General features: G+C 38.7%; 3 protein-coding genes across 4 annotated transcripts; 2 read left to right on the top strand and 1 right to left on the bottom strand.

The window, feature by feature from the left end:
• Positions 1-19,229: 19,229 nt before the first annotated feature.
• On the top strand, positions 19,230-22,052 carry LOC107819174 (outer envelope pore protein 16-4, chloroplastic-like). Of its 2 annotated transcripts, none has more exons than XM_016645260.2 (6): positions 19,230-19,384; positions 19,475-19,526; positions 19,622-19,653; positions 19,744-19,777; positions 20,536-20,603; positions 21,478-22,052. In XM_016645260.2, the coding sequence occupies exons 1-6, from the start codon at positions 19,313-19,315 to the stop codon at positions 21,604-21,606; spliced, it is 387 nt and encodes a 128-aa protein (XP_016500746.1). In that variant the 5' UTR covers positions 19,230-19,312; the 3' UTR covers positions 21,607-22,052. The 2 variants fall into 2 exon arrangements, with proteins under 2 accessions (XP_016500746.1, XP_016500747.1); XM_016645261.2 differs by having other exon boundaries at positions 19,744-19,818; positions 21,478-21,775.
• A 2,255-nt stretch (positions 22,053-24,307) lies between these two features.
• On the top strand, positions 24,308-30,160 carry LOC107766397 (uncharacterized). Its single transcript, XM_016585175.2, has 13 exons — positions 24,308-24,519; positions 24,652-24,761; positions 24,849-24,959; positions 25,060-25,129; positions 25,325-25,414; positions 25,712-25,806; positions 26,037-26,090; positions 26,452-26,589; positions 27,390-27,462; positions 27,557-27,671; positions 27,822-27,891; positions 28,432-28,503; positions 29,411-30,160. Exons 1-13 carry the CDS (start codon positions 24,357-24,359, stop codon positions 29,528-29,530), a joined length of 1,281 nt encoding a protein of 426 aa, XP_016440661.2. The 5' UTR covers positions 24,308-24,356; the 3' UTR covers positions 29,531-30,160.
• A 155-nt stretch (positions 30,161-30,315) lies between these two features.
• On the bottom strand, positions 30,316-33,274 carry LOC107766396 (UDP-glucuronic acid decarboxylase 2). The gene is made up of 7 exons (XM_016585174.2): positions 32,447-33,274; positions 32,169-32,316; positions 31,863-31,942; positions 31,629-31,712; positions 31,438-31,512; positions 30,976-31,068; positions 30,316-30,790 (listed from the first exon to the last, which is right to left on the bottom strand). The coding sequence occupies exons 1-7, from the start codon at positions 33,083-33,085 to the stop codon at positions 30,569-30,571; spliced, it is 1,341 nt and encodes a 446-aa protein (XP_016440660.1). The 5' UTR covers positions 33,086-33,274; the 3' UTR covers positions 30,316-30,568.
• Positions 33,275-72,089: the final 38,815 nt, after the last annotated feature.

The following is a 72,089-nucleotide window of genomic DNA, read 5'->3' as shown; positions in this document are numbered from 1 at the left end:
GAGCTTAACCTCGGAAGACAGAAAAGTATCCTTATGCAGTGCAAGAATGTAAAAGGACGATTAGTAGTAAGATCTCTTAGCTGATAGCCAATTATGACAATATAACTGCTGGGGAGATTGTGTATAGATAGCAATTACGGGCACATGATGGTTCTGAGAAGTTGCATTCTTGGGAAAGTATGCGTACATAAATATACTTAACGATACTGCAAATCGAGTGCCTGCATCCAAAGAAAAATCGTGAGTTCTATAAGGGGAAAAGGTTAGTTCATCTTCCCCGGGCTCTTGACGTTGTGTGTCATTGGGGTAGCGTCGCTAAACAACAGCAATTCGGATAATAGTTATGCATGATTTAGTAAATATAACGTAAGTATATAATCGAATAGTTTTCTTTAGATGAACCAACGACTGCGACGTGGTTCCAGACATTGCAACCTATTTCGCTCCGGAATTTTAAGGGTCCTCCTCAAAATTCTATCCCAGTTTGCTGGGCTGGCACTTCTGGCGATGCATGGACTAAAATCAACTTCGGAATTTTGAGGGTCCTACTCAAAATTCTGCCCCAGTTTACTGGGCTGGCGCTTTTGGCGATGCATGGACTAAAATCAACTTCGAAATTTTGAGGGTCCTCCTCAAAATTCTGCCCCAGTTCCAATAGCGGGGAAAAATGGAATTTTTATTAAATTGTGACCGAACCCATAGTGCTGCCTACGTATCCCCTCTTAAACGGGAATCAGGTCAGGCGTTTTTCAAATTACATCATAAAGGAAATCATAAGTGGTTACACATAGTATCGTTTCACTGCATCTGAATTGATTGGCTTCGGCCAGACTTCTCCATCCATTTCTGCAAGAATAAGGGCTCCTCCAGTTAAAACTCGGTGAACCATGTACGGACCCTGCCAATTGGGAGAGAACTTCCCCTTGGCTTCATCTTGATGTGGGAATATTTTCTTCAACACCAGCTGCCCCGGTGTAAACTTCCTTGGTTTAACTCTTTTGTTGAAGGCTCTGAACATTCTGTTCTGATACAACTGACCGTGGCAAACTGCATTCATCCTTTTTCCATCTATAAGGGCTAACTGCTCGTAGCGACCTTTTACCCATTCTGCATCATCCAACTCTACTTCTTGTATGATCCTTAAGGAGGGAATTTCTACCTCGGCGGGGATGACCGCCTTTGTACCATAAACCAGCATGTAGGGAGTTGCTCCGGTCGATGTGCGGACTGTGGTGCGGTATCCCAATAAAGCGAATGATAACTTTTCATGCCATTGTTTGTGCCTTCCGACCATCTTCCTTAGTATCTTCTTGGATGCCTCCACAGCTCCATTCATCTGAGGCCTGTAGGCTGTAGAGTTCTTATGTTTGATCTTGAATGTTTCACACATTGCTTTCATCAAGTCGTTGTTGAGATTGGAACCATTATCGGTGATGATTGATTCCGGAATTCCGAACTGACAAACAATGCGGTTGCGGACGAAATCCGCCACAACCTTCTTAGTGACCGCCTTGTCTGATGTTGCTTCGACCCATTTGGTAAAATAATCGATTGCCACTAAGATGAACCTGTGCCCATTTGATGCGGTAGGCTCGATAGGTCTGATAACATCCATTCCCCAAGCGGCGAATGGCCATGGTGAGCTTGTTGCAGTAAGCTCGTTTGGAGGCACCTTTATCATATCTGCATATATCTGACAGTGATGGCATTTGCGAACATACTGGATACAGTCTATTTCCATAGTCATCCAAAAATACCCTGCTCGGGGTATCTTCTTTGCTAAGACAAAACCATTCATGTGCGGCCCGCAGGTCCCTACATGCACTTCGTCTAATAGCCTGGATGCTTCTTTTGCTTCGACACACCTTAGTAAACCCAAATCGGGAGTCCTCCTGTACAAGATTCCTCCACTGTGAAAGAAGTTGCTGGATAACCTACGAAGTGTGCGCTTCTGAGTAGCGTTGGCAAGTTCTGGATATTCCCCTGTTGTCAAGTACTTCTTGATGTCATGGAACCATGACTTTCCATCCATTTCTTCCTCAACGTGGGCGCAATAAGCTGGCTGATCATGAATCTTTACTGGGATGGGATCAATGAAATTTGTATCTGGATGCTGGATCATGGATGATAAAGTAGCTAATGCATCAGCAAACTCGTTCTGGACTCTGGGGACGTGCTGAAATTCTGTCTTTGTGAACCTTTTCCTCAACTCATGTATGTGATGCAAGTAGGGAAGTATCTTAGAGTTCTTGGTTGCCCACTCTTCTCGAACCTGATGTATGAGCAAGTCTGAGTCCCCGATCGCTAACAACTCCTGAACGTACATGTCAATGGCCATTTTGAGCCCCAAGATGCAGGCTTCATATTCGGCCATATTATTGGTGCAAGGGAACCTGAGCTTGGCGGATACCGGGTAGTGCTGGCTAGTTTTTGATACTAGGACTGCTCCTATGCCAACTCCTTTGAAATTTGCAGCTCCGTCGAAAAACAGCCTCCAACCATCATAGGATTCTGCAATATCTTCTCCTATGAAAGATACCTCTTCATCAGGAAAATACGTTTTTAGGGGCTCGTATTCTCCGTCCACGGGATTCTCGGTGAGATTATCCGCCAAGGCTTGCCCTTTGATTGCTTTCTAGGTCACGTAAACAATGTCAAATTTACTTAGCAGGATTTTCCACTTGGCGAGCTTGCCAGTGGGCATGGGTTTCTGGAAGATATACTTCAGAGGATCCATTCTAGATATGAGATAAGTAGTGTAAGCACAGAAGTAATGCCTCAACTTCTGCGCGACCCAAGTCAAAGCACAACAAGTGCGTTCTAAAAGAGAATATCGTGCCTCGTACGGTGTGAACTTCTTACTGAGATAGTAGATGGCCTGCTCATTTCTCCCTGTTTCATCATGTTGTCACAGAACACAACCGAATGCTCCATCCAATACCGCAAGGTAAAGCAATAGGGGTCTTCCTGGCTCAGGCAGAACCAAGACCGGCGGCAGTGACAAGTATTCCTTAATTATGTCAAAAGCTTTCTGACAATCATCAATCCACTTGGTGGCAGCGTCCTTTTTCAACATTTTAAAGATAGGTCCACAAATGACTGTGGACTGAGCTATGAACCAGCTGATATAGTTGAGTCTCCCCAGGAAACTCATCACGTCCTTCTTGTTCTTTGATGGCGGTAATTCTTGGATAGCTTTGACCTTTAACGGATCCAATTCTATTCCTCGACGACTCACGATGAAACCCAATAATTTACCAGCAGGAACCCCGAATGCACACTTGGTTTGATTCAGTTTCAGATTGTACCTCCTTAGTCTGTTGAAGAACTTTCTTAGGTCTTCCATGTGATCTCTGGCTTTCTTGCATTTGATGATGACATCATCCACATACACCTCGATCTCCTTGTGTATCATGTCATGAAAGATGGTAGTCATGGCTCTCATATAGGTGGCACCAGCATTCTTCAAACCGAATGTCATCATTTTGTAACAGTACATTTCCTATGGCTTGATGAAAACCGTTTTCTCTGCATCTTCCTCATCCATCCATATATGATGATACCTAGCGAAACAATCAACAAAAGACTACAACTCATGCTTGGCGCAGTTGTCGATAAGAACGTGTATGTTAGGCAAGGGGAAGTCGTCTTTGGGACTGGCCCGATTAAGATCCCGGTAGTCAACACAAACTCTAACTTTCCCATCCTTTTTTGGCACTGGCACGATGTTGGCTAACCATGTAGGATACTCTACTACCCTGAGAACCTTGGCTTTGACTTGCTTGGTAACCTCTTCTTTGATTTTCAAACTCATGTCGGGTTTGAATTTCCTGAGCTTCTGCTTTACCGGCGGACATGTTGGATTTGTTGGCAGTTTGTGAGTTATAATGCATGTGCTGAGACCAGTCATATCATCATATGACCAGGCGAATATGTCTTCATATTCCTTTAAGAACTCCGTGTACTCTTTCTTTTCTGATGGTGACAGGTGAATACTGATGCACATTTCTTTGACATTCTTTGTATCTCCCAGATTAACGGCCTCAGTTTCGTCCAAGTTAGACTTAGGCCTATTCTCAAAATTCTCAACCTCTCTGACGACCTCTTCTGGTATATCATCCTCTTCTGAATCCATATCTGTTTGTTGCGTTGTCTCGTTGCAAGTCACAATCGTTGGTTCATCGTCAAGGCAAGTAATAGTAATGTTGTGTAAAATAAAGTGAATGATAGAAAAAATAATAAGAGCGAAATATATAATAAACTGAAATGCTTCGATTGAATTCATAATTGTTTTGAATATTAGAGTTCTTTTCAAAATTAAAAGACAATGCGGAAATAAAATCATCTAGTAAAAAGTAAAAATGTGATGCATGGTGCTTTTGTTTAGCCTTTCTACCCCGGAGCTTTCTGGACCCTGGTGGTTCTGATTGACCAATTGTTGAGGCGTTCTCCTCGGTTCACAGCTTGTATAGAAGGGTCTTTCTCCCCTTCCTCCTCAAAAATAACACAACAGTCCATATCATCGTCTTCTAGAAATAGATTCTTCATGGCTGCCAATGCTTCATTTTCCTCTGATCCATATATGATGTATGCCGGCTGGAAAGTCTGCTCCAGGCGAGGTATCGGATGCTCCAATGGATAGTAGGGGCCGCGCCATGGTGGCGACCAGTCATTGAACTCCTTCCAAGTGTATCCATACCCCAAGCCAAATGTAGTACCATGTTTCTTTAGCTTGATAGGTTTGGTGATTCCCTGGAGGTTTGTGCCGAGTCCCTTTCCAGGTTCATATCCACACCAATTTAGGATACTTTCAATCTTGTTATCCCACCATTTATCTTTGTCTACAACGTTGACTCTTTCAATGTGGTGGTATGTTTCTTTGCCTATTCTCCTTATGCCTCCAATCATCGGGATGGTCTGGCAACTATATATGGGGTTGCTACCATCGCCATGAATAATCACCTCTTGGTGATTCCATTAGAACTTCACTGCCTGATGCAGGGTCGATGCTATAGCTCCAGCGGTATGGATCCAGGGTCGTCCCAACAGCAAATTGTAGGATGCTGGGACATCTATCACTTGAAAGTCAACGTCGAACCAGGTTGGCCCCATTTGCAAGCATAGGCTGATCTCTCCGATAGTAGACCTTTGGGACCCATCGAAGGCTTTGACATTGATGGCCTCGTCTTTGATCTCGTGCAGGCTCTTTCCCAATGTTCTAAGAGTTATCAACAGACAGATGTTGAGGCTGGAGCCTCCATCGATCAAGACTCTAGTGATGAAGTAATCCTCGCATTGCACGGTGATGTGTAGGGCCATGTTGTGACTCAGTCCTTCCGGCGGCAGCTCATCTTCGTGGAAGGTGATTTTGTGGCTTTCCAGTATTTGTCCTACCATATTTGCCATTTCGCCTCCAGTTATGTTGCTGGGCACATAAGCTTCGCTTAATATCTTCATCAAGACATTTTTGTGTGCGTCAGAGCTCTGTAGAAGAGCTAGGATAGAGATCTGCGCTGGTATTTTGTTCAACTGCTCAACGACTGAATACTCCTTAGCTTGTATTTTCCTCCAAAGATCATTGGGCCCAGTTTCAATAGTCCGTCCAGAGGCTTGCTTACTGGACTCGGCTAGGTGCTTTGGAGTGTAAACCCTGTCTGTTCTGGTCATACCCTGCGCAGCAATTGCTTCTCCCGTCTTGGTCTTCCCTTTCCTCCTAGCTTCAGTTGTGTAATCCCATGGTATGACATTTGAGTGGAACGATGTTATGTCTGACATTGCTACAGGAATAGGTACCCTCGGTGGTAACACAACAACTTCAAAGGGTACAGGTGCTTTTGGAGCCCCAAACTCAACCTCAATTGGCCCGGCCACCTTCGCAGAAGAAGGTGCTTCAAATTCGAGAGGTATAGACACGTTTACTTCATCGCCCCTAGAGGGCTGATTCTGCACAACAATCGGGTTAAGTGTGACTGCCGGTTTCTTTGGCTCATCATCCTCAGCAATCAATCCTATCGACCCCTTGGGGTCTCAGTCATCTTCAATCTCAATCATGTGAATATCTCCACTGTTGTGGTCAGGCAGAGGGTTGTTGCAGACATTAGCAGCAGGCTCCTTTGCTATGATAACCTTATTGTCGATTAGAGTTTGAATCTTGTCCTTCAACGAGCGGCACTCGTCAATGGTATGTCCCTTCATGCCGGAGTGGTACGCACAGGTCTTATTAGGGTTGACCCACTGGGAAGGATTTTCTAAAGTTATGGAAGGGATAGGGGAGACGTAACCAGCAACTTTAAGTTTCTCATACAGCTGGTCAATTGGCTCAGCGATGGCTGTATATTGTCTGGGAGGTCTGCGGTCAAAATTTGGTCTGGGTCTAGGGAAATTTTGGCGAGTGGGAGGTGATTGGTAGTGAGAGGGTTGGGCATTATAAGCTTGGTAAACAGGTGCAGGTTGAGAGTATCTGGGTGAAGTGGATTGATATGTGGGAGGTGGAGATGATTGGTAAACGGTTGGTGGATTTTGGTAAGAGGGTACGGGTGCTTGGTAATTCGGGATAGGCTGATATGTAAGTGGAGGTGACGGGTAAGTGTGGTATTTTAGTAGTGATTTGGCTCCCTGTGCAACCATCACGGCACCGACATCCTTCTTCTTGGACGTGCCACCAGACTGTAAAGCCTTGTTGGTGGCCTGCAATGCTTCAAGATTAGTAACCATACCATTCTTGATGCCTTCCTCAATTCTTTCTCCCAACTTGATGATATTGGAGAATTTCTGGCCCTCGATCAGCATCAACCTCTCATAATATTGTGGATCCTGAGCCCGGACGAAGAATCTGTTCATCTGTTCCTCTTCTAAGGCCGGCGTGACCTTAGCAGCCTCTGATCTTCAACGAGTAGCATACTTGTGGAATGTCTCGGTAGGCTTCTTCTTTAAATTCTGGATGTAGAATACATCCGGTGCATTCTCTGTATTGAATCGGAACCTATCCATGAAATCCGATGTCATACCTACCCAGCTTGTCCATTTCTTGGGGTCCTGACTGATGTACCAGGATAAAGCATCCCCCTTCAGACTTCTCATAAAGAGTTTCATACGGATTTTATCATTCCTTCCGACTCCGACCAGCTTATCACAATATGTCATCAAATGGACTCTGGGATCTCCTGTGCCATCGAACATTTCGAACTTGGGAGGTTTGTTCTCCTCCAGAAGTTCAACATCTGGCTGAATGCAGAGGTCCTCATAATTCAGCCCCTTTATACCTTTGTTTCCTTCCATGCCCTGGACTCGGCTGGTCAACTTCTTGAGTTCTGCTGCCAAGTTTCTGATAAGAGAGTCCTTGTCATCAGACTCAGGTGCACTTGAGATTGGTTGAGTGTAGCGGGGTACGGTATCTACATAGATGGGAGTGTTGTGGAGGTGGTCGTTTGTGGTGTTCAGTGGTTCAGGAATGAGTAGTGGAGTGTTGTTTAGAGTGTGGCATGTGTTGCAGTGTTGAGCATGAGTGGGTTGCATCTATGGTTGTGGGGTGTTCTGTGGAGGTGCGAGATTTTGAGCATTTGGAAAATTGACATCATGAGCGGTGAAAGTGAATGATAAATTTGCCAAGTTTCGAACTTGATCCAGTTTTTCTCGGAACTTCAATAATTTCTGCTCAAGTTGGGCAGCAGTTTCCTTAGCAATCGGGGTACCCTGAGGAATCTCAGTTCTTTCCTTTCTGGCGCATGAATCTTCCATTCTACTTTTGTTCTTGTTAAGGATAGGACTCGGAGGAGGAGGAGGTAGAGGACCCTTGGATCTCGTACTGTATGATGATGGTGCCAGAATGCACGAACTAACCTTTGGGGAGGGGAATAAAAATAAAAGAAAAACAAAAAAGGTAACAAGTTAGCGTGAATTATGAGGAAAAATGTTGTAGTATTTAAAAACATTGTGTAAGAATATAAATCGCGTCAAAATTTGGGTGTCTCATTATGCCCGAGGTAGGCCTAGCGACAAATTAATTTGGAGAACTTATAATGCTAAATGCCTCATTTTATTGATAAAAATAAGACGAATCCAAAACGACACTAAATAACGGAAAGTAAAATGTCACTAGTGGCCATTGGCCTTATTACATTAAAAGCAAAAAGAGAAGACTCCTAACTACTTGGTCCCAGAAGGACCTTCTTCAGGCTAAATGTTCTCGTTGATCAAGTCCTCTAGCTCGCGCAGATTTTCCAGTAAAAATGCTATCGCCAGACGTTCTCCTTTGCCTTCCTCAACATTTTGATAGTCGATGACTCTTTTCCTCACTTTCCCTTCCAATTCCAGCAAGGTGTACTCTAGGTATTCTAGCTTCTCACTAGCCTTGGTGACTCTCTCTTTCCATTCGTTGATTTGGTTGCTCGATGGGAGGTTTCTCCACCAAGTCTGCAAGAGTGAAGGTATGTTTACCATACCGAAGTTAGGAACTTTGTCATTTATTTTCGGCAAAACAAAAGGGTTAAGACCTCACCCCCACCAGACTCGACTATTTAATACCAATAATCAGCATAAAAAGCATTTAGTTCTCCAAATAAATGCACAGAACATGTAGGTGTCCGTTTGGGTTTCAGGGAAACACGATGGACTTTGGACAAGGCTATCTTAATGAGTCATTATGCGGACAACATAACTGACTCGGCTAGGTTTGAACATGATGCATGTACAATTGAACAGAGTAAGGTTCCTGTTGGGGTATTAGACCGGTACCCTTGAGCGGACAACTCAAGAGGGAAAGGCACGAACCTTCGACTGCACCGTTGATCGACTGGTTTTACCGCAAATACACCTTTGCCAAATTTAAAGGGTGATAATATTGGAAGAGCGCAACCACTCATTATAAGCGTTGCAGTGGTATTTGTTTGGCACGAGTGGAATATGATGTTGAAGATGCAGTTTACAAGAATGAAACAAATTGACATGTATTTCCACATTCATAAGATAAATGATTACAATAATTGCAGTAATTACAACAGTATTGAAATAAAGCAGTAAAGGAAAGCAGTTAGAGGAAAGAAAAGATATGAAGAGCCAAGTCAGTTTCGTAGTGAAAGAATAAAAGACAGTAAATAAAACAATTAATGAGATAGTAAAGTCACAAGCAACATGCAATGGTAAAAGCCTAAAGAGTTCCCCAGCAGAATCGCCATGCTGTCGATGCCCCCTTTTTCTATAGGGTTGAAATCGGGTATACGACATTGGGAGGACAACTCTATTCCCTTTCGAGAATTGGGTTTAGAAGTTGAAAAATCGCCATCTAATGATTATAGTGCATTAGGACACTTTTAAGAAAGGTTTGAGATGAAGAGACCAGAGATTAGGGTAAGGGCAAGAAATTATCCCGATGGGAAGGTGTTAGGCACCCCTCAGGATCCACAAGTGTGGTCCAGGCCATGCTACAATTGTGACTTTAAGAAGACAAGTAGAAAAATAAAGCAAAGGGCTTCACATAGTTTTGCAAACAAGTTTAAGAGTTGAAGAAGTAGAGAGTTTGGAAAATTAATTTAAAAGAAAACTTAAAAATGAACAAGTAAAAGGGAAAGGGGTCCTAGGTTTACCGATAATATGGATCACATCAATGCAATATCCAGCAATCACTCCTCGGAAGAGGGGTCAGACGTGATATTAGCGCACAGGTCATCATATCCATATTTTACCCTTCCCACCCCGTTAAGGTATTAAAGCACGGAAAGTTTCGTTACTTATTGCATGCTAGTACCCGTCCCAATCCTATCAGTCCCGGAGGCATTTAGGACTACTAATCCTAAATGGAAAGGGATTTGGGGCCTTTTGAGAGTTTCAAAGGACAAAATACTAAGGCATCAATCAAAACACATAATACAAGTAAAAGTGGAGGCAGATAAGCAAGTAAGGCTCAAGTAAACCTCCTTAAATCAGATAAACCATAGAGTTTAGCATGTCTTGCATGTACTGGTTTGGTCTTTAAAAATTTAAGCGATAAGCGGACTGATTCAACACATACTTTTAGACATGAAGTCCTCATTAGGTTCACTCGAATGCAGTAGTCAAAGACTGAGCCACTTTAATTAGTCAACTTTACCTTAAGTGTGGGACAGAACTACTGATTGTAAAGGAATTGCAGAATAAGATAAGTTTCAGAAAAGATTGCAGACTTAATACAAAGAAAATGGTTTAAAACGAGTTTCAGAAAACATACTTGTTTAAGAAAAAGAGTTGCCGAGTTTTAACAAAAGAACTGAATTGCAGACTGATTCAAAAGGTTTATTAGATAAGTATGAAGAAGTGAATTCAGAATGATTTGAAAAAAATATTTGTCAAATTATCAGGAAAGCAGTAAGTTTTCAGAAAATGTGCACTGATTTTGAGAATATTTATCAAGAAGGAAAAAGATGCACTAATTTGGTTGCAAGAAAAGTTTTAAGGGTTCAGAAAACGTGCAGAAAGTCGCTTGTTTTAGCAAAAATGGTCAGTACTGTTTTAGACGAGTGAAACAATTCTGATTTGAAGTTCCTTTAGGCATGATCTCTACGATTTACTGATTTTAATACCTTTCAAACGTTAACAGCCTTATAAACATGATATCTATATGCTGATTTATCATTAAACCTAACGGTTTGCCTAATGTCATTATAAATGCAGAAATGCAAATCCCTATAGGCATGGTATCTATATGCATAGTTGCGGAAATCAGAAAGTTAGATCCTATAGGCATGGTTTCTACTTGTGAGATTGCATAGATTAATAGTAAAAGTCCTATAGGCATGGTTTCTACCCTTTTGTGCATAAAAGTAAATCCCCTCCCCTTTTCACTAGATCCCCGAGTATATACAAATTATTATAGACCAGAAAAATAAGACAGAAATAAAAATACATCAGAAATTACAGCTACATCCGAGCAGCCTAATTCAGACTTAGTATCTAACAATATGAGATTGAACCACTTCCGAGATCCAGATTTCCAAAGCCTTCTCTTATCTAGGGTGTTTCAGAGATCCAAGGAGTTTCAAGAACTCCAGGTAGTGCTTACACCCAAGATATTAATTAGAAAGAGTTATAGTGCAGTGTGGAGGGTCCAGCCCTCAGGTGTCCAAGTTCAGAGGGAGCTTAGGGGGTCCCAAGGCAAGGCTCACAAGAGAGGGGCAGAACTTAGTTTCTAAGAATGAGTGTAAGTGCAAGAGGGGGGTTAGGGAGTGCCATGGCAGGCTGGTGGTCATGCCTAGCCATAGGATAGGCTGGCACACCCCTGACCAGGCCTGTTCAGCCAACAAAGAAGAGCACAGACCTATTGAAGGTCAGACTATGGTCTGGACGATGATTAGGACACTGCCAGACCAAAGTCTCAGGCTCAAAATACACATAAAGGGAAAGGGGAATGGGAATTGAAAGAGTTTAGGACTCAGGGAGTCCAGTCCATATACATGAACAACAATATCAAGTGTTGTCGTGTTTTCTGAACCATAACTCAACATACAAAGGGTTTAGGGATGGGGATTCATATAAGAGCATGAATAAACAAACTTGCAAAAAGCAGTAAAATAAACAAAGAGAAGACTGAAGCATAAACACATAAGAGAGAGACAGAATTTAAACAAGAAGAGACATACCAGTTGCAGAAAAGTAAGCAGGAAGAAAAGCAGAATACTTGCAGCCAAAGAACAATCAGAGAAGAGGACTCTAGCTTATGAGTTCAGATAAAAACTCGAATGCTTTTAAGAAAAAACTAAGAGTATTTGAGAGAAGAAGTAGTGACTTATGCTGTGTGTGTTCGTTTCTTTGAAAGAGAAGAGTATAGATATTTATAGTTTTGAAAACGAGTAAAGAATAAGGTAACAAGTATAGCTTTAACACAAACATGGGCATGATCACAATCAGAATCAATTAACACAAGACTTCCCTTTAATCAAGGGATTATTGTTCAAACGGATACTAACAGGATCAAAAATAAGGAAAGAAAATCAGTCTGTAAGCAGAATGGTTGTTGCCATAAAAGGAGCAGTAAAATCATACAATAGGTATTTAAGTCCAAGTACAGGATTGTACTTATTTTTGGAAAGGGTTTAGTAAGGTCAAACCAAGAAAGAGAATCAATTAACCCTTAACAGGCGAGTAAGAGGGAAAAGTTTTGAAATCAGTTATGAGTTTGAAAATCAATCACATAAGGGTCTCAGTATATAAAGGAATGCACAAGTAATAGACATGTGAGGCCAAGCTATGGCAAAAGAAACAACATACAGTAGTAGCATAGAGCAAACATTCGAAGCATGATAGTCAGGTTTCAGTGGTTTAGTAATAGAGAAAAGGATCAGAGGCATGCAAAGAGTCGAGTGAAAATCATAGTCGAGTTTGACAGGTAGCAAGAACTCAGAACCAAAAGAGTCACATAAAGAAAAAAGAGATTTGAAGTAAAGGAATCACATTGAGCAATTTCAACAGACGAAGAACTTCAGGAACTCAAATAGACCCCCAAAGAACTAGGGTTTTCAAAATCAGTCAAGTTTAGAGGCGATAAACAAGTGAAACAAGCAAACAAATTCAGAATCTCGAATAAACCCCAAAAATTAGGGTTTTCAACATGCTAACTCAGATAGAAAAACAAGGTAAACGAATGTTAACAAATAGACTAAGAAACTCAAACAAAATCTCAAGAATTATGCTAACTCAGATAGAAAACAACACAAGCAAAACACAGTAAAACATGTCGAGAATCAGAGAAAAGATTCGAAATACCTTAACATAAAACCCTAATCAAAGAATAAAGAGTTTTGAAAGCAAAAAATTAAAGAAACTTTGAGAAAGATGCTTAGAAAGTTCAAACACATATAGATCTGGGGCAGATCTGAAATAAAATCGAAGGAACCTTAGAGATTAGGATTTCGTAAGAAACCCAGGCGATGAGAAAGGCTTTGAAAACTATCGATCTAAGCAGGAAAGTCGAAGATCGAACTCGAATAGCCATAGCTGGCCTGGACAAAGGTTGAAGACTACCGGAGAACAGTCATCAAGCAAAGGCTTGGTCGAAACCCCTTCAAGATCTGGTCATAGGACCTTAAATACGAGCATGTAGAGGCTATGGGAGGCTGGTACAGGTCTCCGATGAGCCTGGGAAGCCATGGATTAGGGTTTCAGTGAGAGGGGGCGGCTAGGGTTTGAGGTGGGTTGAGAGAGAGTTAAGAGAAAGAAGGGATTCAAAGGTGGCGTCTCTGAAGGAATGGGGTAGGTTTAGGGGTCGTTTGAAATTAAAAAGGAAAGAATCAATGGTGGCCGTTGATCTAAGTGATCAACGGCCGAGATTGAACGAGGTTATGGGCTGGGTCGGTTGAGTAGGTGCTGGGTCGGGTTAAAGGTAATTGGGCTGGGTAGTTTGGGCTCGAATTTGGGGCCGAGTTGGGTTAATTAGGGGTGCCAAATTGGCTGAAATTGAAATACAATTGAGGCTAGATTGTAAATAGCCATTTTTCCCATTTTGTTTATAAAAAATAGCAATAACGATTTTAAGAACAAATTAAAAGTACCGGTTAAACAAATATCATATAAATATTAATTAAAAAAATGCTGGGGTTAATTTTATAATTATAAGATGCTATCAGTTACAAAATAGGCTATAATTGCAATTATATGCAATTTAGCTTTTAAAAATGCCAAACGAATTTGTAAAAATGTGCAAAAATCACCTTAATTGTATTTTGGTGTAAATATGAGGATAAAATAATTTATTCACCAAAATTGATGATTTTGGGAATAATTATGGATTTTGTACTGCTAAAATAGACAATAAATTGATTTTAAAAATCTTTAAGAGTTAGGAAAAATACCAAAACTCTTGGGGCATGCTTATATATGCATGCACATGCTATTTTGAAAGTATTTTGTATAGAAATACATAGGAAAAAATTGGGTATCAACAATGGGCCGACAAAATTTTAGGCGAGTCGTGCCCAATCACCCAGACCCATGCAAATGGCAAAGGCAATAGCATATAAAAATCTAGAAATTGGGTGGAATTAAAAATTTATGACCCTAAAATGCCAAAATTAAGGAACGGTCATGACAGGTTAATGACTATTGTTCCTGAGGTTGTTTGTGATGGGGCAATAATTTTTTAGGCGATTCAGGTCCGATCGCCCGGATCCATGCATATGGCGTGGGCTATAGCACCCGAAAATTTGAGAATCTAGCGAAATTTCAGTTTTATGGCCCTAAAATTCCAAAAAATAAGGAACGATCACGGAAAGGCGATGACTATTGCTCTTTAGGTCATTTTTGATGGGCGGGCAAAATTCTTATGCGATTCGGGTCTGGTCGCCCAGACACATACAAATGGCGTAGGCTATATCACACGAAAATTTGGGAATCGGGAGGAATTCTAGTTTTATGGTCATAAAACGCCAAAAAACGTGGAATGTTCATGGCAAGACGAAGACTATTGTTCCTTAGGTCGTTTTATGGGCCAACAAAATTTTAGGCGATTCGGGTCCGGTCACCCGGGCCCGTACAAATGGCATGGGTTATAGACTTATAGCACTCGAAATTCTGGGAATCTGGCAATATTCTAGTTTTATAGCCTAAAAAGCCAAAAAGGAGGCGCGGTCATGGCAAAACGATGATTATTGTTTTTTAGATCATTTTTGACGGGCTGACAAATTTTTAGGCGATTCGGGTCCGATCACCCAGACCCATGCAGATGGCGTGGACTATAGCACACGAAAATTTGAGAATTGGGCAGAATTTCTGTTTTATGGCACTAAAATGCCATAAAATAAGGACGAATCATGGCGAAGCGATGACTATTGTTCCTTAAGTCATTTTTTATGGGCCGATAATATTTTAGGTGACTCAGGTCCCGGTGCCCGGACCCACAGCGCGGTCTATAACATACGAAAATCTGAGAATCAGACGGAATTCTTATTTTATGGCCCTAAAACGGCAAAAACGAAGAACAGTCATGGCGTGACAATGAATATTATTACTGGGGTCGTTCTTGATAGGCCGACAAAATTTTAAGTGATTCAAGTCTGGTCGCCTAGACCCATGCAGATGGCGTGGGCTATAACACATGAAAATTTAAGAATTAGGTGGAATTTCAATTTTATGGCACTAAAATACCAAAAACAAGGAACGATCATGGCGTTGTTTATTGTTCCTTAGGTCGTTTTTATGGGCCAACAAAATTTTAGGCGATTTGGGTCCGGTCACCCATACCCATGCAGATGACGTGGGCTATGGTACAAGAAAATCTAGGAAGTGGACGGAATTCCAAATTTATGGCCTTAAAATGCTAAAAAATGAGGAACGGTCATGGACAGGGGATAACTATTGTTCCTTAGGTCGTTATTGATGGGTCGGCAACATTTTAGGTGATGAGTATTGTTCAATAAGAGCTTGTTGCTCTATTGTTTCAGTTCAAAACAATTGATTTCTTGTTTCAGTATTACATGTAGATGTGCTATAAAACTCTATGAATAGTAACTTTTTGAAAGTATAACTACAAATGATAAATCTAGTATATATGTTTGTTGTGTCGCGTAATTTTTCCTATGAAAATTATAGTACGTAATAAATTGCAGGGGCGGAGGTAGAATTAGAGCTACGGGTTCAGCCGAACCCAGTGGCTTTGGTGCAAATCATGTATTTGTCTTAAGAAATTCATTGAATATATATAAATTATTAAAGGAATTTTTACCTCCTATATCAAAGGTTAACACCTTATTTATTTTAAATAAATACTATTTAAAAAAATTATATTCTATAGATACTTTTTAAGGTTTATAGCAAAATATTTAATTTTGGTTACCTTCTAGCCCTAAGCCACTAAAAACGCTATTCAGTTACACTATTTTCTTTCTCTCTTTACTTTGATCCATCCCATTCTCTTCTCCATCCCATTAAAATTTTCGCTCTCCTCCTCCTTCTAACGACATCTTCTCGACTGAAAAAATCTAACAACTTGAGTGACAACAGTATGTGGAATCCATCCACTAAAATATTCTGAAAATTGCCGATTTGTCACATTAACCCTCTACATAATCATGGACTGAGAGAGGTTGCAGGGTTGAGCCAAATTTGTGGTGGTTTTGGGTATGATACTTCTGCTAATGATTATAAGGTCGTTAAAATAGCCCAACTTTATCACTTCTCTAGTAGTTCTGTAGCTACTGTTACAATGGTTTATAGTTTGAAGTTGGGTTTGTGGAAGAAGAAGGTTCAGGATTGTCCATACTGGTTGGTTAAGGAAGACAACGACACATTTGCAAGTTGAGAGGTTGTTCATTATCGATATCAGAAAGCAGTTTCCACAGATCTTTGAGCAAATTACGATATGTCTACCGAAGAAGAAGCCGTACAACACTCGCCGACTATCGGAAGAAGCTCTATTTGGCTACAAGGCGGAAATTAGGGTTTGTTCTTGAGCAAAGACGACGAAGTTTGGGGTTGAGCAGCTTGATTTCTGTTAATATATTTCAATGTATTTTCATCGTATCACACTATTTTTTCATGTATTTCATTGTATTCATTGTCTTTTTTTCCATTATAATTCAATCTATCTCGCTGTATTCCGTGTATTTCATTGTATTCACTATCTTTTTTTTATTATTTTTCAATGTATCCCATTGCATTCTATGTATTTCATTGTATTCATTGTCTCACTATATGTCATGAATGTATTCATATATTTTTTTAATAAATATAATTTATGTAATCAGATGTATTATATAATTTCTCTAAAGATTGCTATGTTTTTGGGGTATTTTTCAGTTGAGAATCTTTTTTATAATCGGAAATACAAATTTTGTGTTATAATTGAGTTTGTTGAGTTATATTAGGAGTCTATTATGTTAATTGATACACTTTTCGTTTAAAAATAATGTAATCACATGTTTCACGCCGTGAATACAGTCGAATACAGTAATATGTCTAGCTATAATCCCATGTTTCACGCGATGAATACAGTCGAATACAACAATTGATTAGCTGGACTTCCCTGATTCACGCCTATTTTTGCTACTGTATTCATGAATACAATAGCTTAAATACATCAAATACATCTTATAACCACAGAAAAGGTATCTATAATCCATAATATAGCAAATGGTATATATAGATGGCTAATTACTACTAAAAGATAGTGCTTTATGAAAATTTTCCATTATTAATTTAGATCCCAGTAACTTAAAGAATTTAAAATTCCAAACTCATAAATTTCAAATCCTGGATCCGCCTCTGATAAATCGGGCCTCCAAGTTTGGGTTTGCATAAATCAAGCAATTTGAACAGGCCCGCACTATGTGGGTTTTGTTCGCGCATTTGCATCTATACCCGCTTTTTGTGTCACATTTTAACTTGTGCCCGCTTTGCAAAAAAATTGCAAGCGTACCCGCTTTTTCGCATAACTTCAGCACACGGGACTGAAGTAGCAAAGGCAATCACGCAAAACTTCAGCATTCTAGTAGCCGGGCCTAAAGTTCAGCTCTAGAGCTGAAGTTTTTATTTTGTAACTGGCGAAATTCAGCTCTAGAGCTGAAGTTTTTGTGTTGTGACTGGGAAAGTTTTTGTGTTGTGACTGGAAAACTTCAGCTCTAGAGCTGAAGTTTTCGTGTTGTGACTGGGAAACTTCAGCTCTAGAGCTGAAGCTTTGATAAAATTAACTCTTATATGAAGCCGTTGGATTTGCTCCTCTCCATTGATCCAATTGATGAAGCCTTCACCAGCTATTAGCATTCAACCATTTCTTTCAATTGTTGTATTGACAATGCAATTAACTATTTGTAAATCAAGTGCATTATTTCTCTATTTCGTTGTTTTAACGTCAACGATTAAACAATATTAACCAGAAAATAAGCGCTATGTTTTACACAGAAATTGTATAATGATCGTGATGGCTACCCAATCCTTTTCCACAATATTCTGTACTTTGATTTTGTTTAGATAACTTTACTGAAGTTTTATAGAGTAATATGGTATCTGATCAGAGAGAACTCCTTGTTGACATCTAGCTGTGATGAGATGGAGCTCCTTTCTTTCAATTTGCTTGTTTGCATATTTCAGCTATTTATTTCAGAAGAAGAAGAAAAAAACGAAGGAGGAGAAGAAGGAGGAGAAAGGGGGCTGAAGTTATTTAAGAATTGGGTACAAGTTAAAAGCTTTAAAAAAATGGGTATAGGTTAAATGGGGGCGACCAAATGTAAAAATTGCACGGGGCGCCCTATTTGGTCGCCCCCATTTAACCTATACCCATTTTTTTTAAATATTTAACTTGTACTCACTTTTTAAAAAACTTCAGCTCTCTTTCTTCTTCCCTTCAGTACCTCACCAGAAGACAATAAAGTTGTGTTTTAACATTTATAAATAACGATGGGACAAATGACTCTTCCATTTGGGCAGATAACAATTAATCCACTCAAGTCGTTGGACCTATATAAGTTAACGAATTTGATGAGATTTCTGTTGTGGGAAAAAAAGTGACAATGGAAGAGTTGTACAATTAAACGACTAGGGAATGGCAGCAAGTCTATAAAAATCCATTGTAGTAGCAAAAGACACCATTTTCTAATTGGCACAATCAGTCTAAATATTTCTGAGGAAACTTCAAAAGAATACAATGCACGAGAAGTGGAGATACCAAATAAAACTTAGCAGATAAGAAACGATAAAAGAAAGCAGATTTACATGATGCAGGGGACAGTGAAAAAGAATCCAAATAGGACAGTGAAAAACTTCAGCTCTGAATCCTAGTAGGACAGTGAAAAACTTCAGCTCTAGAGCTGAAGTTTCCCAGTTACAGTGAAAAACTTCAGCTCTAGTATATAATATTAATATGTGGTAAAAAAACTTCAGCTCTAGAGCTGAAGTTTCCCATTTACAACACAAAATCTTCAACTCTAGTATGTAATATTTAATAGGTGGTAAAAAACTTCAGCTCTAGTATGTAATATTAATAGGTGGTAAAAAAACTTCAGCTTTAGAGCTGAAGTTTCCCATTTACAACACAAAAACTTCAGCTCTAGAGCTGAACTTCAAGCCCGGCTACTAGAATGCTGAAGTTTTGCGTAATTGCCTTTGCTACTTCAGCCCCGTATGCTGAAGTTATGCGAAAAAGCGGGTACACTTGCAATTTTTTTACAAAGCAGACACAAATTAAAATGTGACACAAAAACGGGTATAGATACAAATGCCCCCGACCAAATAGGGCGGCCCTTGCAATTTTTACCCTTATTAGCAATATAAGTTACGAAGTAAATGGGCCTGCTTAAAAGGCCCAGCATATTGGTGCGAGAGAGACGTTCCCTCCTGCGCGTAAAATCAAAGGAAGATGGAGGTGGAAATCCCCGCCGACGTCCCCTGCTCTTCCACCGCCGTCAATTCCATCATTCGCATGGGCACCGTAAGCCACTGTTTTTGTTTCCCTAATTTGTTATCCAAATGTTCTTAAACACTTATTAGGATCTGTACTGTACGTGGGACTATACTGCAGGCTGGCTTAATCTGGGGTTCCTGTTCTGGTCCATACGAAGCCAACAAATTAGGTACTATACTTAGTTTTTAATGTATAATCCATTCGCTGTTGATGAAAAGATCAAACCTTTTGTGTATTTTTCTTATTCTGCTATAATACGAACAGGTCTTGCTGGCATTCATCGAGCTTCTTTTATTGTAAGTTGCTCATTGCAATCCTTTTCCTGTGCTTTTCTGTTTGATTTTTTTATAATATGATTGTCTTCTGTGCTTTTACTCTATATGCAGGCTAAGTCAGTTGGTCGGTTTGGCTTTCAGTGGGGTAATCACATTGACTTCCCCAAGCTAATTTACATTAACCAAGTATTTTCCCATCATGTCACCTTCTATGTTAATCTATATTTAAGTTATATACACTGGCAGTATAAAGTACTGTGCTGGTTATCTTACACGGCAACTACACTAATCGTCTATATTAAGCATGCGTTTTGGTGATCTGGAAAATAAAGATAAAGTAAGGTCGGAGCCCCATTACTTGAGGAAAGGCTTAGATGCGATCTTTTCAATATAGAAGCTTATGGTGTATCATAAGAACATCCATATCTGAAAACACCACAAAATCTGAACCATAACCCGAGAAACTGCGGAGAAATAAGCTAGTTTATATTACTAAGGAGTGGCAATGTTATATGTCAAATTGATAGTTATCTGTACATGTTTGATGACACAACACAGCGTAATAAGAAATTTGATAAAGATAATGAGCAGAATTACAATCACTGCCATGGACTATGCTACCCTAGACTACTTCTATAAAAGTCTGTTTAGAATGAAACTATCACCATTTTGTGTGCTTCTTGTTATAATGTTATGTAAACTTAAACTTGGTTTATTGCAAAGGTGTACCAAATGCTCTCATAGTCAGACTTGATTGTGTCCAATTATTATTTTTCTTGTGTTTTCATCAGTCCTTAGTTTCTACTGTTTTATGCTCTTTTTACTATGTTTTCTCTTGGATAATGCCATGGTTATTTTAGAGATGTCATTATTATCTGATAAGCATCCATCTTTCTTTTATAGGACTGTTTGCTGCAATATTTTCTTCCACTCGCTGTGGGCTCCAGAGATATAGAAGACGAAATGATTGGGTCAGTTTGTTAACATATACCCTCTCATACCTTGTCAAAAAAAAAAAAAAAAAAAAAGATATACCCTCTCAGATCACAGCATTAATTTGGACCCTCCTTTATTGACCCACTTATGGCTGTACATGTAAAATATGCTACTATTGTTTAACTAGGAGAATTTACATGGAAATGCTGCTTCCACTAATTTTTCCAAATTTGCTATTATATTAAACCATATCAGGTTGTTTGTTTGGAGCTAAACAGCGGGTAGGCATAGTTAGTAAGCACATCAAGGTCTACTTTTATGAATCTCGTTGCGAAAGTAGGAATGTGTGTTTTCCTCCATTGTCAAGTTATAGTAATCATTCAATATATATGAAATTGGTTTAAATTTTGTTTTCATTCCTTTTTAGTGTGTAATATAGATTTAGACAACAGTTTTTAGTTACCGCTTCATATTGTTAGAGTCCAATATGATATCGTGGTGAACTGATGGTAAGCACTGAAGCATCACGTGTACCATAGGTGATATCTCAGAATTTTAGATAGCTATGTAAGATTGTATGATCTCTGAACCTTTTTCTATATAAGTGACCAATTGGAGGTAATGTTTTTGCAGACAATATAAGAGCAACCAAAACAATCCCCTTTTGCTGGATGAAATTAACATTTAACGTAAACAGAAATCATGAAAACTGCATATTCTTTTGGATGTTCTAATTAAAGAATAATAAACATGCACTGATGCAAAAGAATCTACATTTACTTGGACCACGTGATGCGTATAACTTTCTCACAGTACCTTTTTTGCTTTAGTACTAATTGAATTCGTGTCAATGGTAAGCCATGGGTATTACTATCAACAAAAGTTATAAGATTGCTTTTTCTTTTGCAGGTTAATGTTTTGACTGCTGGTGTAGTAGCAGGGGCTGCTTTTGGTGCAGGCACCCGAAACTGGAAGCAGGTTGCTGGAGCAACAGGTCTTGTGTGTCTCTTGTGTCATGTTGCTGAAGACTCGAGATAAAATTTCTCTGATTTACTTAAAAGGGACTAAAATACTCTGCAGTAGTACCGGAAATTGATGGACCCTTGTCTCCATCCATACCAGTCTGTGCCATACTATATATATCATGTTGATTGAGGAGCATGGCGCAGTGGCATGCTTCACGGAATGGAAAACGAAATTCACCTAATTGAAGTTCATACATGATTTTTTATGTCGATTTCATAGGCCATGGGTTATATTGCATGTGTTTTAGGGAAACAAACCTAACATATGAATTACGAGGCAAGTGTATCTTTGTTACCGTCTTCACTATAGGACAATCATAATCCTCTAGGGGACAGTTGCTTGGAGTTGATCATAGGTTGGTTTATCTACCTGTTTTTGAATTACAGTATATTATTGGGAGTAAATCTAGATATGTAAATCTTCATCTCAATTTCATGAATGATTGTCTAGTTTCTTTAGCTAAGTTGTGCTGACATGAGACGAGCGATTCTTCTCTCGTACTATTTGTTTTCTTGTCTTGTGTTTAATGCATTTTCGATTTAATTTGATCTTTTTGTCTAAGTAGATGATAATGGACGTGAAACAAATGCTTTATTCTCTTTGTATTCGTGTTGCACGCCATCCACCTTTTAGACTAGAGGCTCCGTACCTTGTCTCCTTTCATTCTTACACTTCCTCAAAGATATCTCCCCTATTTTTTATCCAAATTCTATGAAAGTAATTGGCCTGTAGTAAATCTTTTTAGAAAACCCAAGAATAATTGCAGTTTTGGTCCTTGAATTATGCTTTATGTGGTCTTTTGCTCCCAACTTTAGTCCTTAAGCGAATGGCTGTCAGCAAACTTATCGTACTAATAATTTAAGACTACAGAAATTAACCTCCTCCCCCCCCCCCCCCAAACCCCCTCCCTCTTCCCCACAAGAAAAGAAGGAAGAAGAAGAGCAAGTGCCATGGACATGGTTCTGTCCATAATTGTTATTGTTATTAATGTAACCTTTTGGTGTTCTTGTCATTTATAGAGTTATTGATTTTAATATAACCGTTTGGTTTATTGCTATCAAAAAGAGCTGTTGAGTTTTGAACTGAAAGATAAAACAAGAAAATTGGATAAAAGAAGTATAAAGAAATAAGAAAAGAACAACGAAGAAATAAAAATACAAAGAAAAGGATGAAAAAGATAGGTAAATTCAGAAATAAAAAAAAATTTGAAAATAACACTAACACCACATCGCTGCATATTTAAAGCTCAAATGCGTCTTAGAGAGAGTCAAATTCCTCTCAATGTCACTTCTACTCCAGGAGAGGGGGTAATAAATAGAAAAAAAGTGAAGATTAGTGGGTAAAGGAAAACCCAATGATTTAGGTATGTAGTTACAAATATTGACAACTTTAGGGGGTTTTATACATTAACCCAAAAGAAAAAGTTTTGCAAGGGAAACTGCATGGGAGAAGCTGTTATGAAAGGTAGTTTAAAGATTTATTTATTACGCTTAGGCCCCGGTAGTTTTCCTATTTTCTTATTCCTGTTGGAACTATAAGGCGGTACTCCCGTTTGAGCTCCTATTTCAATAAATATTCTTCATATTATTTTAGGAAAACAGTAATAAAATTATCATAATAAAGTAATCTGTAAGCATGATATGTTATTGTGAAAAAACCGGAATAAACAGTCTTCCCTTTTATTTAACAAATTCACTTCCAATACAATCTTTTTCTAATTTACAACAAGTAACGCTTTACTAGTTACAAAAACTCTATAATATAGAGATTTAAGGGTTGTTATGATTCAATTGAAGTTGGAGTTTTTGTGAAGCTTTTGGTTAGTTCAACTTTAACTTTTTCTTTTTTTCTTTTTCATTTGCTTTTAATAAAAAATTAATGTTTAACAATCTTTACCTAAACTTGTTTGAAGCTTGCCATTGGGTGTGGCACGGGCAAAATGCTATGAAGCACACATGTTGGTCTTAGTTCTATGAGATTTATGTACCTCGTGGCCGAATTATGCACCCTAAGAACACTTAACGTTCGGAGCTCGTCTAGTGTCCAAATTGTGCACCCTAAGAACATTCAACTATCGAGACTCGTCTAACAATTTCTTATGAAAATAACTTTTCATTACTCTATACTTTATAAAAGTTGGGAAACAATGATAGAAATATGTAAAATATTAGCAGAAGATTGGGCACAATTCAGCCTTCCAGACTTGTAAAGCTATGTTAAGACTTGCTTACTGTCAAATAAACTACTCTTCGAAATAGTATGGGGAGGGAAAGTGTGATAAGAAAAGAGGATTCAACTTTTTAACGAAATGCAAACACGACATTGTGTCAGTCGAGATAATCAAGCTTATGGAATATCAAACTTTATATTATCAAACTCAATCTTATAGTGAGATGGAATTCTAAATATGGAGTATTAAGTATCACGCAAGTAATATAATCATTCAGCTGATTTAATAAAATATTGAAGTACAATACATGTTTAATGTACTTATTAAATGAGGATTTCATAGCAGTAAAAGCAGAAGAAAAACGGACGGTATTTTTAAGTAAATGTTTAAAACATAAAGGGGTAAAAGAATCATAACAGAAAATATTAAGGGGCAGAGACTGTAATTTCCAAAAAATGGAGGCGAACGGAGCGTGAACTGTTTTCATAACCGTATAACTACCCCAGTCTTCTTCCATTGAACTTCATTCAGTATTGAGAAGCTTCCATTCCATACATTTCAACTTCAACTTCGTTTTTCTCCATCGCCGAAAATGAGCAGTTCAGAGAACGTGTTTGCAGAGGTGATTGAAGTTGCAAAGTTCATTGATGAATTTCGCGGTCACTACTTTGCCCTGCCAAGCTACCAGGAAAAAATCGACTTATTGAAGGACCAAATCGAACACGCTCTCGAAAAACTCGACGCAATTCCTATAGGTAGCCAAATTTTTAGAAGAATGCATTGAATTCCGAGTTTCTAAATTCAGATGCATGCAATGAAATCTGTTTTAACACGATATGATTAGAATTGTGGTCTGAATCATATATGTATGTATGTTGAATTCTTAGAAAAGAGAGAATCGCAAGATGAGGCAGCAATGTACTTGTATTTGAGAGGAAAACTACTGGATGTATCTCCTGCTTATAATCAGGAAGCAGAACGTCTTCTGACGGATGCTGTGAGTTAAAGTTATTTCTATGCATGCTACTATTTTTGTTTTTCCGATTTCGTTTGTTTCTTATTGATCGGTGGATTTCTGTTATAGGTTAAGTTGAATTCCTCTGTGGTGGATGCGTGGATATGCCTAGGAACTTGTGTTTGGAAGAGAGGAGATCTGGATAAAGCTAAAAGTTGCTTCAACTCTGGCCTTGAGCAGGTGCCGTCATTTTATGCATGCTGCTTAATTCTTGAGTTTTAAGTTTCTTTACTTTCCAAAATTTCTGAATAATGGATTTAATTGTATTTATTGTCTTCAGGATCCGAATAATAAGCAACTATTACTTCAATTATCAGTGCTTGAAAGAAGACAGTGCATAGGCGAAACAGGTAAATATGTCAAATCTGTCGCTACAAGCAATAAGAACTCGTAGCATTTTGATTTTGATACCAGCAAGAATCTGTAGTAAGTGTATTCACATTTTAAACCTTGATTTCGGGATTAATCTGTAATAATTGTACTGACATTTTTTCGAAGTTCCCAATGCTATTTCTGATTACCTATTGTAATATTCTACTTTTCAGAGGTTGAGAATCCAGTAGAAATCATTAACGACTGTATCAAACATGTCAAGGAAGCAATCGCTCTGGATATCCAGGATGGAATATCATGGTGTAAGACTGCTTTTTTGTACTGAGACCCCCTCTACTTGCCATATACTATGCTATAATTTAGAACTTTGTACAAGACTGAAAAATTGAAGGAACAGAAACTACCTATGTTCTTGAATATGAACATAAAAAGCATCATAAAATTTGTACTTGTCTTGCAAATTGCATGTTATATTTCACTTATAAGCAAAGTAATTTTGGTGTCCTGCTATGTGAAATCAGAAGATTGATTATCCATTACCAAAATTTGGTTACATCCAAACTCGGGTTTCTTTAATGATCTTTCATCTTTTCTCGCAGACATCCTAGGAAACGCATGTCTTACTGCCTATTTTGTGACGGGATGTTGGGACATTAATATGCTTCTGCAGTCACTAAAAGCATACAAGAATGCTGTGAGTATGCATCTCGCCAATTTACCTTGGCATTAAAGCTTCCTCACAATATGCCTACTCCGTCGTCTCCGTTTTATCATTTTCCTCATTGGACATTCTGCAGTCTCTCTTCTAATTTTTCTCATGAGCTTCATATTTGTTTGTTGACTCCGTAACATTTAAGGTTGTTTTGCAGTTTTAAGTCTACATATTTTACTCATAGCCTACTCTAATTTTGTGTTTTGTTTCAGCTGAAAGATGAGAGGATGAAGCTCAGTTCTCATATGTGTTACAACTGCGCGATGGTAAGGCTATTAGCCAATTCTCGTTCCGAATTGTTCTAGCACATAAATTATGTGTACCTGATATTTTCTTGGAGGTTCGTGGAAGCATGTAAGGAAAGGCTTTCTGGAGTCACTTTGATTTAATGCAAGATTGATTGTTGCCTGCTAAAAGTAAACTAAATAGCAAAATCTCTTGATTATCATTCTGCTTTTGCACCTTGAGCATTTTATGCATAGTCAAGAAAGGACAAGAGACTTTCAAAGAAAGCATCTATTTTCTTCACCAGCACAATTCATGTCTGCTTATATCATGTTGTTTGCACTTTCTTCCTTCTCAAATTTCAATACAATGTTTTGGTGAATCTATGATTTGGTTCTATAGACGTACAAGTATTTTGAGGACTATGAGACGGCCCTTTCTGGATTTGAAGCTGCTGAATTACTGGATCCTGATCTTAATGGTCTAGAGCAAGCATTTAATCTGTATGAGATTCTTGAGGGAATAAACTCTTTCCTTCAGGTAAGTTTATTTAATTGTGGCTATTTCTTTTAAACTATTTGCAGTCATATTTTCTTTGTTCTGTTGGGAGACATTAAGAAATTCATGATAGACTGCAGTAGAATTCTAAGAGATTTATGTCAAGTCTCAGCAAACAATATCAGCCTAAAAGAGCTGGTTAAGGTGCCATAATCCATGAGATCACACATCTGATTCAGCATTGATTTTTCAAAGTCTGAAGCAGTGAAGCTCCCAGTTAGGGAATCTTCCTATTAAAGGATTATAATGACTAATGATCCATTTATATTTTCTGTCACAAGTGTGGAACTCAAGCTTGAGTTATTGCATCATCAGAATTACATGCATATATTGTGGATGTGTTTCACGACCTAACAACATGATATTTGTATCTTGAGATGCTTTCAAGTGCTGCTCTATATCTGCAAGTTTTGGCTTTGACAACCCTTGACAAGTGTCACCATAGCCACAATAATTAAGTACTCCTACTACAAAAAGGTTGAAGGTACTAATTCCAAGAAAATCTTCATGCACCGAGTATGTTACGTCCATAAGACAAAGGAGTTTATCTCTATCAATCAAATCGTCTTACCCACTTAATTAATAAGCTTAATGAGTCCCTATGTAAGAATATACTGACCTTACTGCTGGTCTTCATTTTTTAAAGCAAGAGAAAACAGCAATGATATCTCATGCATTAGATATTGAGTTTGTTTATGTCTACCACTTCTGACGCCTTTAACTTATCTATTATGCATGAGATTATGAAGGATGTAGTTGAATAACTCTATCCTGTCTTTCAGGATCTGAATGGTTCTCCAACATCATCGCTTCCTACTGTTGAATCGCTAGCATCATCACTTGCTTCTGTTGATTGTAAGCTTTATATGCGTCTTAGATAATTTTTTCAAAACAGGGTGATATTGGATTAAGCTTGTTATCCTTAAATTGGGCAAATACTTTCTTGTAGTGAATCCTACATATGAGAAAGCTACTGTGAACCGCCTAATTGAAGGTCCTAATCTAAGCAAAGCAGTCACAGGAAAAGTTCTGTTTTCAGTTAAGAATCCGAGTGAAATTCCAATGTAAGTTACCTCACCTTGGAAGAATCTACAGAAGTTCACTTGTCACTTTTCTCCTTTCCAGTATTCTCTTCGGAAGTGAAATTTAAGCGACACAGCTTCCCGACTGCAGCATTATTTCCTTTTGTCTCAGCTTCTACTCTTCATCTGCAGATACTATGTTGTCTGTGATTCTGACCGCACATGCTTTGTGATTACTGTTTATGGCGTACGCAGCACTGCAGTAAGTGACACCTTTCGTTTAATCTCGGTTACCACATTTGTCTAATTTTGTCTAAGCTGACGAAAAACTGCAATCATTTTTAAGTATACTAGGCAACCCTATCTGACATTTAGTGATCTTCTCTCCTCTACTTTCTTTTCTTGGAAGAAAAATCTTACTGAGGGAGTTATAGTACTACTATTGAATCCCAGTGAGCTACACTTTGAAAATAATGTACAGTAAATTGGAAGTGTAACTTTTTGCAGTGAAAATAATCCCACTAAAGTCTCTTTATACTGAAGAACTGATTTTAAATCCTACGTGTCCATCCAACTCGATTGTTGATTAGGTTAATAAATTTGTGACTTCCTTAAATTCTGCTATTTAAGAGTAGCATGGTGCTTATGCAAAATAAAGAGATGATATAAATCATAAAAGGAAAAAGAGAGGAAAGACTAAGAAAAGTTGCTGATGTTCAGGTGCTCAGTTTCCCGTTAATTTTTCATATTATAAGACCCTTAGATCCTCACATTATAACATTATAAACTATACTGTTGTCAGATCAAAGAAGAAGATCAGGTCACACTATTGGATCCTTTCTACCATATCTTTGATTTTGAATCGAGAGGAAAGGTAACCTTCGATCATATTAATCTCTGTTTCTTTTCTATCCATTGCTGCTCTGGTTTTTCTTTACTTCCATACGTCTCAAATTTTTGCTCTAATTTGAAAGTTATATGTAAGCTGTTACAACCAAGAGGTTGTGAGTTCGAGTCTCCCCAAGAGCAAGGTGGGAAGTTCTTGGAGGGAAGGATGTCGGGGGTCTATTTGGAAACAGCCTCTCTACCTCAGGGTAGGGGTAAGGTCTGCGTACACACTACCCTCCCCAGACCCCACTAAGTGGGATTATACTGAGTTGTTGTTGTTGTATGTAAGCTGCTACAAAAGGCTTTTATTGGTGTCTATGTCAACGTTTCACATGTCAGCTCCATTTTAAATGACCTCCTTTTTTGTTTTATTTTCTGCTTAATATTTCTTTCTCCCCTTCTCGGAGGACACCTCTTACTAGTGGTAATTTTGAATGTTAAAATAGTATAACTAGGTCGGCTAGGGCAACTGGATTTGTCTTTGCAGCTACATTTTTAGATACAGAGTTAGTAGATTTACCCATTTCTACCCAGGCTATACCAACTCTCTTTCTTCACACTCCTAGTTGCTTCCCCGTCCTGGAAACTTGAACTGTTGGTGCAGTCAAAGGCATACATTTCACAGGCATTGATTTGTAGTTTAGTTCTAATCAACTTTTCTCCTATTTCCAAAACCAGATTGTGGCCACAACAATGATGTTGCCAAGATTTCCACCAATTGAGAATTTGAACGAAGTGGTTGGAACATCATTGTGCCCTTTTTTCACTGCAATAGATTGCTAACATAACAGTCATTCTTGTAATCTTTTGTTTTCTGCATGTGATAACACTGTATTTTGTTATTGAAAGTTCTTTTTCCTTCTCATCTATTCACATGTTATATTTTACTGCAGCACTATCAGTTCAAGTCACTGCGGATTGATTTCATGGAACAACTTCGTGTGAATGGAGCAATTGTGTCTCCTGAACATGTAATTCATAGATCAATGTACCCCCAACTCAAGGAAGCATAAGGAGTCTGTGTTCTTCTTTTACATGTGTGTAAGGTGACAAGAGTATTACTGCTGATTGGTTCCACTGAGATGGATTTTCATGTAAATAGTGGTCAAGGAAACAAAACTGATCAAGTTTGCTGAATGCTCATCAAACTTATCGCTAGTCAAGCAATACGCATTTTAGAGCTGTGGTATTGTCTTTTTTTCATCTTCGTTTTAATAGTTCGTGCAATCTTGAGTGCTTGTCTAGGCTCTTTAGCTCAGATATGCTGATATGAGATGAGCTTTTCTTCTTTCATATTATTTGTTTGCAGTCTGTGATTGGTGCGTTTCAATTTGAGATGATTTTTTTGTCTAAGTAGATAGATGATGCATGCAAAGCAAATGCCTATTCTCTTTGTTGTCTTGTTGCATACAATCACGCGAAGCAAAATGCCTATTCTCTTTGTTGTCTTGTTGCATACCATCCACCTGTCGGAACTTGAAGTTTTGTTACTTTGAATCCTTTCATTCTTGACCTCTCTAAGTGTAGTGCTTGCTCCAAGAGATTTTAGAAGACAAATACTATGAGTTAACTGGAAGCAGAGAATGAGGAAAATCCATGAAATAAACCAATACTGTACAAGTTATACAAATCAACCCCCTATTTTACTAGTTTAGATCAGGAACTGGCATAGCATTTATTTCTGCTCAAACTCCGAGCTAAACTTAAAGACAAGAACTTCTCTTTGCCCATTTAGTGTTGCCTTAGTAACCAGTTTCTAAGAAGATGATCAGGAAAGCCGATGAATTTGTCAGTCCCATTGGATGAAAAATTGTCAGCTATTTATTTTCATAATATAGGTTCGTGTCTCCAACAAAATTGTTCAAATGGAATAAATCGAAATACAAAATTGACAGACTTATATGAAGACCTATTAAACTATGTAAGAACCAAGAGCTCTGACTTCTGCCTAGGACATTTTGCTGTACTGAAAGAACATAAACAACAGGGTCATCTTCTTCTACTGCACTGCATTTCGCCCTTTGACCAAAAATAATGTTCCAAAAACCCTATTACGCGGAGGAGACAGAGGAACTATCTTCTTTGTGGTCACCAAATATACGTTGCCTAAAGTCTTGTACCATCATAGGTAGACCTTTCCTAAGAGGCACCTTTGGTTCCCAACCAAGCAATTCTTTAGCCTTTGAGATATCAGGTTTCCTCTTGTGTGGATCATCTGCTGTGTTGGGTCTGAACTCTATCTGCGCATTTGGATCAATGGTTTCCTGGACCACCTGCAACATGAATAACAAATATTACAAAATTCTGTTGCATTCAATCAATAGTAATGCATAGTTATAGCCTCCAGGCTAAAGAGAATCGGATTGGATCGAAATAACGACTTTGGAAATGAAACGATTAAATCTGTAAAATCCAAGACTTGACAACAGAAAAAGATGTCATGCATCAAGTAACTTACCCCTGCAAGTTCAAGCATTGTGAATTCACCAGGGTTTCCTAGGTTGAAAGGTCCCACATGTTCTCCTTCCATCAAGCGCATTAGGCCCTCAACCTTTCACAAGCAACAAAAATCATACACCACTATTTATTTATTGTATACTTATCTTGGAATGATAAGAATCACAAATCAATTAGCTTAGGGGTTGTGCTTCACAAACCTTCAGGGCTCATTACGATTAGTTCAACAAGTTTTCTTATCATGTGGTATGTACGACTGTACGAGGTATAATCAATTTCATTAGTTTCTATAAGCATAGCTGTATTACAGAAAGGCTTTGCACATTGAACAAGAAGTTCGATTAAAGAAACTGCCCTTTTTCAAGTCCGCATTACAGTAGCAAATTAAATCAATAATGGTGGCAGTAAAAGGCTGAAAACGTAAACATAGAGCAATATGTGTATGAATCCAAAATTGACATACCAAGTCTGAAACAAATTGGAAACTTCTTGTTTGCTTTCCATCACCATAAACTGTCAAAGGCTCCTTCCTCAAGGCCTGTATTGCAATATAAAACAATGTTTAGGGTGAGCTATAACCTCTTTCTTCTTAAGAGTGGTGGGAAACACTCTTACTGATATTATATAAACTTTGGGCACTTGAAAAAGGTTCACCTGAGCAACAAAGTTGCTAACAACACGACCATCATCAATGCACATACGAGGTCCATAGGTGTTGAAGATCCTAGCAATCCTCACCTGTCAACCAATAATATATAGCCATTAATTAATAATATGAAAGTATGCTTTTGGAAAAAAATAAAGTGAGTCTTTTTGTCTTGAGATAAAGGAAGTACACGAATATTTTGAAGAAAATAAGTGTCCTATAAAAATGACAAAGAGAGATACCTCGACGCCAGCACCTCTGTGATAGTCCATCGTCAACGTTTCAGCCGTACGCTTCCCCTCATCGTAGCAACTTCTCACACCTGACAATACATGACACATCTCAACATTTTTTACAGTTTTTACATTGAAAACAACAAAACAGAGAAGCCAGATTATTAGCCTATTCGCATTTACAGACGCAACACATACTCCTCTAATAAATTTGTTTTTTTTAAAGCCAATTACCATTCCAGTAAGTACTACTACTAGTATTTAATAGAGACAAATGAAAAAGTACTCCTTTGGTGAGACTTATAGAAGACTGACCAATGGGATTAACATTGCCCCAGTAAGTCTCCTTTTGTGGATGTTCCAACGGATCACCGTAAACCTCGCTGGTGCTCGTTAGCAAAAAACGAGCACCCACTCTCTTGGCCAATCCAAGCATATTCAGTGTCCCCACAACATTTGTCTTGTGAACACCTAGAATCAAGGAATCCAACCTTTCTAATTTACCTAATAAATACGTATATAAACACAGAAGATGAATATAAGGGAATTAAATAGAAACCAATAAATATGAATAATTATGAAGAAAAGGATATAATGGTCTTGACAGGGTTATGCTTATAGTGAACGGGAGAAGCAGGGCAAGCAAGGTGGTAGATCTGGTCAACCTCTACCAACAATGGCTCAACCACATCGTGCCTTATGAGCTCGAACCTCGGGTTCCCAAAGTGGTGCATCACGTTCTCTTTCCGCCCCGTGAAGAAATTATCAACGACGATTACGCTGTCACCTCTCGCGATCAGACGGTCCACGAGATGGCTGCCGACGAACCCGGCTCCACCGGTCACAAGGATCCTCAACCCCTTACGCTGCAAACCCAACGGGATCTTCCCGCCAGAATGTAACGACCCGATCCCGGCCCGGTTCTGGTAGATGATCCGATGAGCACGTGCAATGCTGTGAGACTGAGTTGACTCGGAGGGCAAGTGGGAATCGTAGATCGCGTTGTTTACGTAACTGTAAGTGCCCTGACCGGATGGGGCACGTGACGAGGGTAACAGAGCGAAGATAAGAGAAGCGATGGCAATGCCTGCAAAGAGGAAGACGAGGCGTTTCTCTTTGAGCATGTAACGTACAGGTCGAATTACGTTTTGCCATGGCTTCCGTGGTTTAGGGGTGTATGCGTTGATTATATGGTGAGTTTCCTGTCCTCTGAAAAACAATTCAGAAGCCATGGCTATGGCGTCCTCCTCTCTCCCTCAGCTCCTACGTTTCTCTGTATAGATAGAAGAAAATTAAGGAAGAGGGGAGAGGAGGGGAAAGTGGTTTGAATAGTTTTGCTTGAGTTGAATTGAAATTAGTGTTGAAAAAGGATATTAGGTGGTGAGAGGTCTCTGGCGCGTTTTGGGCTTATTTTTATAGGTCTAGATTGAGTCCTATGGTTTCTCTTAGGACCGTTTGATTTAGAAAAGTTCGTTAGTAATAGACTCCACTCCATCAAATATAAAAGACATCGCCTTCCTGTCGTGTCCCATGAAAAAGAGAATTTTGATAGAATATAAAAAATGTAAATTGTCAGTATAGAAGTTAAATACAAATTAAATTAGTTTATTCATATTGACAACAGGAATTTACAATCAAAATTGCAATATTATGAGTACAAAGTTAGTGATAAAAAAAAAAATTGTCCACTTACAACTTGTTTGGATGGTTGTTACCTATTGTATTGTATCGTATTGTTATTTTAAATATGATGTGATGGTTACTTAAATTTTATTATATCGTATCATTAAATCTATCGTTACATAACGACGAAATATGTCACTTTATGTAACGATCGATTTGGTGTGGTTGCATCGTTATCTTGTCTTTTCCTCTCGTCTCACCCTTCATTATTAATAAATAATTTATTTTATCATTTATCCTACATTTTTATATAATAAATTTAATCCGTATCATAATTTTTCTTGATAATATTGCAAGTTTATTTTTCATATTGATGGTGCGTGATATCATGAAATAACAGCAAATGATACAATCTATCCAAACATTGTATTTATCAAACGATACAGTGCAATATAATACAATACGATACATTATAAAACGATGTGTAACAACCATCCAAACAAACTGTAACAGCAAATAATATTTAGTTGGATCAATCTCTTTTCATTTTAGATTTGTTTAGTATTCATGGATTTTGAAAGGAAGATTTTGTTTTCAATTAAACTAATAATATTTGTGAAGAAACCAGTAATGTTCTCCAACACTAATTAACCAACCTAATTATATGTGTGCGTGCGCGCCTACTAGTGTTTGTCAAAACCCAAAAATATTTATCAACAGTTAACACTACCTAAAAGCAGTATTAGATGATGAAAATGTGCTAAGGCATTTGGTAAATAATTTTCTATTTCGGCAAATAGTCGAAGATCCTAAAAAAAAAGGATGGAAACAAAAGAACCATTAATACTATAGTTGGATTTAGAGGTGAACATAGATCGGGTTGGTTCGGACTTTACAATTATCAAACCAAACCAATTGTATCGGGTTATTAAATCTAAAGACCAAACCAAACCAATAAAACTCGGATTTTTCAATCTCGAGTTTCGGGTTATTCGGATTTTTTCGGGTTTCTTTTCGGTAAAACCTTCGTAGAACAAAATGTATAACTTGTGCTCAAAATATTTCTTTAATCCTAGTAAGATACAACTATATAAAGTATTTTCCAAGAAAATAATACAAAATATGAGATGTATCATGACATTATCCTAAAATATTCAATAATAAAGACAATAAAATTATGTAATATAAATATTGCTAATTAAAAAGTCATAATAAAAATAAACAGAATCTAAAAGTACTAAGTCATGCTAAAATAATTAGACTAATAAGGGAGTATTGATTACATGACTAAACGCTAAAGAAAAAATAAAAATAGGTTATGCATTTTTATCTAAATTAATGCAAAAATAAAAAATAGATATTCAATACATTCTAGTTCGTAGTATTGAATTGAATGTCTTTTGTTAGCATTAGTATTGATTTGATTTTGGTTTGGGCTTTTGTTAGCATTATTTAATTTACTAATATTAATGGCTATAAGACTTATTGGAACATTCAAAAGTTCTAAGTCTAACCTTGAAATAATACCTTAAAAGATAAAATTATAAAAAAAAATTAAGAAATATTTATAAATTACATCACAATAAGTATATTTATATATTAAATATATCTAAAATTTCTATATATCTAATGTCGGGTTGGTTTGGTTTCGATTTGACTTTCTTTAGTTAAAACCAAACCAAACCAATTATGGTCGGATTTTTTTTTCCAACACCAAACCATAGTCGGATTTTTTTCTCGATTTGACTCGGATCATCGGGTTGGTGTGATTTGTCGGTTTTCTTTGTACATCCGATCCAATTTAAACCAAAAAAAAAGGGTGCATTACTTATAAATTAAGGGACGGTATTATATGGCGTGACTAAATTTTGCAAGTATATTGTGTTGCCTCCGCTTGTAAACCCCCCCCCCCCCCCCCAACACCCCCGGCCCCCACAAAAAAAAGTATAAGTAGTTAAAGTAGGAAGTTCATGAGAAGGAAAGTGCGGAAAACTTCACCAACTTTGTAAGAAAATAGACCTTTTGCCATTTTGTAATCTAACGAGTGGAGCATATTGTAAGCAGCATTTTTCTACAAAATATAGCTGTAAATACCGTTCTTGATTAAGATGGTATACAGTATACGCCAAGGCTACAAACCTAACATGCTCTTTGTTTAATATCTTGTGCCCAACGTAATCATATGGATTTTCCTTTTCCAAACCATACGGATCTGAACTCCGTCATAAAATGTTTGCTACTTGAAGCTAGAGTTTGTCCTCTCATTCAAAAATGTAATCACATAGGAGTAGTATTTTAGGGACATTTGTATTTATACATGCTTTTTGGGTCACGTTTTAACCTATGCTTGTTTTGCAAAAAAATTGCAAGTGTACCCACTTTTTCGCGTAACTTCAGCATACGGGGCTGAAGTAGCAAAGGTAATCACACAAAACTTCAGCATTCTAGTAGACGGGACTGAAGTAGCTGAAGTTTTTATTTTTGTAACTGGCGAACTTCCGCTCTAGAGCTGAAGTTTTTGTTTTTGTAACTGGCGAACTTCAGAAGTTTTGTTTTGTAACTGGAGCTGAAGTTTTTCTGATTTGCTCTTGTCTCACACATGAAAATGTGTAAGCATCTATATTCATCTCTAATTATTTGTTTCACAGTTCCGATTCATGTCGAATCGAGGACGACAGGTACATGTACACTTTATTTTTAATATTTTCAAAAAGTTACACGCTAGTTTATTACCTAGTAAACAGTTCTGGAAGATAAATTCATCAAGAAAGAAGGCAATTTACTGCATTCTAATTACTTTATCTTTTTCCCAGATTGTGTGCTCTTTTCTTGTTCGAGATATGGGCATTGACCGACGGATGGGAGCTGAATGGTTTGAGACATGCCTCTTGGATTATGATCCTTGCTCCAACTATGGAAACTGGATTACCACCCCCCCTCCCCCAACCAAGAAGAAGAAGAAAACGAAAAAGAAGAAAACGAAGGAGGAGAAGGAGGAGAAAATGAGTTGAAGTTGTTTAAAAAGTGGGTACAAGTTAAAACTTTTAAAAAAATGGGTATAGGTTAAATGGGGGTAACCAAATAGGGTGCCCCGTGTAATTTTTACAGTATTTTATTTTACATCTTTATCACATAGGAGTGTCATTATTAGGGCTGTCAAATTTGGCCCAAGCTTAAATGACCCGTCCAGCCTACCTAAAGTTGAGCTGGTTATTGACCCACCAATTTATTGAACTTAGCACATCTTGACCTAACTCATCTCAACCCATTTAAAGTTTTTTAGTCCAAATTGATCCATAAGTAACTTTTATTATTGCTACTGTGTTAAAACACAAAAAAATTAGAAAGACTGCTAGAAGAAAAACTGTAAAAACAGTAAACTATAAGAAATATTCCGAGTCCACAATTTGCTTGTGCGTCCTTAAGGAATTTTAACCCCCTCACACGTTGCCAAGGTAGTAGATTAAATCCTCCCAGGATGAAACGGAATAAACTTTCCTACAACAGTGGCAATACAAACTGCAGGATACCAACGAACTCAAAGAACGGAGCAAAATCACACTTACGAATTTAGAAGAGATTCTGCGAAGCAAAATGCAGGAGTTCCAGAAGGAAGGAAGTTCTGTATTATTTTCAGTGTGTCGAAAAAGAAGTCATGCCTCAGAATTTATAGGCAATTATTGGATGTCTGTTCAGGAAAAAGTGTCTGTTCAGGAGGGAAAGCAACGTTCAGCAAAGGCAACGTTTTTTGGATTCCAGTTAATTCCGTTAAGGAACTGTGGCATTTAATTAATTATTAATAATAATTAAATAAATTTTGTCCAAAAATAATCTTATAGATCATTTTTCGAAGCCGAAGCCGAGCGAGCGACGACGACGGCGCAAAGGTTCATTCTCTTCAACTCCTTTTAAGAGCTCTAAGAAGTGATCCTATATTTATACACACAAGTGTAGTTGTCTTTCACCAATGTGGTACAAAGTTCATGACAAAAGCTCACTTGATTCAAATTTTTATTTCCCTCCATTTTATTTCCCACCATTTCCCAATTCACACTCTTAGACTTTATAGCCCAATGCTTAAAGTCTTTAAAGCCCAATGCTTAAAGTCTTTAAAGCCCAATGCTTAAAGTCCAACAACTTTATCAAAATATCTTAGAAATAACTTTTTGTTTGATATGCTATATGTGACCATAACAAAAGAAAAAAAAGTCTTATTTAGTAATTATATAATATATAAGAAAACAACTCATGGAGTGTTATTAAAGTTTAATAAGAGTTGAGCGAGTTGGGTTATGACCCGAATTTTAGCGCATTTTGACCTAACTAATCTTAGTCCAACTAAATTAAATGACCCGTCCAATTATTGACTCAACCAATTTTGACCCCTCCAAAATCTACCCAACCTGCCCATTTAACACCCCTGCACACTATCATGAGTTAGGGAACAAGGAAATAAATTAATGTAGAGAAGTTATCAAGAAAGTGGGAACCACCTTCGTCACTTGCCTTTCTAACATTAATAAAGAGGAAAAACGAAATATATATATATACTACTAATTCTCTTTTTTCCGTTTGCAGTAATGAGAGTTTGACTAGAGCTGAACAACACTTAACCATAATAATAATCTGCATTAGAAAAGGATCGGAGAGGGAGAGACGAAAGTGATATGTGACCTATAATTACCTAACAGCAGGAGGCTTAGGAGTCTGCCTGTCCTCCGAAAGCTACTTTAGAACAAAGGCCAAAATATTAAATACGGTGGGGAAAAGAATATATTTGAACATTCACTTTCAATGAAAAATCATATATAGCGAAAAGATTTTTGTTTTTAGTCAAAATGGTCAAATTTAGCCAATGACAAAAATAGATTTAATCACAACTATTTGCGGAGAATAAAACTAGAGCATTTCGAAATTGAATTTATGTGGGTTCTCAGAACAATTTACTTGGAATTTCTTTAAATAGGTGGCGGAGTAAGGAAGGGTAGGTATGGGGCGGCTACAATACGATGGGACCTTTTTGTTTGTGGTTTATTTTGCTTTTGAAATGTTAAACGTGCCCCTAAGCTAATATTTATTTGGATCGCGCAACGTAACTTCTTAGAACTTTTGAATCATTGCAACCATTTCCTTTAATTTCCAAATATTATTGGCATACCATATGAACAACTTTGTGATTTAGGAAGGCAACTTTTTAACTAATGTTTCATTTTATATCATCGTTAGTTATCAGCTCAATTTGGTCCCTGACATAATTAAGTGGCAATTATTTTACTTCAAAATGAAGACAATTTAATCCCTTTTTTTATTTATTTATCTGAACACGGATTGTAGTGAACATATATGGAATGTGGTTGCAACTATCATCGAGTAACCACCCCACTGAATAACTAGGAAGCACTCGCCATTTATGTATCTATCTATATCTATTCTATATTATTATAAAAATACTAATAATTTATGTTAAATGTTGAACGACTAAAATATCCTTGAAATATTGATAGACTTTTATGCTCTTAAATATTTGTATAATTTAAGGATATAATTGTATATAATTCAAGGGTAGAATTCTTTTCGATTTAAATCTCACACACGTTCGATCCTACAAAGCTGATATTTGGTAGGACTCTTTTCGGATTTAATTAATTGTTTGAACTGCTACTGTCGATATGCATCGTTTAGAGGATAGTAGCACGTAGCCTAATATTTCTTTGATAGACTTTTATGCCTTCTTTATATTATTCTTATTCTTAATATAAATTTGCTAGTTATTTTAGAAGAAAGAATATAACAAGAGTTCTACTGAAATACTACTTCCGGATGAAATAAATTTCTTATTGGAAATTAGGTTGGCCGTTAGTTGGATCTTTTGCGGTAAGTTTTTTTTTAGGTTTTCTTGTATTTATTATATTTTTACTATTTTACAAAACAAATAATAATCTGATAAATAAATTAACAAATAATCAAAGAAAATATACAAAAGTAAAATTAGATATTAATCCTATGAAGTTAAATTTAACCGACTAATTTTGATATCATTCGAGAGCTAAATTATATTTTATATAAATAGTTTGATGTTATATAAGATTGTAATATTTAAAGCATTAAGTCAACTAATAATATAGCTTTTAAAAATCTATAATGGAATTTGAAGTTCGAATAACAATGTCACCTAGACAATAACACTACACAACAAAAGTTATAGTTGTATTCCATTATGAGTCAATTACTCATATGGTCACTCAACTTTGTCAAATTATCTCCTAAAGTCATTTTTCTTTCGTTTGTAACAATAAAGTCACTGAACTATGCCTATTGCACTCAGAAGATCACTCAACTAGATTTTTTAAATTTTGGATTGCCAAATACCTACTTTACCCTCTAAATTATAAATATTTATCTTCTTTTATTTTTTTAACTTTTTAATATTATGATTTTTTCTTTTTAATTTATATTATGGACTTACCTATAGAATAAATAAATATTATTTATAAATTAAAAAAATAAAAAGTATTTAAGCATCTATAATCTATAATGTTGGAATAACAAAATAATGAGCATAGTAAAATTAGTTAGAATAATTTGTTCGTAATAATAATTTTAGTATTAACAACAAAAATTTAAAAATTTATTTACACAATTCTGAACGAAAGAAAATAGAGGTTGTAAAATATATATTCCATGCATGTAATATAAAAATAATTATTTAAATAAAAGTATTTTTATAATATACATATATATTCTTGAAAATTATGCTCAATTATATTATATATATTCCATGCACGATTTAACATAGTATATTTTACCCTATATAGATAGTCCCCCTACTTTAACATAGTATATTTTACCCTATACAGATAGTCCCCCTATTTTCCGGTGACATAACTTTATGTCATCGGAAAGTTGATAGAAATATAATAATATAATTGAGCATAATTTTCAAGAATATATAATGTATATTATAAAAATATCTTTATTTAAATAATTATTTTGGTATTACGTGCATGGAATATATATTTTACAACCTTTATTTTCTTTCATTCTGAATTGTGTAAATAAATTTTTGAAGTTTTGTTGTTAATACTAAAATTATTATTATTAACAAATTATTCTAATTAACTTTTTTTTTACTAAGCTCGTTATTTTGTTATTCCAGCATTATACATGCTTAAATACTTTTTATTTTTTTAATTTATAAATAATATTTATTTATTCTATAGATAAGTCCATAATATAAATTCAATAGAGAAAATCATAATATTAAAAAGTTTAAAAAAATAAAAAGAAGATAAATGTTTATAATTTAGAGGGTACAATAAGTATTTGGCATTCCAAAATTTGAAAAATCTAGTTGAGTGACCTTCTGAGTGCAACAGACATAGTTCAGTGACTTTGTTGTTACAAACGAAAGTAAAGTGACTTTAAGAGATAATTTGGGATAGATGAGTGACCATTTGAGTAATGGACTCATTCCATTATGTTACTTATGTCCAAGTCCAGTAAATTCCATCTTCCACCAAAGATAACATTGATTTAAGATGACGAGTTAGATGATCAAGTTCTGGGAAAAAAGGTTGAAAACATTTCAGCTGGAAAGATTTGAGTTCGTAGCAAAAAGTAAGCCAGCTGGTATTGGTTCCAATTTTGCGTTCTCACACTTCAGTTCATATATACTTCACGCTAATTACAAGAGTTTGTTAAGTTTTGTTTATTAAATACTTTTTCTTCAAATTTTTTGTGATAATTTTCAACTCCTGAGATTTACATGACTCTTAGATTTGTCTTCTGAGTTCTTTATGGTGGACATTATATTTACTTTGAAGGCTGCTTTGGGTGAAAGAAAAGTTTTATTACTCACAAAAGATTTGGATCAAAATAATAACATATATTATATGCCGTGCATGTGATAAGTTTCTATTTTTCCTCCTTGTGTTTGTTTGTTGGGTTGGTGTAGATCCTTAGATATTAGAATACCCAGCTTGAAGAGCAAAATGAGGAAAGTTTATTTGTAGAGAATAGAGATGGCTTATCTTTAAAGTAAGTGTTCTTCATGAAAATTTTGCATTCATTTACATATCTAATACCAGGTTAACCCACATCTATTTATTGTAAGGTTTAAAAAATTGTAATAACGGTAAGGTAACTTTCTAAAATTTGAAGACAACGGAAAAATTATGGGACTTTTTTCCCCCTCAAGACTATAGCAATTGAATAAAGATTAAAAGATTAAATTAATCATATTGGCCTATCATTAATCAAATAACAGATAGAACTTATAAGAATCATCTTGAACTATATTAATTTATGTTAGAAAGATTGATAATTTTAACTTAATGATAGTGAATTATTTTCATTCGTATAGCTTGAATATTAAAACTACCTTAAAATATAATTTAAGAATTTTTAAACCCAAAGTTTAGGAAAACTTACATTGGGTTCAAAGATTTTGTGCAACTTCCAGCACCAAGCTCAGTGGAAAGGCAACCTCTAAACTGTCAAATATTTTTTACTATTTTTTGTACAAATCATGTGATACTTGACTGAAGACAGTATTGCAAAGCACGAATATAGAGACTAGTACTATATTAAAATCATGAAGACTCTTAGTGAAATATCGTTCGCCCTTTTTACCCTTCAAAAATAGTGTTTACACTAGATGAAATGGTCATTTAATTATTCTTTTAATATTTAAGATTTTAAAATTAACTAAAATTTGAGTTATTAAAATTTTCCTTATTAGAAGTTGGTAATACACCAGAGTTGTAAAAGGAAAAAAAAACACGTTAGTTTTCCTAATTACAGTAAATCACGTTAGTTTCCTGTTAGGAAACTTTGGAGCACTTTGAGCTCCTTTTAGGCTTAGGAGTTTTTTATTTGTTAGTAAATTTTAAACAATTAATTATATATAAATATTTTAGTTAAAACTTTCAACCGCTTTCAACTAAAATTATCATTTTTGATTTAGAATTCATAATTTATGTAACAATGCTGTTGGATTAAAAAAAAAAGTAGAAGAATCAAATTCTATAGGCTTAGGATTCAACAATTAATATAGAACTTTAAAACTAAAATAATTTAGAATTAGGAGTTGAATACATTTAGAAAAGAGCGAGCATTTGTTATTCTTAAGAATGTCACTATTTGTGGAGGTGAACTTGCTTGTGATTTGAGGTAAATTTTCTAACCTTTAATTTTTAAAAGAATTACAAGAAAATACATGTAGCTCTTGCAAATTTAAAATTTGTGTTCTTACAATCATTGTTTCTAAAAGTTATGGAGTTAAATTTGTGTTCTTACAATCATTACTTTCACTCTCTCTTCTTCTCACATCTGTTACATATGCTTCACGAGGTCGTCCGCTATTACTGTTTCTCCCCCTATGTCACCTAGTTGCAATGTAAAAAAATTGAAGAGTAGAAGTCCACCATTGAAGGCCATTCAAAGTTTTGCTTTCGAAAATAGAATTTTTTGAGTTTGTTAGTTGTTTGGATTGGGTATTATTCCAATTGATTAAAAATATCTAAAGGAGTTCAAAATTTAAATTTGAAGTGATTTGGAGTAGATTTGAGCAAGATTTTAGTTAAATTTCAGAAAAGATACAAGAAAGAAGACGAAGTCAGTTTTTTTGTATAATCTTGTATAATAGTGTATATGAGTGTGTAAACACATCTTATACATTATTATACACTTTTATACACATTTATACAAACATCTGTAGACGAACTTCTTCCACGATTTTCACTTGCAATTCTTGTTCAAAACCAGTCTAAATAACACTCACTCCAAATTTCTCACAAAATCAAATTCGACATTAAACACACATATTTAAACTTGTTAAAAATCTAATTTTTACCATCCAAATGGATTCGGTTTGTTGAACTAATATTTGAGTCACATTTACTTATTCGAAAATTAACTTAAAAGCTTGAGAAATCTTTTTAAAAATTAAATAGTAATTTTGAGAACCTATTGGAGTTGGATGTTGAATCTTAACCTATTATTTTTGGGCTGGTTGATTGTAAATTGAAATATAGGCTATAAAATTGAAAAGTAGGAAGCTGAGTTGTTCTTATGTGAAATTTTCCCTTAATTTTTTCTTCAAGTTATATAATAACATACATATATTTATTCTTGATAGACAATTGTGAATTAAAATTGTCAATTGTGATTTTTGTTTATCATATCTCGTGTACTATTATCAGTTTAAAGGTTGACGTATTTATAAATTTTACAGATATTTTGAGAGTAATTGCATTCTGTACCAGAAAATTGATTATGCATTCTAACTCTCAATTCGAGATCTTATTAATAATTATGTTAATTGAAGAACAGAAATTGACAATAGACGTCCTTGCATGTAGCCATATTTTTGACAATTTCATCTGTTTAGGCAAATAATTTTTATTATCTCATAAAAATAATTATTTCCATTTGGACTATTTCATATTCATCTATCATAGATATTTCAGGGAGTATTAATTTTGAGGTGTGGTGCAATATTTATGTATCTCACTTACAATATAAAAAATTGCTAATTAATGTAATTACCTTGCGCAAGAAAATAATTTACATTATTGTGTTTTGAAAGTTATATTTCATTTATTAAATTTAGACAGTTGTAGATAAAATACTCATAAAAAAATTTGTAAACCATGCTGTTAGGAAAAAAAATTTCTAATATGCTCAATCCTTATTTTTGGTTCAATTTTTTCTTTTGAATCTAAATTTGGTATTAATATGAAAATATGTAAATTAACTTGTTTTGGTATTATAAAAAAAATCTGTAGATAAACTGCACTTAAATATTGTGCAAACTTTGAAGAATAATGCGGTATGTTGTCCAACTCATGTGAACTAATTACAATATAGTGTAACGTTGATGCATAAACTAATAAATTTTCGTAAATGTTTAATCCTTATTATGATGAAAAAAATTACTTATTATAAGTTCAAGTCTTTATTCAAAAATTATTTTTTTGTAGAATATTCTATGCACTTTTATTGATAGACGCAAAATTCACTTGCAACGCACGTACACTAAAACTAGTTGGTCTAAATTTGGGCGGCTTGATAATTGCAAATGAACATGGTCGAGGATAGAGCCGACCACGACACAATGGCGAGGAGTCGTCTTAGGAAGGATTATTGCCGAGGTTAAGCAGGGGGGGGGGGGAGGAAGCAACGGTCGGATAGTTTAGCAATAGATATAAGGAATATTCCATTGGATATTCTTTATGTTGTACTTTTTAGGGTTTCTTGGGGATAACCCTTATAAATAGGAAGAGATAAAGAACAAAAGGGGGATCTTCACTTTTTGATAAGAGCACATTGTAAAGGGTTGACTATAAAGAATATATAAAAGCTTGTCTTGTTCACTGACTACCTTGTTCAAGCACACGTTATTTATTCTTTGTTTACAAGATCCAAAGATTCCTTATCCATCAATATCTTTCATTATTCCACGTTGCTGTCAGGAAGAAGAGTCGTCCAAATCATCTAATATTTGGGTGATAAATTCTTCCTTATTATATTTATTACCATTATCTACATTTATTGCATGCTTCTACTAGTATATTCATTGACAATCATTGAACATATGCTTGGTACTTATTGTTCTTGAGCGCGGTCTCATCCCATTGATCCCCTTCAATCTTAGATCTAGAATTTATTATATTTAACTAGGATTCACCCTCTATTTCCTCATTAATTAGTTTAACAAAAGCTTAACATTAATTAGGTACTCGCTGACTTCGTCGCCGATTTTAGTGCCAAAATAATGCCCGAGGTCGAGCAGGAAACTTCTCGTACCTCTTCCAGGTTACCTAACCTATGGGTCCTATACACCGATGGCGCATCCAACGCGTCAGGATCTGGACTGGGACTCGTACTCGAGATCCTAACAGGCGAAGTCATCCGTCAATCCATACGGTGCCCCGATATGATTAACAATGAGGCCGAGTATGAGGCCGTAATTTCAGGACTAAAGCTAGCTCTCAAATACGTCGTACGACGAGTTTTCCTTAAATGCGGCTCACATTGTCAACCAAGTCACATGGACTTTTCAAATCAAAGAGCAGAGGCTACAAAAGTACCCGGCAGAAATTCATAAACTACTACCAGAATTCGATGAATGTCGACTCGACCAGATACCTCGAGCATAAAATATCGAGCCAGATGGCCTCGCCAAGTTAGCAACGGCCACCAAAAATATTATAAGAGAAAACGTGGTCACCTTCCTCCACTCGTCAATAGACCAACTTGAGGTACATTCTGTAAATTTGACTTGGGACTGGTCCAACCGTATTATAACATATTTGCAGGAGGGAGTACTCCCATCAGACAAAACGGAAGCCAAAAAGCTTCGAATGCAGGCGGCCAGGTACAATGTCATAAACCACGACCTATACAAAAGAACTTTTGGAGGCCCCTTGGTGAAATGCCTAGGGCCGAACCAAACAAGACGCGTCCTTGAGAAAGTACACGAAGGCCACTACGGTGCCCATACTGGCAACTGAGCCCTCGTCAGATGACTTATTTGGGCGGGTTATTATTGGCCCACAATAAAGAAGGAAGCCGCCGACTACGTCAAGAAGTGCGAGCAGTGCCAGAAATATGCTCCTATGATACACCAAGCAGGCTAGCACCTCCACTCGGTTACATCGCCATGGTCGTTCATCAAATAGGGTATGGTCATTGTCAGACCTCTTCCAGCGGGACGAGGTAGTATACAATTTCTTTTGGATTTAACTAGCTATTTTTCCAAGTGGGTAGAAGCGGGTGCGGTCGCCCAATTACGCGAACATGAAGTTATCACATTCATATGGAGAAACATCATATGCCACTTCGGCATCCCCAAAGAAATCAGATGTGACAACGGACCCCAATTCACCAGAAAAAAGACTGTCGAATTCTTCGAAAAATGGCACATCAAGCGAATACTCTCCACGCCATATCACCCTGCCAGCAATGGCCAGGCCCGATCCTCCAACAAAACAATACTAAATATCTTGAAGAAAAAGCTTGAGGACGCCAGGGGACTATGGCCGGAATTGCTACCAGAAGTACTGTGGGCATGCCACACCATGGCAAAAACAAACACATGAGAAAAGCCATATTCATTAGTCTATGGGACTGACGCCATGATACCAGTCGAGGTCGGGGAACCTAGTTTGATATACTCCAATGAAAGTGGACCAAGCAACGACGAGAACATGAAAAAAGATCTTGATGAAGTAGAGGAGTGAAGAGACATGGCTTACGTAAGAATGATAGCCCAAAAACAGCAAGCAGAATGGTACTCTAACGGTGCATCGAGACTAACTTGGTTCTGAACTGGGAGAAGTTCCATTTCATGGTACAAGAAGGCATAGTCTTGGGGCACCGGGTATCAAGCACGGGAATAGAGGTGGATCACGCGAAAGTTGATGTAATAGCAAAGCTGCCTCCACCAACTTCAGTCAAAACCATCAGAAGCTTCCTTGGATATGCCGGTTTTTACCGGAGGTTCATAAAAGACTTCTCCAAAATCGCCAACCCCCTCTGTAAGTTGTTAGAAAAAGATCACCCGTTTTTGTTTTCTGATGATTGCAGGGTAGCATTTGAGGAGTTGAAAAAGAGACTGGTCACAACACCCATCATTGTTGCCCCCAACTGGGAGCAACCGTTCGAATTAATGTGTGATGCCAATGACTATGCAGTGGGAGCAGTGCTGGGCCAGCGGAAAGACAAACTGATGCACCCAATCTACTATGCTAGTAGAACACTGAGTGGAGCCCAGTTGAACTACACTGTGGCTGAAAAGGAGATGTTGGCTGTAGTGTTCGCGTTTGACAAGTTTCGATCCTACCTGATAGGGTCCAAGGTAATTGTATATACCGACCATGCAGCTCTCAGGTACTTAATAGAAAAGAAAGAATCTAAGTCACGCCTGATTCGTTGGGTGTTGCTATTGCAAGAGTTTGATCTTGAGATTCGTGACCGTAAGGGCACTGAGAATCAAGTCGCTGATCATCTATCACGACTTGAGGGAGCTAAAAATGTAGTTGAGGTTGAGGAAATACTGGAAACTTTTCCAGACGAGCAGTTGCTCGCCACCACTCATCAGGAAGCGCCATGGTATGCAGACTTTGCTAATTACCTGGCCAGTGGTATAGTTCCTCACGACCTTTCATCGGTCCAAAGGAAAAGATTTTTTCGTGAAAGCCGCCAGTATTACTGGGATGAACCTTATCTGTTTAGAATATGCCTTGATAATATGATCCGGAGATGCATCCCCGAGATAGAGCAATTTTTTGTTTTGCAGGCTTGTCACGCATCGGCGTATGGTGGACACTTTGGAGGGGTTAGGACAGTGGCAAAGGTGCTAGAGGCTGGATTCTTCTGGCCGACAGTGTTTAAAGATGCGCACCTATGGGTGAAGGGCTGCAATGAATGTCAGCGGACCGGGAACATTTCCCGACGCCACGAGATGCCCATGAACCCAATTCAAGAGGTGGAAGTGTTTGACGTCTAGGGGATTGACTTCATGGGTCCCTTCGTCAGCTCCTATGGCAATAAGTACATTATTGTTGCTGTAGACTATGTGTCCAAATGGGTGGAAGCTGCGGCGTTACCCACCAATGATGCAAAAGTGGTGGTGGGATTTCTAAAGAAGAACATATTCACCCGCTTTGTGACACCACGAGCAATTATCAGTGATGGAGGCACTCATTTCTGCAACAGGGCCTTTGAAAAGTTGCTTGCTAAGTACGATGTGCGCCACAAGGTGGCTACTCCTTACCACCCGCAAACTAGTGGACATGTTGAAGTGTCCAACAGAGAAATCAAGAGTGTGTTAACCAAAACTGTGAACGCCATAAGAACTGATTGGGCGAGGAAGCTAGATGATGCACTCTGGGCTTACAGAACTGCCTTCAAAACTCCAATTGGTATGTCACCATACAAGTTGGTGTTTGGGAAGGTCTGCCACCTGCCAGTGGAACTTAAAAATAAAGCGTGGTGGGCATTGAAACAGCTGAACTTAGACATGGAAGCTGCGGGCACGTCAAGAGTCACTGAATTGCATGAGCTCGAGGAGTTCAGATATCTTGCTTTTGAGAGCACAAAATTGTACAAGGAGAGAATGAAGAGGCTGCACGACCAGAACATTATTGAGAGAAATTTCAAACCCGGGGACATGATATTGCTATACAACTCAAGACTACATCTGTTCCCAGGTAAACTTAAGTCACGATGGTCTGGACCATTTCGAGTAGTTGAAGTTTTCCCTTCAGGAGCTGTTGAGATTGCCACAGAGAATGACTCTCGTACATTCAGAGTCAATGGTCAGAGATTGAAGCCATATGTGGGCATGAGCGAGAAAAAGGAAGTGTCTGAGCTGCACCTGGCTGACCCACAGAGGTCGAGCGAGCCTTAAATGCGCTCATCTTGCGTCGTGCCGCGACGTTAAATCAGGCACTGCGTGGGAAGCAACCCATGAAATTGTTGTAAGTGTAACACATTATATATAAATAAAAAAAAAAAAAAAATCAGACAACTGCCCAGACCGCAGTTCCACCGCTACCGCGGTCAAACCGTGGTCAGAGACCCCCTCTGAACTTCGTTCACCGCGTTTCCACCGCGACTGCGGTCAAACCGCGGTGGGAACCCCTCTCTGAACTTCGTCTACCGAGGTTCAACCGCGACCGCGGCAGAACCGCGGCAGACCCCGTCGGGCCCAGGTATGTAGAATTTTTTTTTTAATCCCCCCCCTTTTTCTAATTCACCTAATCCTTCACCCACCCCAAAACAATTATTCCCCCTCCCTATTCAGAAAAAAATGACCCCCCCCCCCAAAAAAAAAAATAAAACTCAAATCCTCTCTTCTCTTTCTCTCTCAAATCCCTCCCTCACTCCCCAAAACAGCCATTGTTATCTTCTCCACACCTCCTCTCACCACCACCCACCCCTTCCAACCTTCATCAAGTAAGTGTTCTATTCTTTTTGATTCTATTTCCTCTTCTAATTAGTTTAATCTAGTCTAAACTAGTTTAGTTAAACCCTAGGTAGGAATAATGTAGATTTTCTTTCAATTTTTGCTTCTTCTCTGTTTTTATTGTTGTATTTGCTTCTTGTGGATTTGTTTGGTGCTAAAATGGTTGGGTCTTTCTTATACTTCGATTGTGGGGGTTGTTTAGATGATTTGGAGGCCTAGAAATAATTTTTGCGGTGTAGTTTTGTGGAGGACCCTTTTTAGCCGAAAATTTGGGGCTTGTGGTGCTATTTTGAGGCATTTTGTGCCTATCCTAGGTTGTGGTGGTGTTGTATTTGGTAAATGGTGGTGTTATATTTAACGTGAATCACTTGAGAGAGTAAGTGTGAGGTGTTGTATGCCAGGATTTGTAAGAAAGTTGTGGGGCCATTGTGGGGGTTGTAACTTGGAACACCTCACTAGTTGGGGGTTTGACATAGTGTATGAATGGAATAAATGGGGGTTATTATTTGGTGCCATCGGGTGGTGAAGTTAGAGTAACCATCCGGCTGGCCCATGTAGGATATCTTTGATGGTTCTATTGTATTCTTTGCAGGTCATATGGCTCGTAAGAAGCAAAAGAGATCGGCAAGCACGTCCCAACAACCTACATATGATGCCTCACGATTCGAATCAGAATTGGCAGAGGACGACTTTCATGCCAAGGCCTCAAAGAGCTTCATCCCTGAGATTCCGATTGACAGGGCAGCCCTCCGTGCAGAAAAGGAGGAGATGTATGAGGAAATCCGGCGGAGGGAAATGGAGTTCTTATTAGATGAACCTAAAATGGTGAACAGGATGCTTGTAAGAGAGTTCTACGCGAACTGCCCATCACATACATTGCGGGAGGTGACTGTGCAGGGCAAATGGGTAGAGGCCTCAGTTGAAACTATTCAACAGGTGTTGCGGCTGCCCCGGTTTACTGGTGACATCGACTATTACCAGGATGCACCAGGAGTCACTTGGGATACTATGACTGATGCACTCTGCACAGGAAGGCAACCAATCTGGATACGTGAACATATCACCCTGAACTCCAATTCATTCACCCATTTGGCTAAGTGTTGGCTCACTGTCATTTGCAGCCGGTTCTTTCCCTCAGGCAACACGACTGGCGTAAACTTCCAAAGAGCCCTCTTGACGTGGTGCTTCATCACAAAGAAAGATTTTGATGTGGCAGGACTTATTAGTGATGAAATGATCATACGGTTCCCACTGAGGTCAAAGGGATTCTACTTCCCCTCCCTGGTCACTACATTATGCCTGCTGAAGAATGTCCCCACCCATCCTACTGATGGAGAGTTGCCCCCTAAAGCAGCTTTTAGAGCTCCGGGCATCAGAGTGGGCAGGATTGCACTCACCACCATTCAGATCGATGATGAGGATGATGACCAGGTTCCCATGGCACCATCCAGGAGATCCTATGACAGTGCCGGACCCTCTCGGCGCCCCTATGCTGGGGCAGGCTTATCCAGATCACAGTCCACCCAACCTATGTTGCGTACTCTGGAGGAAGAGGTCGGGGATCTTTGCACCTCGGTGGAGGGCCTACACATGCGTATGGATGCCATGTCTCAGCGGCAGGCCAGGTCTGAGATCCGGTTTATGTCCTGGTTCCTTGCTTTGGGGAGAGCTTGCCATGTGGACCCCAGCACCGTCTCCGACTCTGATTGAGGCTCAGGGAAGTCTTCTTACCCTTCTGCTCGTTATTTTTGATATGACATGGGGACATGCCATAATTTTTAAGTGTGGGGTGGGAGACTTGCTCGGGTAATGTATTATAGTGTATATAAACATGGTGTATGTTGTAGTATTTGATTGGTGTTGTTGTGTATAATTGACTGTACTCACATTAGAAGTAACTGACTTGGCCCAACGACAAACACTTGTCGACAGGTCTCTTGAGGGTCAAAGTCGGATTTAAAAAAAATAAAAATGTAGAGGACTCTTCCTGAGGACGGACCACTTGGATAGTACTCTTGAGGGAAGTAGTCCATATAGTTTCTTTATTTTATTTTATTTTTTCTTTTTTAGGTAGTGTAGTAATTTTTCCTTGGTTTTTCTTTTGACCACGGTTCTTTTCCAAGGGCTTTTCTTGAACTGGGTTAGGTAGATTTTTTTGTTTGTAGTTTTAGGACCAAAATGGGTGAGGGCGAGAATGCGACCCTTGATGTACACACCTGAGAATAACAAAAACGAATATGAGGGTGCAACGTCTAGGCTCATTTGTAGACTCGTAAATCTATGCCTTAATTTTGCATATCCGGTCTTGCTCGAACACTCGTATGAGTGTGTTGATAAACTGATTCGGAATGAGTTACATGCCAAGTGTGTGTGAGCTATTACTTGTATTCTGTGCTTGCATGTGATACCTAGAACTTGCCCTGTGTGTTTGCAAAGTGAAATAGAAGTTGTTTGGTTTTAGAGATGATTGAGGCATTTCTTTGTGTAGCCTGTATATTTGTGAATCCACCTGTATATATTGCCATAGTTAACCCCTTTGAGCCTGAAGCCTGTTCTTTGATAACCCTATAATGACCTATATCCCTGTGTTTGAATAGTTTGACTGTTTGAACCTGTACCTCCTAGAAGCACTTGAATTACTAAAGAACATACAAAAGTCAAAGTGTGGGGTGGTAAGGAAGTAGGAAAAGGGGAATCAGGAAAGAAATACTTGAATGGTGCAATGGATTTGTAAAAAAAAAAAGAAAAACAGTTGCACCTAAAGAAAAGTGGGGGTCACCTATGAACTAAAATGTGGAAGAACGAGTGGACTGAGCATGGAAATTGAAATAAAAGGAAATGTGTATTAAAAGTGCTTAGGGAGGCTAGTCACTATATCCAAATATATCCTACCCGTCCCTTAGCCTATATTACAACCAAATAAAGACCTCTTGCACATCTAGGCTCGTTTGTAGACTCGTAAATCTATGCCTTAATTTTGCACATCCTGTCTTGCTCGAACGCTCGTATGAGTGTGTTGATAAACTGATTCGGAATAAGTTACATGCCAAGTGTGTGTGAGCTATTACTTGTATTCTGTGCTTGCATGTGATACCTAGAACTTGCCTTGTGTGTTTGCAAAGTGAAATAGAAGCTGTTTGGTTTTAGAGATGATTGAAGCATTTCTTTGTGTAGCCTGTATATTTGTGAATCCACCTGTATATATTGTCATAGTTAACCCCTTTGAGCCTGAAGCATGTTCTTTGATAACCCTATAATGACCTATATCCCTGTGTTTGAATAGTTTGACTGTTTGAACCTGTACCTCCTAGAAGCACTTGAATTACTAAAGAACATACAAAAGTCAAAGTGTGGGGTGGTAAGGAAGTAGGAAAAAGGGGAATCAGGAAAGAAATACTTGAATGGTGCAATGGATTTGTAAAAAAAAAGAAGAAAAACAGTTGCACCTAAAGAAAAGTGGGGGTCACCTATGAACTAAAATATGGAAGAACGAGTGGACTGAGCATGGAAATTGAAATAAAAGGAAATGTGTATTAAAAGTGCTTAGGGAGGCTAGTCACTATATCCAAATATATCCTACCCGTCCCTTAGCCTATATTACAACCAAATAAAGACCTCTTTATCTTTGACTGAATAGTTCGATTAGTAGAGTACTACACTAGGGGAAAGCTTATGGTGTGTGTGTGTGGCATGTGAATGTTCTTTGCTGAGAGTGAGTGAATTCTGCCTATCTTTGGTTCCTTGTTGCTTGAATTTTATGTGTGTGGAACTTCTCTCAGAATTATGATGTGAGGGCATGTGACTCAAGAAGAAAAAGCGAGTTTTCACCTCTGTTAGAGTAACTAGAGTGAACATGAGTGTGTCATGGTGTTAGAGTCTTCATCTGAGGCGTGACTGTTGCACTACTTAGGTTGTTCCTTCATAATGGCGGGTGTGACATAAAAAATTGGGTAATGCATCGAACGATTAGGCCTAGAAGTGTGGTTTAACTTGCTCGAGGACGAGCAAAGGTTCAAGTGTGGGGTGTTGATAATAGGTGAATTTAACTATAATTAGGCCCTAAATAACCACTGTCTTGTATAGTTTGGATGATAAAAGTGATAAAAATGCTCTTATTAGTGTTTTTCATGCTTTGCAGGTTATATATGACCAGAGAAGGCTATGGAGTACTTTTGGGATCAAATATGGAGAAAAAGAGGCCGATCATAAAATTCCGTCAAGTAAACCACGCGAAACAGCTCAAGTCAGAACCGAAAGAGGATTGTCGCTGTTCCACCGCGACCGCGGCATAACCGCAGTAGAAGAGGGCTGCAGACAAAGTGAGAATCAGAGAGCATGTTTGGCCGCGGTTTGACCGCGACCGCGGCAGAACCGCAGCGGAGGAGGAGAACTTCAGGGACTAAAGTGCAAAACACGGGATTTTTAGCCCAAAACCCTATTTTAAACACTAGACTCCGCCCAAGAGAGGCATGTATTGTTTTAGAGAGTATTTTGGCAAGAAGAACAATTGTGAGAGATCACCCAAAATATCTTTCTTCTTTTCTTTATTTTTCTTGCAAGTTTTATGATGAATATTGTTTTAGTTTGTTTACCCATAGTTATGAGTAGCTAAATCCTTTGTCTAAGGTTTTGATGGAACCTATTGGGGATGAACTTCTTGTTTATGTGAATACAAATTGCTAGTCTCAATCTTTATTTGTTCAACTTTGTGTATGTTGTAGTTAATTGACAGGATCCTCAATTAGCTGTGCCTATTTAGTGTGCATAACTCGGGAGAGAGTGCATATTTAGGTTATTGTTGAACAACACCACTCCCAAAGTATAAGAGGGATCTATAACTGCGAGTTTAAAGGCGGGATTAGGGATAACGAAGCCTTGAGTGCAATCTAAAGTGAACCGTGTTAATTAGAGCTAGCTAATGTACCTCGGGAGAGTGCATTGAGTATATTACTGTGATTACTCGGGAGAGATTTACGGTAAGATGAGCGTTCATGGTTGATAGAGAGGTCTTGGTCAATTTGTATGAAGCATAAACAGAAGGGATTCCATCAATAGGGGAAGTCATTACCTTAGCGTTTTCTCATTATTGTTTACAACCTTAGCATCCTTAGTTTACAGCTGTTTATTTACTTGCAATTTTAGTTATTAAAGACACCATCAACTGCGATTCAAACGTTTGGGGAAATTGGCTCTCAAGAGTTTAGTGGGTCTAAAGATAGTGATTGATAGGTTAACTCTCTGTGGATTCGACTCTGGGCAGAATACTCAGGTTATATTTGCAACGTCCACATGGTCCTTTTTATAAGGCATAGTTGGGCGTGATCACTCTTCCTTAGCTCTTCATCTTTATTCGTCAGCTAATCATCTTTTTGTTTGAGCCTATCATGAAGCGACTGAAATTCGCCGACCTGGCACCAAAGGGAGACCGTATCAAAATGCGATGGTAAACGGCAAGAAGTTGAGGGCTAGAAATAACACTTACTAGATGGGGTATTGGGCCCAAAACGTTTGTGAAAGGACGCCCAATTGCTAATTCCCACGGTGTAGGGTAACACGCGAGCCACCCAATCTTCAATATCAAAGACGAGAGAAGGTGCACGTCTCTCAGGTGAAAGCAAGGAAGCCGCGAGTAAGTCAAAAATAAAAGAATAAAAATAAAACAACGAGCATAGTGGAAAGATACTTACGATTGTAGTTCCATTGCTTGGGGAACCCTGTCGGGTCCGCCAACAGGTGCTCGGTTTTGATGAAGAAGTACTTATGCCAGAACTGCCGGTTTATCTTATCATCCATTCCGGCTACCAACCCTTTGATCCCACGATGTCATAGGTGTAGAAATGTACCTCTATAAAAGCCGTGCGAGAACAGATACAGTAGGTGGCAAATGTTGACCTCACAGCTGGCCAACTCTGCGTACTTCGCCAGCATTAGAAAAACTTTGTACAAATAAGGAGAGAGCTGCGCCGGGCAAATGTTGTAATAACGGCAAAACTCTTCCGCTAATAGGGGAGAGGAAGAGAATAATTGATTAAGAACGGATAAACGTAGAAAGCACAATATCCTACTCGGTGAACCTCTACGATGTTGCCCCCGGTCGGAACAATTTCAACGTGAGGAGGAATACGATATTTTGATAGAAAGTCGGCTATTTGAGGCGGTCCCGTCTCAGAAAGCTTCTGAGCATGAGTGGGAGCGGATTCCTTTGGGAAGTCATGTCTGACCAAAGGGTTCTTGGGGACCATTTCTTCCACGGTGGGGAAGCTTTCCTCCTCTTTAACCATGAATTCCTCATCGCCGGGAGGAAGGGCCACCGAAAATGGAGTGACATCAGAAATTTCATCATGAATATGAGGGGATTTTGACATAATTACGTAGTAAAGCGAATGCAACAAAGCCTGAAGAAGGAGAAATCAACTGGGTAAGGAGTCAAGAACTAGAATCAAATAGGTTGCAAGAGATTGAAGGCAAAGATCAGAGAAGAAGGTTAAAGAAGGACAACGTGCATGCGAAATGAGAAGTGATGAAAATTTTCGAAAATGAAACTCCATCTATTTATTGGGTTGGGTAACACTAGAATCAAAGCAAAATACCGTCAATGGCACCAAAATTGAAGCAACAGAAGCACAAACACTGCATCGGGAAGACACGTAATGATGACGCGCATGGACATGACATCATCCCGCGTTAGGCATGCCAACCGCAGCCTCGCGGGCCGCACTATATTTTCGACCTCGGCCGATTCGATCCAATAAACACGGCCAAATTTCTTCTTAACGGTTGTAGGACAGATCCGCTCATCGAGGACGTGTAAGATCATGACCTCAACAAGCGGAGGGACTAACTGTATTGGTCTAAATTTGGGCAGCTTGTTAACTCTAAATGAACATGGTCGAGGATAGAGCCGACCACAACACAATGGCGAGGAGTCATTTTAGGAAGGATTATTGCCGAGGTCAAGTGTCGCGCCCCCTTTTCCCCTCTTTTAGTGTAATCGGGAGGTCGGGTTTGTCACATTCGGTATGGGAAAACTCATTCCTTTTGGGAACTGGATTTTGCATTTGAAGAGTCGCCACATAATGATTTAAGGTGCATTAGGACACCTATGAGGGTTCACTTCTAAGTTGATTAGATAACCAGAGATAGGACAAAGGCTTGAAATTATCCTAAGGGGAAGGTGTTAGGCACCCCTCAGGATCCACTAGTGTAGTTCCCGGCTAGACAGTTTATTGTGAATTTGTGCAATTTAGCAAATAGACAAGTATAGCTCAAATAATAAGGGATTTGAATTTAAACACATAAGAGTTAGAAAGAACAATTTAAAAGAATAGTTTTGAAAAGAAGTTTGCAAATAAAAAGGGAAAGGGGTCCTAGGTTTATATATAATATGGATCACATCAATGCAATACCCGATATGATACTCCTCAAAAGAGGGGATACACGTGGTATTAGCGCACTAATCATCATATCCATATCTACCCTTCCCACCCCGTTAAGGTATTAACGCGCGAATTGGTCTCGATCTCTATTGCATGCTATTACACGTCCCATTCCTATAAGTCCCGGAGGAACTTAGGACTACTATTCCTAAAAGGGAGGGATGTTTGGCTGACTTTTGGTTTCAAAGGGTGAAAAATCTAAGGCGACATACAAAACACATAATACTACACATCAAGGGGAAGTATGCAAACAAATAAAGGCTCATGTATACCTCCTCAAGTGAAACACATAAATAGCATGACTTAAACATGCATTTAGGGTCTGAATTTTAAAAAAAATACTAAGGTAAGGGAGTTCCAATTTATTGAGGCAGACCAGTTTATTACATAACTCAGATAAGAAGTCCGAATCAGGCCTGCTTGCTGGTTGTAGCAATTATTAATTAAACAAAGGCAGATTCAAATTTATGGTTATTATCACCTAAGGCTTGCCTAAGCGTTTAGGTGAGATCCTATAGACATGGTATCTATTCAGAATGAGGCAAAACAATAATAATCGAAGACGAACGATTTGAAATCTTACAGCCATGCTTTATAAACTGTACTAATAGGAAGTGAGAGAGTTGTTTAAAAACTAGTTGAGGACAGCTGATTTTAAATTAGTCTGATTTTGGATTTCTATAAACGCTAATTATTACTAATTCCTGCAGACATAATGTCTAGTCGAACGTGAATTGAAGCATGTAGTATTCTTATAGGTATGATTTCTATGAAAGGGGTACTAATATTAAACAATGACATGAGGCCATATTATAACCAGTTGGATCCTAAGAGTATGGTATCTAAGTGTGGTAATGCAGAATTTGAGACAAGTCCTATAGACAGGTTCTCTAAATGCAGAGTTCAATATGCAGAATTTAGGTCCTATAGGCATATTCTCTAGATGTAGAACATACAGAATTTTAACGAAAGTAGATCTTATAGGCATGGTATCTAGATGTAGGGTTAAACATGCAGAACAACAGATCTTATAGGCATGATATCTAAATTGTAGAATTAAACATGTAGAATTGTAGGTCCTATAGACATGATATCTACCCTTAAGCATGCATAATTACCCAGCCCTTTTCACTAGCCAAACCCCAGTGTCTATTACAAAATTATTACAGACCGGATAATGAATTACATCAAAAAAAGAAAAGAAAAGTTACAACCAGAGGAAGCCTGATTCTTGACTTCCTATCTGAGTTATGGAATAAACCACCTCAAATGCCATTGTTTCAAAGCCTTTCTCAGACTTGAGTGTGTCAAAGTTCCCTAAGGGTCTCAAGAGAACCCTGGTCAGTGCTCACACCCAAGTTGCATAACTAGATAAAGAGGAGTGCAGTGTGGAAGGGCCAGCCCTTATGTGCCGAAGTTCAGAGGGAACTCATGGGTCCCAAGGCAAGGCTCACACAAGAGGGACAAAACTTAAGTCTAAGAATATGGTGGAAGTGCAGGAGTAGAGATTTAAAACTGAGAAGAGAGTGGAGAGGGGAGAGGGGTGATGGGAAAACAGTAGTAGTAAAATACAAAGTTAACATTTTCATACAAAGGGGTCAGGGGTTTGGGAATACATTGCAAGGAGCATATATCCTTAGGTAGGGATCAGGTTTGGGCACACACAATAATAGGTGGTGCTGTCATGCCCATAAACCAACCAGAATACACAACATATAGAGGGGATATGGAGGTTATGATCCCAAGGAATCAGGTTTGGGTCATGCACAAAAATGTCCAATGCTGTCATGCCCCCAAACCAAACAGAGAATACAAACACATAGGGGATATAAAGGTATTGAGGTTCATACATAGGAAAACATTAATTCAAAATAGAGAGGGCAGATTACATCATGCTTAATAAGGAAACTCGGTTAAACACAAACATGAAACAAATAAGGGTGAAGGGAATAACAAAGAAACATGTTGTTTGTTGATGCTGAAGATTAATCAGAACATACCAGTACAGAAGCAAATGCAGAAAAGAAAATCAGGCAAATTTCCTCAGCCTAGCCTTGGCTTTCAGCCGGCTAGATAAGGCAGCAACACAAGTAGTAACAAAAAGAGAGAACCTTTTTAGTGAAGTGTGTGTTTTTGAACTCAAGTGTTCGTGTATTTGAAAGAAGAGAGGGTGCAGGGTACTTATAGCTTTTGAAAATATGTGAGAAGTAAGGTAATAAGTAAAGTTTCAATATAAAATATGGAAATAATCATAATTAGAATCAATTAACCAAGTGAATCCCCTTTAATTAAGAGATTACTTGTTTAAGGGGCAGTGACAGTCTAAAAATAAGGAAAGAAAATCAATTTGTAAGCAGAATGATTGTTGCCATAAAAGGTGTAGTAAACCATTAAGTAAGTAATCAAGTCTAAGTACAGAAATATACTTATTTTGGGAAAAGATTCGGTACGGCAAAATAAGGGAAGAAATCAATTAACTTTAACATGCGAGTGAAATCAGAATTCATAAAAGAAAGGTTTTGAAATCAGTCACAAGATTGAAGATCAATCAAAGAAGTAACATGCTTCTGCACTTCAGTATTTAAACAGAGTGAGCAGAGATACTAGACATGCGAGGCCAAATTTATTGGCAAAAGAAATAGCATACAACAGTAGAATAAGGTTCAGTAGATAGCAAACATTCGAAGCATGATAGTCAAATAGGTCAAGTCAAGTTGAATCAATGGTGAAGAAAATAGAGTGTCAGAAGCATGCAAAGGTCTTACAGTAACAGATGAGAAACCCTTTGAAAAATTAGGGTTTCAATCATAGCCAAGTTTTAAAGGCAATAGAAACTCAGAATCAGAGGAATCATTTAAAGGAAAAAGTGATTCTGAAACAAGGAACTTTAAATCGAGTTAGGTATTTAAAGAACAGTTTCAGACCCAAAAACATGGGGTTTTTCCACAATAATAAAGCTTAAAAGATGATAGACAAACAAATCAAACAAAATTTAACTAAACAAGCACTCATCTAACAAACAACCAAAGAAATTAGGGTTTTCAACAACAACGAGTTCGAAAGATGGTAAACAGACGAGTCAAACAAGGATTTAAATGAACAAGCACACATTTTAAACATATTAAAAGTCAGAGAAGAGATTTTGAAACAATTTAACAGGAAAACCCCTAATTGAAAAAGACAAAGAGTCATTTTTTGAAAGCAAAATTGAAGAAACTTCGAGAAGATGCTTAAAAGTTTAAAGCAAGCATAGATCTAAAGCAGATCTGAAAGAAATCGAAAGAACCTTAGAGATTAGGGTTTCATAAGAACCCAAAAGCAATGAGAAAGGCCTTGAAAGCTATCGATCTAACCAGGAGAGTCAAATGTCTGACTCGAATGGACATGGCTGGCTAGAGAAAAGTCAAAGAGGACCGAAGAAGGATCATGAACTAAAATCGAATGAAGGCTGGACCAGAGTTCTTCATAGTCTGGCCTTGAAACCATAAGGACAAACACATAGGAGCCATGAAAGGCTGATATGGGTCTCCGATGACCTCGGAAGGCCATGGATTAGGGTGGATCAGGGTGGCGGCGGCTAGGGTTTGAGGGTGTTGTAGAGAGGATTTGGGAGAGGATGGATTTCAAAGGCGGCGTATGGTGAACAATGAAAGGGTTTAGGGGGGGTCTTTTGGGTTTAATTAGGAAAGAAGGAACATGAGCCGTTGATCTAAGTGATCAACGGCTAGGATTAAAGAGGTTAGGTGGGGATCCGGGTATGGGTTGGTTTAATTGGGTTTGGGGTTGGGTATGAATGGAATTGGGCCGGGGTAATTGGGTTTGAATTGGGGTAGAATTTGGGCTACAATTGAAATAAAATCTGGCTAGATTTTAAATAGCCATTTTCCCCTTTCATTTTATAAAAAATAGTAAATTAATTCTTGAAAATAAATTAAAGTACTAAAATGATTTGTAACACATAATTATTAATTTAAAAATACTGGAATTAATTTTTATAAATATAAACGCAGTTAAATCTTAAAAGGGGCTAATATTGCAATTATATGCATTTTAGCTTTAAAAATACTAAATAAATTTGTAAAAATATGCAAACAATATCTTAGCTATATTTTAGTATAAATATGAGAATCAAATAAATTAATCACCAAAATAATAATTTTGGAAATTATTATTGGGTTTTTATGAATAAAATAGGGGAATAAATTGGTTGAAAAATTAAGGAAAAATAATAAAATATTTGGACATACTTATATATGTATACACATGCTATTTTGAAAGTATTTTGCATATTAAAATATATAGGAAAAAATTGGGTATCAATAGCTGCCCCTTTTTACTTAGGAAGCATGAAAGAGTTGTCGGGTAATGATATGATGGCCAATTTTGACCGAGCGGAACGATTTTAGGCCACACCCTGGCTTCTGAGCTACCTACATATCCTTGGTTTTACAAGAATCAGGGCATATGTAGTTCAGGATCTGTCGGCGGAGGATGCCGATGGAGACTTTCCAAGAACGGACGCAATATCCTGGACGGGGTGAATGGCTAAGGTTTGATATGACTGCGGGAACTGGAGCGGGATCGCTCCTACCGAGATGGCCGTTGCTCACCGGTTTACCTGGAAATAAGCAATACAAGCGTATATTGTGCGTAAATTTAAACATGATGCAAATTCCTGTCGGACCATGAAGGTTGTCTTTGGACGGTTAGGATGACGTCCTTAGACCATGATGTCCTAGGCCATTAAGCGTGCAATAAAGGATTCGCAGGCCATGAAATGATGCTCTTGGGCTATGAGGATGGTGCCTCCGAACCATGATGCCTTTGAATAATGATATGTAGAAATTGAAAGGGATCCTCAGGCCATGACATGGTCTTCTCGGGCTATGAAAATGGTGCCTCCGAACGATGATGCCTTTGGATAATTTGGTGATCTTTCAGCCCATGAGATGCAGTGTAGTATGTGGCGATTTTTCAGCCATATAGATGTAGTAGGTGGCGATCTTTCAGTCGTGCAAATATAGATGTGGCAATCTTTCAGCCATGCAAATGTAGATGGAGGTAGAACTTAACCTCGGAAGGTAGAATAGTAGCCTTATGCAATGCAGAAATGCAGATGGAGACAACGTTTAGTCTCGGAAGGCAGAATAGTAGCCTTATGCAATGCAGAAATGCAGATGGAGATAGCGTTTAGTCTCGGAAGGCAGAATAGTAGCCTTATGCAATGCAGAAATGTAGATGGAGACATCGTTTAGTCTCGGAAGGCAGAATAGTAGCCTTATGCAATGTAGAATGCAGATGGAGACAACGTTTAGTCTCAGAAGGCAGAGTAGTAGCCTTATGCAATGTAGAAATGCAGATGGAGACAACGTTTAGTCTCAGTAGGCAGAATAGTAGCGTTATGCAATGCAGAAATGCAGATGGAGACAACGTTTAGTCTCAGAAGGTAGAATAGTAGCCTTATGCAATACAAAATGCAGATGGAGACAACGTTTAGTGTCGAAAGGCAGAATAGTAGCCTTATGCAATACAGAAATGCATATGGAGACAACGTTTAGTCTCGGAAGGTGGAATAGTAGCCTTATGCAATGCAGAATGCAGATGGAGACAACGTTTAGTCTCGGAAGGTAGAATAGTAGCCTTATGCAATGCATAATGTAGATGAAGACATCGTTTAGTCTCGAAAGGCAGAATGGTAGCATTATGCAATGCAGAACTGTAGATGGAGATAGCGTTTAGTCTCGAAAGGCATAATGGTAGCCTTATGCAAGAAATAAAATGGCAGATGGTAAAAGAGCTTTCTTAGCTGATAACAAATTACGATATTGTGACTGCTAGGGACATTGTGACACGCGGAATGTCACTGGTGTGTATGGATAGCAAATGTTGGTAAATGCAACAGTTTTGAGATTTGTATTCCTGAACAATGTTTGTCTCGTGAGTGTATAGTATGTTTGGTGATTTCGCAACCCGAGTGCCTGCATCTAAAGAAAGTGAGTTTTGCAAAGGGGGGAGGTTAGTTTGTATCCCCGCTGGCTCTGCTTGACCTGATTGACTTTGACCTGGTGATACTGCATGTATTATTGGGGTAGCATTGCTAAACAAGGCAATTTCGGTAATATGCATGATTTTGTAAAAAAATATGATAATAATAATTTTTAGATGAACCGATGACTGTAACGTAGTTCAGGACATTGCAACCTTTCTTGCTACGAAATTTTGAGGGTCCTCCTCAAAATTCTACCCCAGTTTAATGGGTTGATACTTCTGACTGTTGCCTGCGATTATTGGCTGAAATTACTTCAGAATTTTTAGGGTCCTCCTCAAAATTCTGCCCTAGTTTCCAATTGCGGGGAAATGAGAATTTTTATTAAATTGTGACCGAACCCATAGGTCTGCCTACGTATCCCCTCTTAAACGGGAATCAGGTCAGGCGTAGTTCAATTTACATCATATAAGGGAAGCATAAAGATTACACATAGTAACGTTTGACTACATCTGGATTGATTGGTTTTGGCCAGACTTCTCTGTTTATTTCTGCGAGTATGAGGGATCCCCCTGTCAGAACCCTATGGACCATGTATGGACCCTGCCAGTTGGGAGAGAACTTCCCTTTGGCTTCATCTTGATACGGAAAAGTTTTCTTTAACACCAACGGCCCCGGTGTGAATTGTCTTGGCTTAACTCTTTTGTTGAAGGCTCTGGACATTCTGTTGTGCTAGAGTTGACCATGGCAGACTGCGTTCATTCTCTTTTCATCTATAAGGGCTAATTGTTCATAACGACTTTTTACCCACTCTGCGTCGTCGAGCTCAGCTTCTTGTATGATCCTTAGGGAAGGAATTTTTACCTCAGCGGGAATGACAACCTCTGTACCATAAACCAGCATATAGGGGGTTGCCCCGGTTGATGTGCGGACTATGGTGAGATATCCCAATAGAGCAAATGATAAATTTTTGTGCCACTGTTTATGCTTCTCTATCATTTTCCTCAATATCTTCTTGATATTCTTGTTGGCAGCCTCTACAGCTCCATTCATCTGCGGCCTATAGGCTATCGAAGTTTTGTGTTTGATCTTGAAGGTTTCATACATAGCTTTCATCAAGTCACTGTTGAGGTTGGAGCCATTATCCGTAATGATTGATTCTGGAATTCTGAATCAACAAACAATGCGGTCGCGGACAAAGTCTGCCACGACTTTCTTAGTTACTGCTCTGTAAGATGCTGCTTCGACCCATTTGGTGAAACAATCGATTGCTACTAGGATAAACCTGTGCCCATTGGAAGCGGCGGGCTCAATTGGTCCAATAACATCCATCCCCTAGGCGGCGAACGGTCATGGTGAGCCAGTTGCATTAAGATCATTTGGAGGTACCTTTATCATGTCTGCATGTATCTGATAGCGGTGGTATTTTCGGACATACTGGATGCAGTCCGTTTCCATAGTCATCCAAAAGTAACCGGCCTGGAGTATCTTCTTTGCTAAAACAAAAACCGTTCATATGTGGACCGCAGGTCCCGGCGTGGATTTCCTCTAGTAACCTGGATGCTTATTTTGCGTCGACATACCTTAGTAATCCCATATCAGGGGTCCTCCTATACATGAGTCCTCCGCTATGAAAGAAATTATTGGACAGCCTCCGAAGCGTGCGTTTCTGAATAGGATTCGCAAGTTCTGGGTACTCTCCTTTTGCCAAATATTCCTTGATATCATGAAACCAAGGCTTTCCGTCTGCTTCTTCTTCAACATGGGCACAATAAGCTGGTTGATCATAGATCTTTATTGGAATGAGATCAATGAAGTTTTTGTCTGGATGCTGTATCATAGATGACACGGTAGCCAATGCATCGGCGAATTCATTCTGGACTCTGGAAACATGTTGGAACTCCATCTTCGTGAACCTTTTCCTCAATTCCTGTACATGATGCAGATACAGGAGTATCTTGGAATTCTTGGTTGCCCATTCTTCTCGGACCTGATGTATAAGTAGGTCTGAATCTCCAATCACTAGCAACTCTTGAATGTTCATGTCAATGGCCATTTTAAGCCCTAGGATGCAAGCTTTATACTCGGCCATATTGTTGGTGTAGGGGAATGTGAGCTTGGCAGACACTGGATAATGCTGACCGGTTTCTGATACTAGGACTGCCCTTATGCCAACTCCTTTGAAATTTGCCGCTCCATCGAAAAACATTCTCCAACCATCGTAGGGTTTTGCAATGTCTTCTCCTATGAATGATACCTCTTCATTAGGAAAATATGTTTTCAGGGGTTCGTATTCTCCATCCACGGGATTTTCAGCGAGGTGATCTGCTAGTGCCTGTCCCTTGATTGCTTTCTGAGTCACACAGACGATGTTAAACTCACTCAACAAGATTTTCCACTTGGCTAGCTTGCCAGTGGGCATGGGCTTCTGAAAGATGTACTTCAAAGGATCCATCCTTGATATGAGATATGTAGTATAGGCACAGAAGTAGTACCTCAGCTTCTGAGCTACCCAAGTTAAAGCATAACAGGTGCGCTCTAACAGAGAATAACGGGCCTCGTACAGGGTGAACCTCTTACTGAGGTAATAGATGGCCTGCTTTTTCCTCCCCGTTTTATCATGCTGCCCCAGAACGCAACCGAACGCTCCATCCAATACTGCGAGGTAGAGTAATAGGGGTCTACCCGGCTCGGGTGGGACTAAGATTGGTGGTGTTGATAAGTATTCCTTGATTTTGTCGAAGGCTTTTTGGCAGTCATCAGTCCATTTGGTAGTGGCGTCCTTCTTTAACATCTTAAAGATTGGCTCACAGATAACTATAGACTGTGCTATGAACCGGCTGATGTAGTTCAGTCTCCCCAGGAAACTCATCACATCCTTCTTGTTCTTTGGCGGTGGCAATTCTTGAATAGTTTTGACTTTTGATGGATCCAATTCTATTCCTCGGCGACTCACAATCAACCCAAGCACCTTTCTAGCAGGAACCCCAAATGCGCACTTCGCGGGATTTAGTTTCAGGTTGTACCTTCGCAATCTATTGAAGAACTTCCTCAAATCTTCCATGTGATCGGTGGCTCTCTTGGACTTGATGATGACATCATCTACACATACCTCAATTTCCTTGTGTATCATATCATGGAAAATGGTGGTCATGGCCCTTATGTAGGTGGCCCCTGCATTCTTTAGCCCAAACAACATCATCTTGTAACAGTACATTCCCCACAGCGTAATAAAAGCCATTTTCTCAGCATCTTCTTCATCCATCCAGATCTGATGATAACCAGGGAAACAATCTACAAATGATTGCAACTCATGCTTGGCGCAATTGTCGATTAGAATGTGTATGGCAAAGGGAAATCGTCTTTCGGACTGGCCCCGTTGAGATCCCGGTAGTCAACACAGACTCTAACCTTCCCGTCCTTCTTTGGCACTGGCACGATATTGCCAATCATGTCGGGTATACAACTACCCTGAGAACCTTAGCTTTGACCTGTTTAGTGACTTCTTCCTTGATTTTCAAACTCATATCAGGCTTGAACTTTCTGAGCTTTTGCTTTACCGGTGGACATGTTGGATCGGTTGGCAGTTTGTGAGCCACAATAGATATACTCAGACCAGTCATGTCATCGTACGACCAGGCGAATATGTCCTCATATCCCTTTAGAAAATATGTATATTCCTTCTTTTCTGATGGCGATAAGTGAACGCTGATTCGTGTTTCCTTGACGTTCTCTGCATCTCCCAGGTTAACAATCTCGGTTTCGTCCAGGTTGGACTTAGGTCTGTTTTCAAAATTCTCAACTTCTTTAACAACCTCCTCCGGTATGTCATCTTCCTCTGAATCTATGTCCGTTTGTTGCGTTGTTGCGTTGTCTTATTGCATGTCACAGTCATTGGTTCATCAAGATAAGTAATAGTAATACTATATAAGTAAAGTAATGAGAGAGAAAATAATAATGAGTGTTGATTTATAAAAAATGCTTTGATAAATTGCGTAATCATTTTGAACATTGGAGATCTTATTGCGGGAATTGAAAATATGCAAAAAATAAAATCTTTTAGTGAATAAAACAGTGCTTGTTTTAGCCTTGCTACCCTAAGGCTCGTCGGGCTCTGGTTGTCCTGATGGTCCAGTTATTGAGGTATGCCCCTCCGCTTACAGCCTGTATGGAAGGGTCTTCCTCCCTTTCCTCCTCGAGAACAACACAACAGTCTATGTCATTGTCTTCTTAGAACAAGTTCTTCACAGCTGCCAGTGCTTCCTCTTCATCTGTCCCATAAATAATATCGGCCGGTTGGAAGGTCTGCTCCAGATATGGTATTGGCTGCTCCAGTGGATATTAAGGACCGCACCATGGTGGTGACCAGTTGTTGAATTCTTCCCAGGTGTACTCGTATCCCAGACCGAAAGTAGTGCCATGTTTCTTGAGTTTTATGGGTTTAGCTATCCCTTGAAGGTTCTTCCCGAGTCCCTTTCCAGGTTCGTACCCACTCTAATTCAGTATACTCTTGATCTTGTTATCCCACCATTTGTCTCTGTCAACAACATTTACCCGTTCAATGTGATGGTAAGTCTCTCTGCCTAGCTTCCTTCTCCCTTCGATTACCGAAATGGTCTGGCGATTGTATATAGGGTTGCTCCCGTCGTCGTGAATGATCACCTCTTGATGATTCCATTCGAATTTTACTGCCTGATGCAGCATTGATGCTACAGCCCCAGCAGCATGGATCCACGGCCGTCCCAATGGCAGATTATAAGATGCTGGCACATCTATTACCTGGAAATCAACATCGAACCAGGTTGACCCCATTTGCAAGTATAGACTAATTTCCCTAATAGTGGACCTCTGGGAGCCATCGAAAGCTTTCACGTTGATAGCTCTATCCTTTATCTCGTGCAACCCTTTACCCATCTTCTTGAGTGTTACCAGTGGACAAATGTTAAGACTGGAACCCCCGTCGATCAGGATCCTGGTGATGAAGTAGTCTTCGCATTGCACGGTAATGTGCAGTGCCTTGTTGTGTTCCAACCCTTCAGGTGGTAGCTCGTCCTCATGAAATGTGATCTTATGACTCTCCAGCACTTGTCCTACCATGTTATCCATTTCTCCGCTAGTGATGTTGTTTGGTACGTATGCCTCACTCAATACCTTTACCAGAGCATTCTTGTGCGCCTCAAAATTTTGTAGCAAAGCAAGAATAGAGATTTGCGCTGGCGTTTTGTTCAACTGGTCGATAACCGAGTATTCCTTGGCATGTATCTTTCTCCAAAGATCGTCTGGACCTGTCTCAATAATGGGTGGCCGGTTAGAGGCCTGCTTTCTTGACTCGGCTAGGTGTTCCGGGGTATAAACTCTACCACTTCTTGTCATACCCTGTGCCGCAATAGTTTCTTTGAACCTAACCTTGCCTTTCCTCCTTGCTTTGGCTGTATAGTCCCAGGGTACAACCTTTGTATGGAATGGTGTCATGGTCGACATCGCCACTGGGATCAGTGTAGCTATCTTCATTCCGAACGGAGCATGTGCCTTGGGTGGTAAAACTGCAACTTCAAATGGTGTGGGTGCATTTGCCGGAGACACGAATTTGACCTTAATTGGCGCCGATGCCTTTTCAGATGACGTTGCTTCAAACTCAAGTGGCACAAACATGTTTAACTCAGCGTCCCCATATGGCTAAATCTGGACTATGATTGGATTAAGAGTAACTATTGGCTTCTTTGGGTCATCATCTTCTGTGATCAACCCGATTGATCCCTCAGGATCCCAATCATCCTCTATTTCAATCATATGAATGCCTCCACCCTTATGGTCTGGCAGGGGGTTATTGCGAACATTCGAAGTGGGTTCTTTTGCCACAATAATCTTGTTATCGATCAAGGACTGGATCTTGTCCTTCAAAGAATGGCATTCATCGATGGTGTGCCCCTTCATGCCAGAGTGGTATGCACAGGATTTGTTTGGGTTAACCCACTGAGAAGGGTTCTCAGGAGTTGCAGCAGGGATGGGGGTAACATAACCAATAGCTTTGAGTCTCTCGTACAACTGGTCAATAGGTTCAGCAATGGCTGTATATTATTTTGGGAGTCTGCGGTCGAAATTTGGTCGAGGTCTAGGGAAGTTTTGGCATGCTGGAGGTGATTGATAGTGGGATGGTTGAGCATTGTAGGTTTGGTATACATGTGAGGATTGGGAATATCTGGGCGAAGTAGGCTGATATGTGGGAGGTGGAGGTGATTAATAAGGTGGCGGTGGAGCTTGGTAAGAGGGTGACGGTGCTTGGTAGTTCGGAGTTGGCTGATATGTTAGTGGAGGTATTGGGTAGGTTTGGTATTTGATAGGAGATTTGGTTCTCTGTGCAACCATCACGGCACCTACATCCATTTTCTTGGACACACCACAGGACTGCAAGGCCTTATTTGTAGCTTGCAAGGCCTCGAAGTTTGTAACCATACCGCTTTTGATGCCCTCTTTGATCCTTTCACCCAGCTTGATAATGTCGGAAAATCTGTGGCTCTCAATCATCATTAGCCTTTCATAATACTGCGGGTCCTAAGCCTAGACAAAGAATTTGTTCATCTGTTCCTCCTCTAAGGAAGGTCTGACCTTAGCAGCTTCGGACCTCTAGCGAGTAACATACTCGCGAAATGTTTCTGTGGGCTTCTTCTTTAGATTCTGAATATAGAACACATCTGGTGCATTCTCTGTGTTGAACCTGAACCTGTCCATAAAATCGGACGTCATGCCTACCCAGTTTGACCACTTCTTCGGATCTTGGCTAATGTACTGATAACAAGGGATTTTGACGCATTTCATGCTCCTTCTTACTTACGCTTTGACAATAAATTCATACAAAATAGTCCCAAAAGGCTCATAAGTTGTGCTTGATTGCAGGTTTGATCAACAAAGTGACGAGATGTCAAAGATCGGCTCAAAAGGAGTGAAACCTGCACAAGTACCAAAGACAAGACAAACTAAGGACAAACAGGCCTAGTGCGGCCGCAGTACATGCGGGCCGCACTAGGGAGATTCATAGACCTGGATTTGAAGGCAACAAAGCAATGCGGCCGCAATAGATATTGTGTGGCCCGCACTGAAGACACCATGGTCGCATTTCATGCGGCCCGTAGAAGCAATGTTCAGAGAGATGTCAAGTGCCATGGTTCAAGCCTGTACGGTCCGCAGTCCATTTTGCTGGACCGCATTGGAAGCCTCTGCGGCCGCGGTCCATTCTGCACGGACCACATTGGAAGCCTCCGCGGTCGCGATCCATTCTGCGCAGTCCGCGAATCCTGGGTTCAGAGAGTTAAAATTGCAGAGTCAAGAGCCTAGTGCGGTTGCACACCATTTTGTGCTATCCGTACTGACCCCGCAAGGGTATTTTTGTCCAATTTTTCTATCTTAGTATAAATAGAATCTTTGTCCATTTTTAGGTCAGCGGATATTATCAGACATTAGCTGCTCTCGTGAGAAGACATTTCTTAGCCATTTTAGGCACTTTTACTTAGTTTTTATCATTGAATCTTTGTATTTCCCTTAGCAATTAATTAATATGTCTTTATCTTCATCTATTTTTCTGTTTTCCTCTTCAAGTATGAGTAGCTATACCCATTAGCTAGGGTTGTGGCTCAATTGTAGTGTGGGTAATTGATGGGTATTGTGATTTAGGGCTAGATTGACTATGTGTGTTTGTTATTTGGGTCAATTTTATGGTTTAATTTATGAATTGGTGGTTACAAACACTGGTTTGTGCTAAGTTGACTTGGCTCTTCTTGAGAAAGAGAGCCTAAATCTCCAAAATTAATCCGACAAGGAATTGAGATGGACTCAAGAGAATTGATAGTCCTAATTAAAGGGTTAAACCTCAAGAGAGTAATTACCCGACTTGAACCCTAGTTGCTTGAGCAAATTTGCTTACCCAGTTGGTCTTGAGAAAGTCAATTGGGAAAAATCACTCTCTCTACCGAGAGGTGTGAGAGTGGGTAAAATCGTGCAGCGGTTATAGCATATTTGCCCAATCATGTCAATCGTGCCCTAGGAGCAATTACTCGTCACGTAGCCACCTAGGTGAAAGTCACTACCCTAGTGCCTTTTTATCCATTAGATACAACTTTTAGCAATTCTCGTTTAGCATAATCTAGTTGAATTTATAATTAGTAGTTGATAATAGTAGTTTGTTAAGGAAAAACCAAAAATGATTGGAAGTGATATTTGGAACAATTACACAATCCAAATCTAAGTAGATACTCGACTCCCTTCCTAGCTCCCCGTGGAAATCGATCCCGATCCACAAATCGGGTAAAAGCTATTGCGACCATCTCTTTATACTTTTTAGTAGTGCGGAGTAGGAAGCGATCACTTTTTGGTGCCGTTGCTTGGGAGCTAATGGTTTTGGCTATCTATTTAGTTAGTTTGTGTATTGTTCTTCTTTCCTTCTTTGTTACTTATTTCTTTGTATCATTATTCGGGTACCAACATGGCTTTAAACAACGCTGATGACCCTCTTGGAAACGTGATAGCGGGGGAGGGGGTATATGATCTTGAGCAAGATGAGGTGCCTCTTGCACCTCAAGGACAACGTAAAGGCCGAAATGCCAATGCTAATCCAAATGACAATTTCCAGACCCTCCTCCGCCACCTCCAAGAGTGGCTCATAGAGTACTTCCGAACCAGGGTTATGCAAGTGCTATTGTCCTACCCAGAATTCGGGCGGGCAATTTTCAGATAACCAATGTAATGTTGACCTTACTTGAGCAGCGTGGGTACTTCACGGGCGCTGCGGATCAAAATGCCTACAAATATCTCAAGGGGTTCGTGGATACATGCTGGGGGAGCAAACAGACGATTATGTCCGAGGATGCGCTGAGATTGAGACTTTTCCCGTTCTCACTTCGGGGGAAGGCATTAGATTGGCTCGAGAGACTCCCCAACCATTCCATCACAACTTGGGATGAGTTGGCGGATAAATTCATTCTTAAATTCTTTTCACCCAGGCATATGGCGACACTTCGGGATGAGCTATTGGCTTTCAAGCAAGAGCCCACGGAACCTTTGCATGAGATTTGGGAGCGGTATAGAATGATGGTGAAGGAATGCCCCAATAATGATATGACCGACGCTATGATCCAACAAACTTTCTATCGGGGTATCAATACAACAAATCAATGCATAGTGAACCAACTTGCCAGGGGAAACTTTATGAAGCTGTCATATGATGA

This window comes from Nicotiana tabacum, chromosome 8, assembly GCF_000715075.1.
Source record: "Nicotiana tabacum cultivar K326 chromosome 8, ASM71507v2, whole genome shotgun sequence".
In the NCBI taxonomy this organism is placed as follows: Eukaryota; Viridiplantae; Streptophyta; class Magnoliopsida; order Solanales; family Solanaceae; genus Nicotiana; species Nicotiana tabacum.
The sequence above is the reverse complement of the archived record's forward strand: the minus strand, read 5'-3'. Positions and strand labels throughout refer to the sequence as shown.

Excerpts from the sequence above, each read along its gene's own strand:
- LOC107766396 (XM_016585174.2), bottom strand. The coding sequence starts at position 33,085 with ATGGCTTCTGAATTGTTTTTCAGAGGACAGGAAACTCACCATATAATC. Across the intron at positions 32,317-32,446 it reads ATAACCCTGTCAAGACCATT|AAGACAAATGTTGTGGGGAC; the intron begins ATATCCTTTTCT and ends CTAGGTGTTCAC. Across the intron at positions 31,943-32,168 it reads GGGCAATGTTAATCCCATTG|GTGTGAGAAGTTGCTACGAT; the intron begins GTCAGTCTTCTA and ends ATGTATTGTCAG.
- LOC107819174 (XM_016645260.2), top strand. The coding sequence starts at position 19,313 with ATGGAGGTGGAAATCCCCGCCGACGTCCCCTGCTCTTCCACCGCCGTC. Across the intron at positions 19,385-19,474 it reads CCATCATTCGCATGGGCACC|GCTGGCTTAATCTGGGGTTC; the intron begins GTAAGCCACTGT and ends ACTATACTGCAG. Across the intron at positions 19,527-19,621 it reads ATACGAAGCCAACAAATTAG|GTCTTGCTGGCATTCATCGA; the intron begins GTACTATACTTA and ends TAATACGAACAG.
- LOC107766397 (XM_016585175.2), top strand. The coding sequence starts at position 24,357 with ATGAGCAGTTCAGAGAACGTGTTTGCAGAGGTGATTGAAGTTGCAAAG. Across the intron at positions 25,415-25,711 it reads CCAGGATGGAATATCATGGT|ACATCCTAGGAAACGCATGT; the intron begins GTAAGACTGCTT and ends CTTTTCTCGCAG. Across the intron at positions 25,807-26,036 it reads TAAAAGCATACAAGAATGCT|CTGAAAGATGAGAGGATGAA; the intron begins GTGAGTATGCAT and ends GTTTTGTTTCAG.